We start from the raw sequence: 72,089 nt of genomic DNA, 5'->3' as shown, positions 1-72,089 counted from the left end.
GGATATGTGGAGAAGCACATTGTTTACATATCAATGATTGCTCACTTCGAATCTTGACTTTTCTATTATCTAACTTGAAATAGAAGCTGCAGAGGGGCTCATTGGACATTAATTGCATTTCTTGTCTCAAAAAAGAAATGGGCCAATGGCTCTCTATGCTGACCACAAAAGGATTATGACCATTCCACAAGATAACCATATCTATGAGAGCTATATGTGTCTCATCTCGGGTATCTTAATCCAAGCTAATCCACTCCCCTCGCAAAAGTCCTCATCTTCTATATCAAAAGCAAATTCACAGAGTTTGTCTAGCAATGAAATACATGTAATAAAATTAAAAATAATGGTAAGTAAATATGAATAGCACAACAATTCATCTAAGCAAGACCTATATCAATTAAATCAAGGCATTCAAAGTAGTAAAAAAGATTTACCTGAATGTGAGATCAGATTGGTTGATCATGCATTCAATTGTCTCATCAAAATGTGTTCTTTTGACTTGCCAAGACTCACCTAATAGCTGACTCATCCATTCCTCGAATGGACACTTGCATTGACAAGTAATCTTTGTTTTCTTCAGAACATGACATGAACCAAACCAATGTGCAAACAATAAGAATGGAATAAACCAACTAAGATGCACATCTTTGGAGCTTGTGGTGGGTTTCATAGCACTATTGATGTCAGATTTTATCTTGGACTTACATGCTCCTGACAACTCCAAGCTACCAATCAACCATTCACCACTAGATAATGGCGGCAATGGGACATGCTGCAATCTCTAGCTTTCTACTACATACAATGAATTATAAAAAAAGATATTTTGAGTTGCAAGTTGACTTTTATATTTATTATCATAGATCAAAGAACCTATGTTTTCATGCCAAACATGTATCTTGCCGCTCAAACATACCACATTCTACCATTCATGAAAAGTTGATGGACATAGAGTTGTTAGTAAAACAAGATGGAATTAACACTTTGACAATAGATAGAAATGGTAGGGAACAAGAGAAATAACAAGGAAAATGAGGATGCTAGTAACAAATCAAAGAATTATGTAATTTAATGATTGAGCCACATCATGAGGATGAGGAATCATAGGAATATGGGGCTTACAGTACTTTGAATGACACTCTTTGTAACCATGAGACTAGACATTCTATCCAATACATGAGCTTGTTTCTAAGTTAGATCAAGTGGTTGAGTAGAAGCTCACTACTCAAATATCTCTACCTATGGTTGGGTCCCTAAAAATAAAAGTTACCGCTTATGCAGCATAGACGGTAGATAAGGAAAGTAGGGATAAATAGTCATTTCAACCTTCTAATCCTAATCCACAATCTAGAATCATTAGAAAGAAAGGCATACCTCATACTACCTATGAGATATGGGAGACATCCTTTAGGATTGATGAGTCGATCTTGAGTATTCATGCATCTAACCCTCCCTTGGTAAGAATTCAACAACCTATATCTCCAAGAAAATTCCAAATAGTCTATCACGTAGTACCTCAAATCTTTCAGCTTCCATTGATAGTTACATGAACAAGCATCCCCAAGCTTGTAATGGGTAGCAAGGCTTTATGGCAAGAGAACTCCATGACAAGATAGTGCAAACTAAGTAAAGTGGTTATTCATATTCCCCAATCGATTTGGAGAAGTGGACATCCAAATTAAAGTCTTACTTTGATATCTTCCCTAGGTCAGATGATTAGAAGATCCATTTTTCTACACTTCACCTTGAGGGCTTTGCTCATATATGGTGGAGGTACATTAAAAGAGAAAACCAATAGGTTGACAATTGGGAGGATTTCAAATCCAAGATGTCCTAAGTATTTGTGTCTCCCATAGAAAAAGACAAGATGGCTAGGAGGTGGTATTAGTTGGACCAAAGAAGCTTGACTGCTAGGTAGTATACCAATCAATTATTGAATCTTAATTAGAAGAAAGTATACCTGTCAAAATAGCTCGATTCATAGGATGAAGCACAATGTTGAAGACTTGCTTCTTAAGGCTCACCACCTACTCCACAAAGTCGTCATTGTCTCTCACCTCCTCAATCTTGATGGCCTTGCAAACAAGCATTTTCCTTCTAAAGCCTCAAATCTTTGAACCTAACCTCACACCTACCTGCTTGGTACAAAATGGTGCCTACACACACACACACACACACACACACACTCTCTCTCTCTCTCTCTCTCTCTCTCTCTCTCTCTCTCTCTCTCTCTCTCTCTCTCTCTCTCTCTCTCTCTCTCTCTCTCTCTCTCTCTCTCTCTCTCTCTCTCTCTCTCTCTCTCTCTCTCTCTCTCTCTCTCTCTCTCTCTCTCTCTCTCTCTCTCTCTCTCTCTCTGTGAGCGAATAGAAAGGTGTGAACTCAGAACAAACAAATGAATAGAGTAAATATATGTGGAACTTGTGCGTCTTATCTCCTCACTCACATTACCTAGAAATCTTGATGTCTCTCAGATCACTCAACAGCCAAAGGTTCTAGAATGGCGGCACAGTAGCAAGCATTCTTCAGATGCAAGCATCGAACTATGTGATAGAGAAGCGACGGAGGCTACACAACAACGATCCTTCTTGATCGGTGCAAGGAAGACCCGAGCATGAAAGCAAAGGAGGCAATGAACGAAAGGGGGCGGAAAGCCTGGTGAACACGATAAAGAAGGCGATGCGCTAAGCCCCACCAACGTAGGCACTCAGTAGTGGAGATGGTGGTCGATGGTGGGAGCCAAAGAGAAAGACCGCAAGAGTGTCAAACCCTATTCTTGGCATTGGAGACCCTTTACACATGGTCAAGTCTAAACTTGGAAAGGGTTTTTGGGAGGGTCACCGGTGTGGGAGTGTTTCTAGGGGGAATCTCTGATTTTGAAACCCCCCCCCATGTGGCCTGGAGTGGTTTTCAGTTTTATCTAAAAACCATTGGAAACCTCCCCCCCAAAAAAACCCCTGTGTGAATAGCTCCATTGTGTTTGCACCTACTTTTTCCATCATTGGAAATTTTTTAGCAACCCTATTTTTCAGGGCCCCCACTATCACTGTGGTGGGACACTTGAATAGTGGTAATAGTGGGGCCTCAAAACCCCCACTAAAATTGGGTGGGAAGAGGCTCTAAGAGCACCTTTCGACGGCCCCTTCTCAGAGCAGGATAATGAACGTTATGATTTTCAACTTCACTTTCTCATGCAATCAATTGACGGGGTGTTGAAGGTCATATCTGATTTTGTTGCAGCCATTACACACCACTATGGCTCCGTTAACTGGCCACTGCTGTTAAAGTTTGAAACGATCAGTGATGTTTCATAACTTTTGCAAATATGCAAAAGTTATGAAACTCACACAAAGAGTCTGATGTTTGCCATAATTGCCTGGTGTGAGTTGTAGAAAGGGATCGTGGCAAGGTGCTATAAAAAAAAGTAGCATATTTTCAACTACCAAATCCACAAATCTTAACTCAAAAAAATGGGGCACTTAACTTCAATTAATGTCCCTGGGTAATTTTTTTTGGGGCTTGAACTACCTTGCCACAGCACCATTGTATAATCATATACCCTAACGAGCAATGCTAATAAACTAAAACTCTCAGATGCTTAAAAATTTATAGGATGCCATCTTTGGGAATTAAACCTTTAACAGTATGCAAAAACTCCCTTGTTCCAAGTAAACCATGATACCCACATGCCCAAGTTGCAACAGGAACTTTTGAAAATTTATTAATTAGAAAACCCCTTTTGTAGGTTACCTTTTAGGCCTTAATTTTCACCCTTTTGTATTTGTAAAGATGTAGATTCTAGGGATATTAAATACCCTTATTTTGAACTCACGTGCTAGAGGTACATATTGTTGACCGACCACCCCAAGGTGTGATGTCAAATTCATAGCTTTTAGGATAGTCACCCATATGCATTGCTTAAGAGTGAGATTTGATTGAGTAAGGAAGTATTATGATACTTCTTGATTGCATGGAGTATAGCCAACACCTCTTGGTCATACACATTCATAGCCATCTCTTAATATGTAGTGTGCTTGTGACTCTCAAAGGCAATGAAACCATGCTCTATAACAATATAGCTCCTATGCCTTTGCCATTGGCATCACACTGTATAGTAAACTCTTTAGAGAAATCTCAGCATAATAAGATAGAAGCAGAAGTGAGGAGTTCTTTTGACTAATTGAAGCTACCATTTGCAATGGTATCCCAAAAGAAAGCTTTCTTCTTCAATTTTTCAATCAAAGGAGTTATTATAGTCACATAATGCTTTATGAGCATATGGTAGAATGATGATAGACTAAGAAAGACTCTAAGAGAAGTAGTGTTTGCAATTGTTGGACAATCTCTAACAAATTGTACCTTCTTATGGTCAACTTCTCACATACAATATGACCTAACTTGGACTAATCTATTGCCTCTTTATTCAAGTGTCATACAAAGATTTGAAAGTGCTTTTTGTACTCCTTCTTGAGTTGTTTGATGATGATAAGCTCAAAATTAGAGTTACTATGGATTCCTTATAGAAATGGCAAATTCCATGTAAAAATGCAAAAAATCCATAGTAATCCTTCTCAAAGTTATCAACCAATCACATCTAAGTGCTACATCAATGGGCCCCATTTCTAAGGTAATCAAGTTGACTTCTGCTTCATAGTTTTTAGGCTCCAACTATGTGTGAGACTATGGAAACATCTAAATGTTGATTTCCTCTTTAGCATTGGCTACTTGAACCTTTATGGGCTGTTGTAAATCAATGGGGAGACAATTCATCCTATCAACTGATTTATTTACAAAGCTATGTGTATTGCCACTTTCTATCAAGATAAAAACATGTTTCCCATAAATGATACCCTTCATACAAATTGTATTAGAGCTCCTAGAACCTATCTAGGCATCCATGGAGATAGAACAAAGTGTAGTGACAATAGATCAGCCCCACCTAGATCAAATGGTATAGTCCCACCTAGGTCAAACAAAAAGCCTTTTGTTGGGTCATAGAATTGATCCTACTCAAGATCCTCTTCATGATCTTCAAATTCAACATGTATATTTGACCTTTTTTCCTCAATTTCTTCCTCATCAACATCTTTAAGAACATGTAATTTTTAGCCTTAGCATTCTTCTAAGCACATTTGGATGCATGATCAACCATATTCTTTTCACCACACTTAAAGCATAGACCTTTCTCTTTTCGCTCTCTAAAGAGATCCATAGGTATAAATTTTCCACCGTTGGATAAATTATTTTTGGGTCTATTATCACCCTGTTTAGGCTCAAGTTTATGGCTAGCAACTGGCTTTGAAGTGCTTTACTGCCTAAAGCATTAAATGTTGGATATGTAGGGACTTTGGGGCTGCCAAATGAAGTAATAAATCCACCAAAGTTACCTTTTTTATTTATAGTCCTTTGCTATCCAAAAGTGGCATGAGTAGGAATATATTTTAGGTATTTACAAGCCTTTTAGCTATCTCCATAGCTTGGAATAGTGTGGCTAGTTTTTGGGCCATGGCCTACTACTAGAAAATAGTGCACATTTGGGTACTTGGATGGGTTCTACAATGGTTTCATGGTCACTAAATGAGATGTTGATCAAAGTACCCCAAAATCTATCGTTTCATAGCTATAATCTTTGATCTTCTAGGTAAATAGGTAGCTTGACATGTCTTTAAAATTGTGAAACCCATACTAATAGAGGAATACTTTTGTAATAATCACAATTATAGAGGTCAAGCTAAATTTTTTATGGGGACAAGGTTCAAATATGCATGGCATAATAGTTTTGCATATAGCTATTAACAAGTGTTTGAAGATGTGTATTGCTTGACATAATAGAGCATCAATGTAGCAACTATATACACTAACTCTATACGAGCTTTATACTCACGATTGACATATGTGTAGGGGTGGTTATTAAAACCCTGAAATTTGAGGCTTTGTATATGTGTATGTGTATGTGTATGTGTATGTGTATGTGTATGTGTATGTGTATGTGTATGTGTATGTGTATGTGTATGTGTATGTGTATGTGTATGTGTATGTGTATGTGTATGTGTATGTGTATGTGTATGTGTATGTGTATGTGTATGTGTATGTGTATGTGTATGTATGTATGTACTACTCACGATTATATTTAGAGCCCAAACATGCTAATCCTTCAACCACCCATCTAGAACCATGAGGAAAAATCTTTGGTTGCATCCTCGAGGGATTCACTATGTCTAAATCCTCTATATCATGTGTGTTCAAATCCTATTTAAAAGTACCCTTATATGTGGATTTTTTCATAATAAAGTACATCCTTTTCCTATTCAATATTTGAATAATCATTTCGTATAGCATCCTTTTGCATGTAAAATTTTTGTAAAAGTTTTATTTACAAAGTCATGTCCTTTCAATCGACATGGTATACTTACATATTTATAAGTGACCCCTCCAAGACTTCATCCAACTTAAAGAACATTGTTTAGCTTGGTTAATGATTCTCCAAACCTATTCATTAGCAATAAAAGCTAGCCTTGACCACACAAAAAGGAGACATAATTCCACATAGCTCTAGATTTTACAACCAACATTCTTAGCTCAAGCATTAAAATGTGAGGTATACTCATGTGTATTCCCTTAAAATATATTTTTATAAGGTGCTCCTAAAACTTCAAGGACCTTAAGTAATTCTACTTATAAAGGCTCAAGTGATTTTTAAACTTCCAAGAGCTTACGCAATTCTACTAATGGAGGTTAAGTAATTCTTTTAGTGAAGTTTTAACTTGTGGGACAACATAACAAATATTTGTTATTTATTCCCTCTATATCAACCTTTAGTTACTAGTTTGGATTACATCATTCACTTTCCCAAGGGGCGCACCTACAAAAAAATCATCTATATAATGTGCATTCAAAGGATATTAAGAAATACCATTTCTTTACATGCAATACAACTATAAAATGACCCCTTTTGACTTTACTAAGCTTATAGGATTTTTTTATAAATTATAATTTAAAAACCTATTTTGTAAATATAATCATGTAAAATTTAGTAAATAAAATACTCTTTCCTTTGAACTCATGTGGTATCTTACATGTTCTATAAGATAGACTCCATGGTTCACTCTCCAATAGGTCTTGTTAGAGAAATAGTGGTAAAAGTATGTGATATACATCAATACATCCAATTTACTAGACAACCTATAATAGATTATATTGATTAAGTCAATGCAATACATGTGTATAATTGGACATTGGACAATCCTTTACAAATTTCATTTATCAACTTTTTGGCAAGAAAGTTAGCCATGTACCGTAAACTTAGCAATTGTTTAGTTGTAAACATACTTGATAAATTATGTATGCATAACTTGGTTGAAGTTTCTTTACATGCAAACATAATTTGTATGTCTATATGTCATTGCATTAGGCATATCTAGTACTTTGTTATATAAACCTTACGTTTGGATGTAACTATAACTTTGTAAGAAGAACCTAGGTATGCAAGCATTCTCTATTCTAAGACAATTTGTGTGCAACTCTCTATGAGCATGAATTGGCATGTAGTTATAACATGTGTCTAGATATACTTAGGTATTATGCACACTTCACTCGCATATGAGTAGATATAGACTAACATGGAAGCAGTTGTTGTATATAGATATAAGCTAAAAATGTACATATAACTTCTTGAGGATAAGTTTTATTAGATGGGTCAAGCCCACTTTTCATCCATCCTTGATGTATTTATGCATTGTTGTCTCTGCGAATCGATCCCTCTAGTGCCACCAAACCGAGTTTCGATCGCCAAACCATCATACACACATGCAATATATCCAACCAATTGGACCGTTGCATTCAGGATAAGTTGACAAATAAATGTTACTAGGGGGCTAGGATTATCTCCCTTGCAAGTCAAGTATGACTTGTTTGTAAGTATAAATTTGCAAGGTAAGTTACATCATGTGCTGAAAAACAAATATCTAGAAGAGGACTACCGTTTGATACCAGAAAGAGGATTTGTACGCGTGATAATGATATTTTTGCAACGAAGGTTTGTATACGTGATAGCCCAAAGGGAGTGTGCAAAGATATATCTTCACAGCAGGAAGAGTGACTGTTGAGAATGTGAAGAGCAGTTAGAGAGAACACGGCCTCCATAGCTCAAAATCTAGACTGAGAAGAAGGTTTGAGCAATTGTTGATAGTGCCTTTGCTGATGAAACGTGCATGTTAAGGTTGGTGCAACGGCATGCAGAGGACAGTCGGTGTACGTGGAGTTGGTAGGCCCAACGTTGGAAACATCGTCGATGGCATCGAATGTGTGCAGAACGATACCATTTTTAATAGGAGCGCAAACTGTTATCTTCCTAGACTTCACGACAGGGATCAATGCTTCGAGGATCCTATCCCAGCGAGACAGAGCGCTGACGCTGATGCTACCGCAGGTGACGGTGGTGAAACAAACGAGACACTCTGAGAAATTTTACATGTGAAACATCCCTCCGTCTGGGTGGCCGCCATTGCTGCAGCAATTACAACGAACGTCGACCATGCCTTCTCAGCAGCTTCCATCCCTATCGTGCCGGATAGTCCTCACCAAGTTGTTGTCTGATTCACCAGTGTTGAAGCGTCCGCGCGCAGCCGTCGGTCCAGTGACTCCAGAGGTCATTATGACGCAGAAATATCCCAGTGGCAGACCTGCAATTATAGGAGGCAGGTGTGGCTGGTTCGCGAATTATTAGACTCGGTCCTTGACTGTCGAGGCTCTAGCGGCTCTCAGTGGTGGTGCTACTCCAGCCACCATATAGCCGTTGCAGTCACTCCTGCCTGCTGTGGACGTCCCCTCCATCCTACTGGTCGACCACACACAACCCAGAACAAACTTGGATGGTTCAGCTCGCCTAGTGAGAACGAACAACAACGTGCGCGCCCGTGCGTGCATGCATGTGTTTTCACGTGCACGGTGCGTGTGCATGTGCTCTTGTGTCCCTATGCATCTACATATGTGTGTATGTGAACAAAAAACATATTATAATAGTTCAATTGAACAATTAGATAATTAACAACTACTATTAAGACAAAGGGAGGAACCAATTTTTTTTATCCAGGAAATAACATCTTGCAAGAATAAAACATATAACATTTTTGAAGATTTCAATACAAGGATATAGATAAAACGTAATACAAAGTTGGTTTCATTGCTAGAGAACCTAAACAAGAGTGATTTATGAGAGCCACAACAGTCAACGTATTACCTACAAGCCAACCAAGACATCAATTAGTGACACTAAGACAAAAATGCTACATTGTACTTGTCAATGGCTTAACTTGTTTGCTATCCTAATCACCCACTTAACAATATACTTTGTGAGACTCCATAGCAAGGTGTTGATGTTATGTCAAAGATCTAAGCGCAGCCCTCACTTAACTAGAATACATGTATGTGTGGGGGAAAGCAAGGATAATGGGTCATTATATGGAATTGATTGATTTGTGTGTGTGGTGTGTTCATTTCTAGGTTTTGGTCTAATGAAGGGTAAATCTCTTTGTCATTAAGCATGTATGTCAAAAATAATTTTAGTGTTTTGAGCATGTAGCTTGGACTAGTCTTGTACAAAAGAGGTTTTTTGAAAGAACATGCGCATACAATGTCATCATTTAATGATATGTCACTAATTTTCTCAAAGTGGAATTCAAAGTATACATTTATTTTTATCCTTATGGAGTTTAAAAATCTAAGAAATTTAATAAAACAACACTTAGTAAAGCTACTAAGAGCTATTGAAACTATCAATAGTTTCTTTCCATTATGATTATTTAAACCAAAATACATGGCATGACAACCCTCAACACTCTATATTGAAGGTAGCATGTTATACCAACACCATAGATGTGGAATACTAGGACTTGGATAATAAAGTCAATGGAGGAGCAATGGTTGTTGTTGATGGTCATTTGTGCTCATGTTATGGAAGATGAGAAATGTAATTCATCTTTCTTCTTGAATGGTTTAAGTAGTGCACTACATGGCAATACTTCATTGAATATAGTTTTGTTATTGATATCGAAAACCTTGATTGGCAAGTCCTTCTATAATGAGCATGCCTTGAATTGCTAAAAAGGAGAAAATCAAGATGTGGAAGGATAAATAACATGTTTTTAGTAGCAAAGATGAAGATCCAAGGTCCTTCACAAGTTATCAATATTGAGAACATAGAAATTCATGAAAGGTGTGACCAGGAGAAAGAGTGACAAGAGGACAAGCAGAGGCAAGTGCTATGGCTATGAAGGTTTTAACTCAAGAGAACAAGTAGAGTATGTGAGAACTTTAACGGTCACAATGTGTGGCCTACCTTCGCTTTATTATTCCATAGTAAAAAATAAATAATAAATATGAGAGTGAGGGTTCCCACCACCTACAATATACAAGTGTGTGAGCACTAAGTACAAGACAAATATAGGCCATTAGGCATAGGCAACTAGGCATAGGTGGCCTTTAACCCCCAACAACTCCCATTTGTTAAAGGTGAATATGCCAAGAGGGAGGAAAAGAAAATACAAAATGTATATATAAGTGCAACTGGATGAGGAAAGACCTCATCTCATCCTATGCCCATCATCTTCCTAAGGAAGGCATAACATTCTACTAGAGACTTTTAGTGAGCATTTCAACAAGATTCTAATTTGTAGAGATCTTGGTAAGCTCTTTCTACCTATCCTCAATCATCTCTTTGATGAAATGATAATGCACCTCAATGTTCTTGGTATTCATATGGAAGCCTGGATTATATGCCAACTAAATGATGCTCATAGAATCTGAACACAAAATAAGAGTCATAAAAGTGATACCAAGGTCTGCAACCAAACATCCTAACCATATGGACTCCTTCCATAGAATCTGAACACAAAATAAGGGTCATAAAAGTGGGATAAAAGTGATACCAAGGTCTGCAACCAAATAGCCTAACCATAGGGCCTCCTTCCAAGCCTCAGTGGTGGTGGCTGCAATGTACTCAACCTCAATAGTAGATAAGGTAATGCACTTTTTCACCCTAGAGATCCAAGAAACAACACATCCAATAAAGGTGAAGGCATGGTCAAAGGTAGACTTTCTATTATCAACATGTCCTCTATAATCTAAGTCAATGTAGCCTACAACTCTAGTCCATTATCACAAAACTACTTAAAGGCACATAATATATGCTCACCTCCATTGTCTGATGTTAGGCATTTCAGCATATACCTAGGCTAATTAAAGGCGCATAATACATGCTCACCCCCCTTGTCTGATGTTAGCCTTTTCAACATATACCTAGACTAGTTCTTAAACCAAAGCAAGAAAGAATCAAATTGGCTAAAACCTCTGACTTCTATAGGATAGGCCCAAACTTTATATGAAAAGTTATCAATAAACATGATAAAGTACTTAGCATTTCCCAAAGATATTGATAGGCCATGGGACCACAAACGTTCAAATGAACAAGATCCAAGGGCTCACCCTTGTGTGCAAAGTGAGATTTCTTATGAGTATTATATGTCTGCCTACCTTATAAACAATGATCACAAGTACCAAAACATAAATAGTTCAAGGGTGGGAGATATTGCAAACAAGTCAAAAATTTAATTCCTTTGAGTGTGACATGTTTCCAAGGTAATGATGCCACAAAGATACATGAGGAAGATCATTAATGGTGACCAATACATGATTGGTGGATCCAAAAACAAGCAAAGGATAAAGACTACCAACTTTAGCACCTCTATCAAAATTGAGATTGCCATGAGCGATTTTCCGTACAAAATCACCAAAAGAAACATGATACTCAACATCATCCAATTTTCCAGCAAAGATAAGGCTTTTGGTCAAAGCCAATGCACGACATACATCATGCAAGACGAAAGAAGTGCCAATAGAAAATTATAAGCATGCATTACTAATGCCAACGGTATCATATACATGATCATCTTCCATGTGTATTATACTAGAAATCAATTGGGATGCGAGGCCACATTAAAGGAAGCCCTTGAATCAAGTAACCAACATTGAGAGAAGGAAGACTAACCATCAATCAATTGTGTGCACTAACTAAAGCAGCAGCCAATATATAATCATCTAAGCTATACTCCAATGTATTACTCTCCTCAATCTTGTTGGGGGTAAAGGTGCCTCCGCCTAGCCCCCCCTGTATTACTACACTGACAGTACCTGCCACTGCACACTGCAAGTGGCGAGTGCCTGTCACAGTCACTTATTCTTTATTATTTTAGTGACAGTTTGAATAAAAGAAGGCTCGGCCACACATTGTGGTTGTTGGAGTTCCCACTTTTGAGTCTCTCAATCTCTTGGCTCTTGCTCTCCATCCGCCATAGCTCTCACCTCCATGCTTCTTCCTCTTGGGTTCCACTTCTCTTTCAATTGGTATCAAAGAAAAGGCATTGGAGCTTCCCCGACATTCTCTTCAGCCCAAATTTGAAGAGCTTCAACTCGAGCTTCAATGGCAACCATGGCACCTTCATTTGCAGGTATGTTTTGATCTCCCGCCTCCTCCCCGAGCTTCCGGACCTTCATCAGCTTCTTCCCAGGCTACATTGGAGCCCCCTTGATCGTAATAATTGCCCCTGAGGGTTGTTATAGATCCCCCAGCCCCCAGGAATAGCCAGCGCAATTTTTGGTGCATTTTTAGGGGACTAGGCTGATCTACTTCCTGGCATTTCCCTGCTCCTCCTCGACTTCCGGGCACTCTTGGCAACCTTCCCGAGCATTGCTTGACTCCCCAGCATTGGTGCCTGACTCCCCGTGATCGATTTGAGTGCTTCCCCCTTCAGCCCTTTGCTGTATACACAATCCCAGGACTGTTAAAACAGGGCAGCACTTGACATGTACTATTTAATGCTTCTTTGCATTGCCCATTGATGCCCGGTGATGCATGTATATTATGGGATGCTATGTCTATGCTTTGGGATTGATTTGGAGAAAACTTGGTGTATGCATTGGTTCATGAATACCGGGTGCTTCCTGGAGGTTTGAATGATCATACCGATGTATCTAGAGGTTGTCAAATGCTTCTTCTTGGTTCCAGAATGCTATTGAGATTGTATTAAGCTCTGACTTGGTTGTTCTTCAATGGCATTTGGCTTCAGTTGGCATGCTTTGGACCGATCTATGCCTATTGTCATTGTTTGACATTTAGGCTTCTTGCATTTATGCTTTGGTAGATATGGATGCCACTTAGTTTGCCCATGCTTGATAGTTACTTGGAGCTTCAACTTCAAATATATTTGGGCATTTTGGATCTATTGGCATTACATTTGGTTGTCAATTACATGCCCCTTGAATGCTTTCAAGCTTATGCTTTACCGGATCTGAGATAGCTTGGGATTTATGCTCCGGATGTACCCTAATGGGATTTGGCATGTCTGATGCTATGTATTTGATGTATTAGAGCGTTGCTTGCTCTCTTTGCATCTGACTTCACTTCCAGTGGGAGCCTCTTTGTATATTTGGATGTACACATATTCTTATTTACAGATGAGCTTGAGCTTATGGGACAGTGACTTGCATTTTCTCTCTTGAGAGCTTTATGTCTGCAATTTTTCTGTAGTGGGCTAATTTGATACGCGTATTGGAGCAGGCACCTATCTTTGTCGCAGGTTTGTCAGTTTTGTATGCATCTTGGATGGTTATGTATTGAGCTTCTTGCTCTATCAATTATGCTTGTGCTTGGTCTCTTCTCTTACCCCGAGACCCATAACATGCATGACTTTTGGATCTATGAGATGTCTCTTGCCTGACAGGTTATTGGTTTGACAGTTCTTGGTACCTTCTTGCCCCTGGAAACTCACTATTGGATGTATCTTGCTACCTAGCAGTTGCAGTGACATATGTATCAGTGATTGCTTCATTTTGGGATAGTTTTACATATTGTTGTCATTTATTATAGCAAGGTGAAATCTGTAGATTTTGAGCACTTCTATGAGCCTGGTAATGCTTACTATTTGATGTTATCTTGGTCATATTTAGTGGACAGGTGCTTCTCTTGGTGAAATCCGCCCTTTCAGCCAGTTTTAGCAGTATAGTTTTAGTGCATTTTCTACTAATTATAGCAACTTGCAATTTTGCTTTTTTGCTTTGATTTGGGACAGTATGGCTGGTCATCTGAAAGATACATCTCTCTTTAACATTTCCAAGTTGGATGGTACCAACTATGGGTATTGGAAGTCCCAAATATAGAAATTTTTGGTGCAGAAGTTGCAAATTAAACCCTTGCATTTCAAGGGTGTCAAAACTCAGGATATGGATAATGATGTTTGGATGGAAGTTGATGAGCTATGCAAGTCTACCATTATTTTGTCACTCTCAGAAGAGGTCCATCATAATGCTATTGAAGATGAAAATCAGAGTGTGTGGGATTTATGGGAGAAGATTCAGGAGCTCTATGCACAGTAGAATCTTGCGTCACAAATGTATTGGCTGAAGTAGTTAATGGACCTTCGCATGAAGGAGAGGACCTCCCTTTCATCTCATTTTAGTCAGTTTCATGCTATCATGAAGAGTCTGTTGTCACAAGGTATTGAGTTCAAAGACAACTTGCACCCATTGTTTCTGCTTGACACCTTGCCTAAATCATGGGATGTATTCCGTACTACCATATGCACGAACAGGCTTGATGGGCTAAAAATCAAAGATGTTGAGAGTGCTTTATTGATTGTGGAAATTAACAGGAAAAACAATGATACTTCCTGCTCTTCACGTGCATTGACCATTAGAGGTGGCAAAAATGGTAGGCGTGATAATGATCATAAGGGCAGGGACTCTTAGAAGTCTAGGTTCAAGTCACGTGGTCACAGTAAGTCCTCTGGACAAAAGTTTGATCTTACTTGTCATTATTGTCGGAAAGCATGACATACTAGGCCGCAGTGTCATAAAATGTGCGATGATAAGTGCAAGGAAAAGGGAAAATAAAAAGTACATGACAAGTCTTCTGAGTGCAGTATTGTACCTGCAAAGTCTAGTGTGAAGATAGAAGAGGTCAATGTCATGCAGGCCACTGATTCAGATGATGATTACATACTTGCACCTTCTGCATCATGCGATGCCTTACAGACTTCTGAGATACATTCTATGTATGTGCAGTGTTGGCTCTTGGATTCGGGTGTGTCCTTTCATGTGACACCCTGTAGAGATTGGTTTCATACCTATCGTACCATGTCTGGTTTTGTGCGTCTTGGTGATGACAGGTCCCTTGACATTGTGGGCATTGGAGATGTTAGGCTGCAGTTTCCTTCTGGTAGTTCTTTTGTTTTGCATGATGTATGCCATGTACCTGCGTTGACTTGCAACCTTATGTCAGCTGGACAGCTTGATGATCCAGGGTATTTTTTGTCTTTTGGAGCCTCTGCATGGAAGATTACTCATGGCAGGCTTGTATTTGCAAGAGGTGCCAGGTCTAGCAGCCTCTACCCCTTACTTGTATCTGGAGCTACATTGGATCATGTTTTGTGTGTGGGTTCTATTAAGGAGAGACTCTCTCCTCTAATTGGAGAGGAAGGGGTACCAATTTCATGGGTCCCAAAAGAGACTGGGGGAACGGAAGTCATTCTTTCTTTCTTTCATCCTGGCATCGAGCTATTTTCCCGCAGGGCTCCCCCTGCAGTATCGTTACCGCGGTAGAGTTTCACCACCAAGTTCGGGATGGATCGGTGTGGTTCCTCCACGCCTGAGACACCAGAATATCAACCCATGAACAAAAAGGAGTATAGGGAGGAGGAGGAGACACCTCGGCGGGTTTACATACAAGGCTAGGATTAAGGTCTAGGAGGTACCTCGCTCTGGAAAAGAAAAAGAAAGGTTCTCCTTCCAGCAAGCAGAGAACATTCCCTGCTCCGCCTTTCCATCCCTTGTATGGATGGATAAGCGGGCCGGATCTATTCCTTAGATCAGCTTCTAAGCTGATGTTATCAGACGGTCAAACCATAGGGCATAACCGGATCGAGTCCCCGTGTATCCCTTTGGCGTGCTCGTTTGGGGCATGTGTCTCTTAAAGGAATGAAAATGTTACGTGCTTTGCAGTATCTTCCTTCTTTTGACTCTTCGCATTTTGATTCTTGTGATCATTGTTTGTATGGCAAGAAGACTAGAAATACGCATAAAAAGTCTGGTAAGAAATGCATGGGTGCACTCAAATGTATGTGGGCCCGTGCCCTATCAGTCATTTGGTGGGGCAAAGTACTTTGTTACTTTCATAGATGATTACTCATGTAAGGTTTGGGCTTATCCCATAAAGAGAAAATCCGAGGTCTTTGACACATTTCAGTGTTGGCTTGCATTGGTAGAGAACCAGTCTAGGAAAAGGCTCAAATGCCTAAGGTCAAATAATGGGGGTGAGTATGTATCACGTGCTTTTGAGCAGTTTTGTGATGAGCGGGGTTAAACCAATTCACCAATTAACCAAAGGAAGTATCACGTCAGCACATGCAATTAGTTAAACCAATTCACCAATTAACCAAAGGAAGTGAATAATATCATAGACGGTGCTCAATCTGCTACAATGAGAAATATGTTCCCTCATGCAGAGAATGATACTATTGCCAAAGTCTTAAGCAAGGATATGGTAAAAAATGCATTGGAATATCGTAAATTCAGGGACATTGTAGATGGTGTCACAAGTGAAATCTTAAGGATGTGAGAAACTTGTTTATTGCTACAGATGCTCAGGGATTATGTAACAAGGTGGGAATGATATTGTCCACTTCCTTTGGGTAATTGGTGAATTGGTTTAAGTAACCGCCCCTTACATCCCACCCTAGAATGATATGGCTGCACGCATGAATAGGACCATTCAAGAAAGGGTCCGTAGCATGCTTAGCCAAGTTGGCTTACCACAGCACTTTTGGGCTGAGGCACTTATTACTACAGTGCATCTCATTAACAGGTTGCCTAGTAGTGGCATTGACTTTCAGGTTGTAGAGGAGGTATGGGCAAGCAAGCCCCCCTCTTATGATCATTTGTGTGTCTTTGGATGTGAAGCATTTTTCCATGTGCCCAAGGACAAACACAATAAGCTAGATCCTAAAAGCATCAAATGCATTTTCATTGCCTATGGAGATGCATGAGAGATGGGTTACCGTCTATGAGATCCGCAGGGGCGAAAAGTGATCCGCAGCCATGATGTCATCTTTCATGAGAAAAAAATGCATATGCATCCTAAGAAGGCATTCTACTAGAGATAGACGACCTCCTAACCATTTTGCATCCTCCATGGATTATGTACTGATTACAGATGCAGGAGATCCTCTCACTTATGATGAGGCTATGCGCAGGGGTGATTGTCACTCTTGGGAGAGGGCTATGCAATCTGAGCTTGACTCATTGCATAAGAATCAGACTTGGGATTTGGTTTCCTTGCCTCAAGGTAAGAAGGCTTTGCCATGCAAGTGGGTGTACAAGCTGAAAAGTACCCTTGGACACCCTAAGCCGGCATACAAGGCTCGATTGGTTGCTAAGGGTTTTAAGCAAGAGTATGGTGTTTACTTTGATGAACTCTTTTCTCCTGTGATCAAGATGACCACCCTATGCTTAGTCTTGGCCTTAGTTGCATAGCTTGACCTGGGCTTGTACCAGATGGATGTCAAGATGGCTTTTTTACATAGGGACTTGCATGATGAGATTTACATGGAGCAGCCTAAGGGCTTTGTAGACCCTGGCAGGGGAACACCTTGTGTGCAAGCTAAAGAAGAGTCTATATGGCTTGAAGCAGGCACCTAGGGAATGGTACCATAAGTTTGATGCATTCATGCAGCCACATGGCTATAGCCGCAGTGCTATGGATTTGTGTTTGTACAAGAAGAAAGCCCGTGACGGTTCTTTACTCATTTTGGTACTCTATGTGGATGACATGTTTTTAGCAAGGATAGCTCATGAGGAGCTAGATGCTCTTAAGGCTCAGCTCAAGAAGAGCTTTGAGATGAAAGATTTGGGACAGGCCTCTCATATACTTGGTATGCGCATTACGCTCAATCAATCTCAGGGACAACTCTATCTGTCATAGAGGGAGTACATTCATAAAGTCCTTGAATGCTTCCGCATGCAGGATGTTAAGCCTATTGGCTATCCATTACCTTCTCATGTGAAGGTTTCACATGCCGATTGTCCGCAGACAGATGAGCAAAGGGCCGAGATGGCCAAGATTCCCTTTGCACCCACAATGGGTAGTCTTATGTATGCCATGATAGTCACCCGTCCAGATATTGCTTTTGCAGTTGGGGTTATGGCACGTTACATGGCTACACCTGGCAAGAAACATTGGGATGCCATGAAGGGTATCATGAGGTACCTGAAAGGCACAGCCTATATGTGTCTTTGTTATGGCAGCCAGGATATAGGAGTCATGGGGTACACTGACTCTGATTATGTAAGTCATGCAGATAGTAGGAAGTCCACTTCTGGCTATGTGTTCACTTATGTTGGAGGGGCTATCTCTTGGATGTCCAGGGCGCAGAAGTGTACGGCCCTTTCTACTACAGAGACCGATATATTACAACCACAGAGGCTTGCAAGGAGGCTATCTGGTTAGGCCGTTTGATTGCAGACCTTGGTATGACATATGCTATGCCTACACTGCACTCGGATTCTATGAGTGACATTCAATTGGCCAAGAATCTGGTCTTCCATGTGAAGACGAAACATATTGAGGTGAGGTATCACTTCATTCGTGAGGTCATTGAGGATAGGTTTGTTGACCTTGTCAAGATTCCGACTAAGCAGAATCGTGTAGACTTGCTTAGAAAAGCCTCACTACTGAGCGCTTTGCCTTCCTTAGGAGATTGATGGGCATTGGATGAGATGACGTCTTTTTCCTCATCCTGTTGTGCATGTGTACATTATATATTGTATTTGCTTTTATTCTCTCTGTCACTAGGGAAAATTTTCCTTTAAGTGGGAGTTTGTTGGGGGTAAAGGCGCCTCCGCCTAGCCACCCATGTATTACTACACTGGCAGTACCTACCATTGCACACTACAGGTGGCGGGCGCCCGTCACAGTCACTTATTCTTAATTCTTTTAATAACAGTTTGAATAAAGGAAGGCCTAGCCACACATTGTGGTTGTTGGAGTTCCCACTTTTGAGTCTCTCACTCTCTTAACTCTTGCTCTCCATCCGCCATAGCTCTCACCGCCAAGCTTCTTCCTCATGGGTCCCACTTCCCTTTCAAATCTTGACAGTGGATTTAGTGATACACTGGTCATCGAATATCTTAGCATTATCTAGTACTTTCTGTTTGCCTTTATCACACCTATCCTATTGCATCTTATGGCACTATGGCTATATATGTCCATGCTACCCATAATAATGACATGTAACAAAAGACTCATGATAGTGGGATTTACTGTGGCCCTCCCCAGAAAATCTAGACTTAGATCTATTCTACTATGGATCTCTACCATGATAATCATAACTGCCTCTAGCATCATTCCTGCCTCTAGTTGTGAAAGCATGAGAGACGCAGGTTGCATCAACATTCTTTCCATTAACTTCCTTAGTAAGTAAACCTCCCTTGACATCCGAGCATCAAAAACCATCCTCATGAGCATTTGTGCTAATGGCAATGCAGAGTGTATCCCATGACTCGGGAAGTGTAACAAGCAAAAACATGGAGTTAATATTATCATCAAAGATAATATTCTACAATGTAAGATGGCTGCAAATAGAGTGAAACACATTCAAACAAGTAGACATAGAAGTGACTTCCTTCATATATGAAGGTCCACAAGCTTCTTCAGCCAATATAACTATGAAGTAGGGGTTTGCTTATCATAAAGATCACGTATTTTTTCCCATAACTACAATGCAATGGACTTGCATAGCTCATCAAGGTCTTCCCAAGTTAGCATTCATATCTTCAATCTTTATGCCTTTGCATTCCAATGGCTTAGCTTGCTTCTTTTGCATCAAGGCTTGCCAAATCCAGGTCTTTCAATAAAGTTATTGTCATCCAACTTGTCAATGTTAAAGATGGCACTATCCCCAAAAGCACTAGAAGCACATGCCATTATGATTGCAAAATAAAGAGAGAATGGGCTACTATAACTTTAGTAAAATTGCCCCAATACTGAGCCAAAAATGAAGGCAACAAGAGGATAATAAATATATTGTTATCCTTAATGTAGGAGCATTAGAGTACGTGAAACAAGTGTTTGCTCTAAGTAAAATAGCTCAATGCTAAATTATAGCAATGTTGTCCATAACATTGCAATAAATGCTAAGCTAATTATTGTAGCCAAATGTCCAAGATAAGATGCTCCCACCATCAAGGGAGTTCAAATAGCAATAAGATTCATAATGCAACTAGTAGTGAAAGAGAAAGTGCATGCAACTCCAAGTGCCAAATGCTGTAAGAGAACCCAAAAGTGTCAAATACATAGATGTATCTTAAACAAAGAGATAACCAAGAACATAATCTAACTATGCATAAAAGATCTCCAAGCAACAAGGAGATCTAGCAAGTAGCAACCAACTCATTACTTATGAGCAATAAGCTTAGTACATAATACAACATATATCCATGACTAACAACTACAAGACAAAGTATTGGGTATCCAAATATCAAATAAAGATCATCCCAGAGTGATTCATGACTACAAGGACAATCTCTACATAAATTAATGAGCATATAGAGAGATCCCACGATCTCTACAAGCCAAGATTTGCAATGATTATTGGAAAGTACTCCCACTGGAAGAAAACTAGAATATGGGTGAGCAAAGCAAGTTCAATGCATGTACATCATAACATCCATAAGCCCAATGGTACCAAGTAATACAACCGAGAGCATATAAATGACATAAACGTCCAAGTTCATAAATGGGAGATCATAGACCAATGCAACCTCTACCAACTAGAAATGTAAAGGAGCTTAAAATGAATGCTCAAGGAAGAGCATATCCAACATAACTAGCAATGGCAAGTATACATACGATCCAAGAGTATCTCGAATGCATAAAAGCATAGACTTTACTACTTCTTCACTAATATTCAAGATATATGCTTGCTATCCACTATTTATGATAGCAATAAACCTTCTAATGGCTAAGCAAAATGAGTTGTAATTGATCTGTAGAGCATTCCGAAGCATTAATACATCATCTCAACATTAAACCTTTAGTAAATAAGCATCTGCAATAACATTCAAATGTTTACTACCCCAAACTGTGTGAACAACAAGTCTATCCATAACTATCAATCAATGGATGATCATTTTCTTTCCAAATATATTGCTCGAGATGGAGTCCAATGTGCTGGAAAGGACCCCCATAGGCTGGGCAAAGTATTAGAGAAGGACGTTGGAGCAACATCAAATGCAAGAGCAGCAAGCCAATCCCCCTAAAAATGTTCTAAAATTTTCAAGGGCTTATCTTGGGCCTCTACCTATTGTGGTTAACCTATAGAGGTCACTTTGGCAATGGCTAAATGCTTTCCTAGAGCTGGAAAAGAAGCTAGAGAAGGTGGGGAGTCAATGCCTACCCCATACAAATGAAGACATCGCTGCCATGGAAGCTTAGTTAAAGTTCTCTTTCTCAGGCTCAGGTAATATATGGTTGAAGCTCCTCGGATGCCTTTTTTAATACTAGTTGAAAGGGGTGAACAAGAATGAGAGTGAGAAGAGCACAAGTGGAAGCAAGAGCTATGGCTATGGAGGTTTTAACTCAAGAGAGAAATATCAGTATGTGGGAACTCCAATGGTCACAATGTGTGGCATACCCTACCTTCCCTTTATTATTCCATAATAAAGAATAATGAATAAAGATGAGAGTCATTAGCGGCCTCCACCTATAGTGTACAGGTGTGCAAGCATTAAGTACAAGATAAATATAAGTAGCCACGCACATGCCGCCTTTAATGCTTGAAAATTTAGGAGATGAGAGGTTAGATAGACAAATATTAGAGTTCTATTTGAGTGGTCATTGAAGTGCATATCTCCATGGTGACTCAATTATCAATTGACATGGTGGTTTATGAATGAGAGATTTTCTCACAGTATACCTTTTCTAGCTTAGCATTGTGGCCTCATTTCTTTGGCACTAGGGTGGTTAAAGGGAGTTGTAAGGGAAAGACAGGTACAAGTGACTAGGGGATTCATGTCTAACATTAGACAACAAAGAGCTCCCATCCTACCCTTGATATGCTCTGACTATGTGAAGGTGTAAAGAAAGGGCACTAGGATATTAGAGATGGAGCTTGCCTACTAAGGCAATAAGGCTTTTTGTTTTCTTTGGTTTTTGTCTTTTCTTTTCTTTTCTTTTTTTCATTTTGAAGTGGCATATAACATGATTGCATTAAGCTTTTAACCTCACTTTCATGGAATTTGAAGTATAAATGCTAATAAGAGTTGTACATTTGACTCTCACACTTAACCACATGAAGATGAGTATGTACAAGAGGATGAGATCCAAGACCACTTTTATTGGAAAGTTATTAAAGAAGAATCAAGCTCACTATGAATGTTATCAAAATGAAGAGACTTTGATCTGGTTGTAACAAAGCATTGAGCAATTGTTACTCTTCTTGAATAAGCTAGATATTGAAAGAGGTAAACCATCAAGGTACCATTTATTCAATTGGAGGATTTATTTTGGAGTTTTTAATCATTGGTGCTTATGTGGAAGATCCTACAAGAAGTTACTTTTGTTATAGGTGGGTGTAGGAAGAGTGTTATGTTATCACCATAATACCCTTGCACATGGAGTAAGGATTTTGCTAGCCACCTTAGCATGTACTTCACCTCCTATAGGGTCTTTGTATTCTATGTGGTCTCCTTTGTTGTTTCCATCAACCTTGGGAGGTTTTCTTCAATGTATGATGCCTTTCTTGTACTATCTTTAGGCATCCACTTGATTTTGTTCATAGGCTTTGTTGGAGGTCATACTTGGTTGATGGGTTTGAGCTTCTTCTTTTGTATGCCCAATAGGTTGGCAACCAAGTCTTTATCCCCATTGCAATATAATTTTGTTTGTTTGAGGATTTTCATTTTGGTTTTACTTCTATCATTGCAAGGAATCCATCATTGAAAGAGGAAATGACTAGGCAAGCTCAACTAGATCATCTTTTCAACTTAATCTACATTGTAATTCATAGAAAGCTTGAAAGTTTTGATAAGAAAAATTTCCTTCCCAATATCTTCATAGTTGGTAAAACATAGAACATGGGAATGCTTTCAATCTCCACATTTAACATAATCTTGCACTTACTTAGCAAGGAACATGACTATCCCATATGGGTTGAGTTTTGCATTTGTGAGCACAAGGTCTAGCTCTCTCATGTCTTTCCAAGCCTCACAAGTCAAAACATTTTGATTGGACCCTAAAAGAGTTTCAAGAGAGTGATCACTCTCTTTGCTATTAAATGGGCCCTAACACGTGTAGGAGGAATTGATGGCTCTTCTTCAAGGTCAACTGCTCTAATATTCACTACATTGATGATGAAGGTAAGCTCTTCCATGAACTGGTATATGTGCTCAACCACAAACAAGTTTAAGGTCATAGTTTGAGCAATTTTCTTACCAATTGATGCTTTTTTCTTAAGGAATTTGATACATAGGTGTGTGATGCCACATTCAAACATTGTTGTTCTACTTTATTCTCTATTTTAGTCTTGCTTCTCAAAATACCTAAAAGAGATGTAAGCAAGTTTTCTATAGCTCTAGTAAGCTATCTCTTCTCAAGTTTTTCCATTGCCTCTTACTCTACCTTGACCTAGTACCATGACTAGAATAGGTTGGTAATCCACGAGAATAGCATTTCCTTCCTCTATTACATGGGGTGTTGGTGGTCTTAGTATACCTGAAGGATTGACTTCTATTCTTAGGACTATTTGTCTTAATTCAAGTGGTACAAGTAGATCTAATTTGGCTTCTTATCTATATGGGATTGCTATATTCATTGGATAAGGGTTGTCATCAATATGAACATAAGACTAAGTAATCTCATGGGTGCTCAAAAAATGTGCATCCTAGCCACACCACATCTATGGTTGCTACATGTTCTATTCCTTAGGATATTGGTATTCTAATAATAAGTGACTACCACCATAATGGACACATTGGACATGTGGACTAGGTTTAAGGTTTCAACTTCATCATTTATGGGTTGAGATCAACCATATCTTGCAATAGGCTTGATTTCTTCTCATTTCTTCCATCATTTTTAGGACTAATTATGTCCAAAGTTTAGCTTTTATCTTGCTTATTTTTTAACTAAATAATATGTCCTACTTGCTTCCTCTAATATTCCACTTACATTTGACATATCAATTTGAGTTGCTAGGTATAGCCTTATATAGCTCCTCATTGTTTATCCCATTGATAAAGATTGTAGCAAAGTCCTTCTACATTAGGTCCCTTTACTATAAGCATTCTCTTATAGAGCCTAGGGACACTGGTTACATAATCCCTCATGGTTTCATTCTCTTTTTGCCCTATGTTCATGATTGTAACTATGAGTTTATTCTTATAGCAAACCTCAAAGGACCTCTTAATGAATAGTACCTTGAAGGCAGAGAAGCTAGCCTTCTCTATAGCATCAAGACTTATGAACCAAGTTCACCCTTTTTCTTCCTAGACACACCCCAAAATTTGGTTCTTCTTATCACTTATCACAAGGTCAGTAGCCTCATATGCTTTTTCTCAAGCTTCTCCATGAAACTATGTGAAGTGTCTCTAGCTCTATGATTTTATATTTGCCTAGTAGCTTTAGGGACCTTTGATTTCTTTTATATGCTTAGATTGAGACATGGGCCACTTACCAAATTGGTAGCTAGCAATGTGTTGGCTTGGAGGGCCATGAAGTTATCTCTAGCAACTCACATTGCAAAAGCTCTACAACTATATCATCTAATGTTTCTACAACTTCAACAATACCAATGACTCATTTTATGTCTTATAATTCCTTGTCTTATTTTTTTGAGTTTCAAATCAATATAGCCTCCATTAATGCTTTATGTGGTATTCCTTCTTGATTTCTTTTTAGCATCTACATTAGCTATGATTTATTGTATGATCCTTCCATTGATTTCTACCCTAGTAAGTTCATCCAAGAGAACCTGAGGTAGTTTTCAATGCTATTGTTTGATAGCTAGATTGGCCTATTTTGATCTTGATTGCTTTTTCTATCAAATCTAGGCCTTTGAGAACCCTCTTAGGGTTTCTCTAAGGCTCTTCCACCTATGGTTCAATGCTTTTCATTTTCTATTCTTATCTCGAATCTTGTTGTCCATCAAATTTGGATTTCTTAGAGTCCTCTTAGGGTTTCTACCTAAGCCTCTTTTGCCTATTCTTAGGGTTTCTACCTAAGCCTCTTTTGCCTATTCTTAGGGTTTCTACCTAAGCCTCTTAGGGTTTCTATCTATAAGTTTATTAAAGAAAAATTAAATGTAAATAAATCTAATCTATTTGAACTCTTGTCTAGACTAGACACACTAGATTAGATTAAGAAACTTAAAATAAAAGAGAAGCTCTAGAGTAGCCACACTTTGGCTAAGAGAAAGTGATGGATCACTCCACCACTTTCAAGCACTCATGACCTCCTATTTCTCCATGAAATGAAGAAGTAGACACGATTAGAAAGAAACTCTAGTACTGTCCCAAAAATAAGGCCAAAATGTTGAGGTTACACCAATCTCAATACCATAAGGGAATGCTTATTCCTTCAATTATTCTCCTCTATGGCTTATTCTAAAGTTATGCTCTATCCTCACCCCTTTCTTTCACTCTCTTATCCACAAGCCAAAAATAAGAGGAAGAGAAAAAGAAGCAATAGGAGTACATCGAGTCTTACCTTCATTTCTTGTAGTCTAGATGCCAAGAAGAAGCTCTCAATGGCTCCACAAGGCTTGTGCAAGCTTGTCAAATGCAAGAAGCCACCTTTTTTCAATATAATAGCTATCATCACCACAACAAATAGGGAAGAATAAGAAGACTGGAAGCAAGAAGTCACAAGCTATGGCTATGGTGAAAGCAAGAAGGTAGGATAGAAGTAAGACCTCTCAAGTTTGCACACATAAGAATGAGCAGTTGATCCATCTTTACATGTTATGTACATAAGATTTCTCTTTGGGTAGATGCCCTCAACCCTTTGTACCCTATGATGTCCCCTTAAAATGTATGATATTTGGCTAAGGCCTTTGTGGCCACTAGATTTTGGATTACATGCACATGATTTTCCAAACTAACCTACATAATATTTTGGCAACACACAAACTTCCAAGAACTTAAATTTTACTTGCTAGATTTTCTAATTTGCACAAGAGTGAGCTCTACAGTCAAATTTTACAATAAGCATTCTCCACATGATGTGGGTTTTTAAAAACGAACTTTAGAATATCATGGAACAATCACAAAGCCAAAAAATGATTAGAGATGAATTTTGAAGAGATGTTGGAGCCTTATATCTTCAAAATTTTATGCCATGTATTTGTTCCCTACCTTGGTCTCTTCTTGTTGTTTTTAGCTCCCAACCGCCACTTACTAGTTTTGGTAGCTAGTATTTTTAGAACTTTTGAAAATGGTGCTTTCGAGAATTTATGATGCCCTTGGCAACATCTTTAACATTCTAGGCTTCAACATCTCTACTATTTTCAACAACTAATGTTTTTAATCATCATTATTTTTTGTGGTTACTAAAGTTATTTAACAATATAGCAAGGTTTTCCTTAGCATGTGAAGAATCATAATGAGCTATCTGATCGCTTGTCTTGGTTGCTCTCCAACACTTTCTTCTCAACTTTCTTGGCATCGCCTTTTCACAATCTTGAATATCTAAACTCAATTTTTTTGCATGACCATGTCAATAACTAAATCATACAATTATAATTATGGAACCCACATCTTGTTTCCCATTGTATGTTTCAAAACCTTGTGTTTGACCACATCACCAAGCCTTCTTGATGTGCAAAGTAGGGAGCATGGGTTTCTAGTATACAATACAATGCACAATAGATAAACAAAGATTAATAAGAGTATCAAACACAAAACATGCTACATAGAAAAATGCATTACCATATGTAGTGCCTTATTATAGTCAAAGACCAAACCCCATCCATTGTATCAAAAATTTTGAGCAAACTCAATCAACTTTCTATTATCACCTTCATCAAACTTTATATTCTCTAGTTGTGGAAAAAACTATCAAAGGTGGATCCACACGTGCTTAATCAAGAACCATTGCATACAACTTTTTCCACCTTCCATACCTCTCATGTTTCTAAGCATTGATCTTTCTAAACTCATCCATAGGTGGAGACAAGAATTTGCAAGTCTTTGCTCCATCAAAGCATGGATTGTAATGTACATTCTTTATCTTCCCAAACCTCTTATCATCCTTTTGGATTTTAACTTGGCCTCCATGTAATCACAAAGAATATGAAACTCCTTCCACCTGTACAAGTCACTACGACAACTAATAAAACTTGCATTCAATATGCAAACACACATGCTCATACAAAAGCTTCTCCACAATTCTCATGAATGCATGTAATGTGTAGAAGGATACTTGAGTGTAGCGCATCAACATCCATGTGGAAAAAAACTACTTTTGAATCACATGAGATGGTAAAAACGCATGGATTTATTGGAGGTCATAGGTTTAGAACCATGATACATGATTCAGCTAGTCATAATTTTATACATTATATCCTTGTGAAAAAGTTTGTGGTTCCTCGGCTATGTAGATGATATCAATATGTAGTTAAGATGATATGCAAACAAGATAGTATGATATGCAACACTATGGTGTCTAATTTGAACATTGGCATTCAAGACTATGAAGATAAGCCCAATTTCCAAATAATGAATATGAACAGGCAAGATGTAGCTTTAAACCTAGAGTCTATTTTAAGTTTGAGTGATCATTTAAAGGATACATCACCATAATACACTAGAATTTCAAAAAGACAAGAAGACTATCATAATTCAAGGCAAACATAATATACTAGTTCTCTTTGATTTGGACAAGCACATTTTCGAAGTATCTATGATTTGGCATTTGCCTCTACAAAATTTTCCATAACTCTAGGAGCATTGTTAAATGGAATTAAAGACATTTTTCAATCTGATCTGCCAAATGGTTTACTACCATTAGTGAGAGGGGACCTTAACCATCTCATAGAGTTAGTCAAAGATGCACATCTAATTTCAAAACCTCCATATAGGCTAGTAAACCACAACATTAAGAAGTAGAAATGCAAATTCAATAACATTTAGATAAGTGGTTTATTAAACCCAGTAATTCACCGTGGGGTTCACCTATCTTAGTGGTGGAAAAAGAAGATGGTACTATGTGACTTTGAATCGATTATAGAGCTTTGAATGATATTATCATAAAGAATAATATATTGATGCCTAAGATTAAGAATAATTGTTATCAATTGAGGGCAACTCAATTGTTTACAAAAATAGACTTGAGATCTTACTACCATCAAGTTAGAATCAAGAAGAAAGAAGTTTCCAAGATGGCATTTAGGGCCACGTGTGGACATTATGAATTTTCGCTAACAGCTTTTTCCTTACCAATGCTCCAAACACTTTCATGAAGCTCATGAATAGTGCTTTATCACCTTAAATTAGTCATTTTGTTGTAGACTTTGTTGATTATATCCTCATCTATAGTCTATAGTCAAACTAAGAAAAATTATTTTGCAACATTTTAAAAAGATTTTCCTATTAATAAGCAATAATTCCTCTTTTTGAGGAGGTGAGATATTAAGGATATATTATCTCCAAAGAGAAAATCAATATGGATCCAAAAAATGTTAGGGAAATACTAAAATGGCCACCTCTATAGAAATCGGAAGAGGTTTAAATATTCTAAGGTTTATCTAGCCTTTATTGATAATCCATTCACAATATGCCAATATAGTTATTCCGTTCAGTAACCAACTGGAAAGGAAACGACTTTAGATAAGGAACAAACCAAAAATTAAGCTTTGAAAAGCTTAAGATAGCTAATTGTTATAGCTCCAATATGAAATATAGTAGATGCCAATAGACTCTTTATGGTCGAAACCAATGCAAATAACTTTACAATAGATGCAATCTCATTACAAGAGAGTCGACCGTTATCTTTCAAAAGCAAGAAATTAGACCATGCATAACAAAATAATTCTATTCATGAGAGAGAGCGATACACAAAATAGTACACATAATTAAAGAAATTGCAACATTATGTGTATGGTGCTAAAGTGATGAATGTTTGATCAAACTAGCATTAAGTGGCTTACTAATCAAACAAACTTGAAGAAGCATAAGGCTAGATTGACTAAACTTCTTGAAGACTTTGATTTAGAGTGGCAAATAAATTGTGTTTACTCAACTTTCTGATGATCTTCTTGAAACATTAGAAGAAAGATGTCAAGTTGATCCTACAAATTAGCATATGGGAAGGCGTCGAGAAAGAGAATCCATTAACAAAGGCTTTCACTAATGAAGGAACATTTAGTATTGTTCAAGAGGGAACATTATATTCAAGTCAAAACATTTTACCATCAAAATGGTCACTTGCTCTGTGTGTTCCAAGACAAAGAGATACAATGCCAAATGCTGAGTGTCATGATTTCCCTAATGCAAGACACAATATGGCAAGAACTTTAATCTTGTTAAGAGGTGATTTTATTGGCCTTGGACATATAAGGAGGCCCTTGACTATGTTGTCAAATGCAAGAAGTACCAAGCCAATAGAGTTGAAAGATTAAAGGTGAGGATTATCATTGTTGGATTACCTAGAACATAGAGGGAGCACAGCAATGTTTATCAAAATCATTAGGATTATAACAGGTCCATATAATGCTAAGAATCCAAAATTGGTGAAGTTTTTCATAGAGAACCTATACTCTAAGATATGAATGAAACTCTAAGATTAGCTCAAAGTACCATTCAAAAGGCACACAATACAGCCCAAGGCTATGGTAATTTAAATGGAAGGCCCCTTCCTTTTGAAGAAGAACAAGTTTTCCTTAAGGCACCTAAGCATTTTGAAACCATGAGAATCGAACCCTACCCAATGTTATCGCCAAGTTATTTTGATCCATTCAACGTGCATGAAGACAAAAATTATGGCTTATAAGTTCCAACTCCTCACCACTAATAAGATCCATCCAATATTTAATGTAAGCTAGCTTGTCATTACCTTATGAGCCAAATAGGACTTCAAACGTTCTTAATAAATGACTAAGAAATACTATTTACCAAGAGTGTAGTAAAGTGGAAACTTGTTCCCATGGAAGCATGCAAGCACTCAACAAAGAAAGTGCAAGTTTCCCACTTTGTCTGATCTCCCCAGTAACTTTTGAAGAATGAAAACATTTCTCAAGGGGGAGAAAATGTCACATTAATTAATGAGATTAGTTAATGCATCACAAAGAAACATTGAGATCTACAATTGTCCATATATTATTTTAATCCACATACTAGGTTCAAGGACATGACTAATATGTGCACATTTGTGTGAACATGGACTTCGACCACTAGTTGCAAGTTATAAGCCAATTAATGTGTGAAAGGACTCAATGCCATCAAAGGATGTGGAAAGCATCTACTTTAGTTGCCAAGCAACATTTTCAATGAGTCGTGTGTTGGTTGGGTGAAAACTCTTCAACTTTTTCTACTTTAAATCATCACTAGGTGACATTGACTACATCTTTTCACTCTTATATTTTGATTGTGAAGCCTAAATACTATTGTTGTTAAAACCCTATTTCCTAATATCTTCCATCATATTTAAGCAACCTTTCACAACATACTTTATCTCAACTATATGGCATTGCATTATCTCATCTAAGCATGTCTACACTTACAAGGCATCCACACATCCCGCTACAACTCTCCATTAAAGCTATCATCTAGACATGAATGTGTGTTCAAGTTGACCGTCTTTCTAAAGCTCCCTTGCTACCTTTCTAGCAACTATTGATGTCAAAAGTTGAGCATTAAAAATTCAAGCAATTCAACATAGCTCTCATACACTTAGCTCTATCAATAATCAAGTGCACATGAAGCACAACTAGGGTGGCTTATTCCCTTCTCTAAAGAAAATAAATTGCCCTAAGAGTGGGGAGAAGGAAAGAGCACACTGACGAAAGGACCAACAATACACCACCTTTGCGTAAGCTCTCTAAAGGTCATTAGGTCCATCCTACATGAGAGCAAGGAATAGACAAGTCATTGTTAAATCAATTGAGCTGGTGGAAAGTGCCAACATTAGGATAAAGGGGCCAATAGACTACCATCTAACAATCTTCCATTATAACTTTTGTTTCCAAGTAACATAAATGTTTTTGAATAGTCTAAATATATATACCATGCAGAGCTTGGAAAAAAAAAAACAGTTGGGGCATTTTGATATCTTTAACAAATAGCCCTAGTTATAAATGAAGGGTTCACAAAAGAGTGACAATGAGTGGCCAATAGAGTGACACTCAAGAATGCGTCATGGTTTTACAAAATCCAAAATATTAAAAAATTTACACAGTTGAATTGTTTGACTCACATAAAGTTTACGTGCAATATGAAAGAGTTTGTATAATAATATTGAGTGGCTAGAAAAGCCACATCTTTTTTGCAAAATTGTCACTCAATTGGGGTGGGGTGTGTTTTGCTTTAGGGGGTGTCACTTTATTAGCCCCTTTACCTAGACTACATGTGGATTGGCCAACTTACGAGTATCACAAGGGTCACACACAATCCACCACCAACAAAAAAAAACTCATTGATTAGCTACTTCCATACATGCCTTACAAGTAACATGATTTTGGCTATACTGGATTTGCTACTTGTGTCCTCTAGCTTTATGCAGCTACAGATATCACAAAGAGACTGGAGTTTGACACCTAATTTAAATAAAAGCACCTTAAATCACTCTGCTTGTCAGAAACTTCAATAAAGATTGAATGCTTTCTATAACAGTGATTAATGAGTAACTTTCTTATTTGGTTCATGTTATTTGCTCATGTTGAAAGCTGAACACAAATTCCTTGTTGGATAGAGCCCATAACTGCAAGTAAGATCATGTGCAGCCAAAACTGAAACCATCTGTAACTACTATCATAATGAGACAGAGACAGAGACACGTATATGGCTTACCACTAGGGTAACCACTTGATTGCACAACAAAAAAGAAAAGAGAAGCAGTATATGGCAGAATATAAACTGAAAGATCTAAAGAGCTGATATGAACATTACTTTACATGTTAACAAAGCCTCCGCCTGATCTCTTCAGTATATCTGTCTCTGTAAACAATGATCCTGTCCTAATTCTTTAGTACCTGTACTTGGGATATTTATCTTTCCGATTGGAAGCTAGCATAACCCTTTCATCCTCCAAGACATTCAGGTTAGGGGCAAGTAGACGTGTGTAACGATCAAAATACAGTAGCTGCTTAACAAGGAGGCCAAACTCGCGAGGGAACCTTAACCCATAAGCCTCACTGACACGAATCTGAAGATCCAAATAGAAACAGGTCAAATTGTGTGATAGGAGTGCACAACAAACACCAGCAGCTTTTTCAGATGGAGAGAGACCATACCACATCAAGGAATAGAGCATTGACTTGCTGCTCATCGACAGCCAAAGTTGCAGCGACTGTTGTACTACGTGGTCCACCAGCAGCAGTAATCAGAATTTCAGAGTCCAAATCCTAGCAGATACAAATTATGAGAGTGTTTAAGCAGTATTGAAAAGGCATCAACAAGACTAAATGACTTTACTGTCTGAATGTTGAAATTTTTCATTTTACCGGTCTATGAAGTCTTCAAATGTCATTTTAGAGAAAGCTGCTCACCTGAACAGCTGTGAACACCTTCTCTAGATCTTTGGCGAAACTATTTACATCAATTTTAGCATCTGCGGCTCCCATTTGAACTAATGCAGCTGCCATTGCACTGTATTGCCCATCTCCAATGGACGTTAAGAATGTCTCAATTGCAGCCCAAGTAGCAGGTGAGATGCGTCCAACAATGCCTATCACCAATATTCACACTTTTCAAAAAAACGCATGCATGCACATGGACTATGATCCAACTTTTCATCAAAATGCAAAGGGCTCCTTCGATGAAATAACCAAAAATCAAAAGCAGAAAGCAGACGACCATTTTAGTAGATTAGTAAACATGAAGAATAATATCAAGCAAATATATGAAATCATACATGGTCTATCACATCCAAGCATGATCAAACGCTATGAGAAACCAGTGATGAGCACAAGCAGAAGCAGAGAGAGTGTGATAGTGAGAGACTACCAATAGGCGTGTACCAGTGTGGTACACACAAAGAATAAAAGAATGTATTTACACTTAGGATACGGTACACTTACACCCGCTGCTAGGGTGAGTTCACATGTGTGAAGTAATATATACACGGAAGAGAGTGTAAAGGGCCTTTACACCCAACAACCTCCCACTTAAAACCTTTAACCAACTCCCACAAAGTCTGATGCAATGCTCATGTGGAGCCTTTGCAAGACATTTAGTGAGAACATTTGCACGGTTATCTTGTGATTTGATCTTAGTCAGGGTGACTAGACCATCATCCAGAACCTGTCTGATAAAATGATACCGAACATCAATATGTTTGGTACGTGCATGAAACATGGCATTTTTAGCTAGGCATACAACACTCTCGCTATCACATCTAAGTACAGGTGTTTTGGTGGTCAGCCCAAAATCCTTGACCAAACGACCAAGCCAAACTACTTCTTTTGAAGCTTCAGTGGCTGAAATATATTCAGCCTCAGTGGTAGAGAGTGCTACTATTTTTTGCAATCTAGAGCACCAAGAAACCACCCCACCCGTCAAGGTAAAGATATACCTACTAGTAGACTTGCGAGTATCCAAGTCACCTGCCATGTCTATATCATAATACCCCTGCAGATCTAACATACCCTTGCCATAGCAAATACATTTTCTTTGTGCACTTAAGGTACCGTAAGATACATTTCACTACTTCCCAATGTGCTTTGGCAGGATTTGGCATGAACCTGCTTACAACTCCCACTGCATAAGCAAAATGTCAAGTCTAGTGGCAACTATAGCATACATGAGTGAACCACAAGCTGAAGCATAAGGAACACCCTTCATAATACTAGCTACCTTATCATCTTTTGGGCAATCTACTTTGCTAAGCTTAAGATAAGGTGGAAAAGGTACACCAAGAGGCTTAACATCAACCATAGGAAAACGATCAAGTACTTTGTTGATGTACTTTTCTTGTGAGATAAATAAGAGCTATTGCTCTCTATCTCTGTTACATGCATGCCCAAAATATGTTCAGCTGCACCTAAATCCTTCATGGAAAAGGCTGAATTCAGTTGTCTTTTCAATGCATTGATCTGGCTTTTATGCTTATTAGCAATAAGCATATCATCCATATAAAGCACAAGTATAATAAGGCTTTCATCTTCAGCCTTCTTAATATATAAGCAGTGATCTGCACTACTCTTAAATCCATGTGAGAGCATGGAGGCATCAAACTTTTTATACCATTGTCTAGGAGCCAGTTTCAAACCATACAAGCTTTTCTTAAGCTTACATACCAAATGCTCCTTTCCATGTATAACAAAGCCTTCGGGCTGTTTCATGTACAGCTCTTCTTCCAGATCACCATGCAGAAATGCAGTTCTAACATCCATCTGATCAAGTTCAAGATCCATAGATGCTACAATGGCAAATAACACTCGAAGAGTGGTCATTTTGACAACAGGAGAAAACACTTCCTGAAAATCAATGCCCTCCTTTTGTGTATAGCCCTTAGCCACAAGTCTGCCTTTGTATTTGGGTTTGCCATCCACACATTTGATTTTATAGACCCATTTATTAGGAATGGCTTTTCTATCCTTGGGCAATGTAACCAAATCCCAAGTATCATTCTGATACAATGACTTCATTTCTTCCTGCATAGCTAGCTCCCACTTTTTCTTTAACTCACATGATAAGGCCTCTTTATACGTAAGAGGCTCACCTTCATCTGTGAGTAAAATGCAGTCCAAAGAAGGATCAAATCTTTCTATAGGTCTTCTGACATGTGTAGACCTTATTACCCAATAATCTGTGTTATCAGGTAATGAATCCATATCCAGGGAAATGTCAAAGACCTCATTGTTTGGCTGCTGAACTACATGTTCAGATTGTTGTAACACGATTTCAGGCTATTCTAATTCATTTTCAGCATGCTGATTTTGGTGCTCAAGCTTATGTTCAGCATCCCCTTGCTGCCCATTTTCATCTGATACTCAATAATGATACACTAATTGTCATAATCGGCATCAAAAGGAGCTGAATTTTCAGTGGTTGATGGCTGCTCGAGTAACTAATCATGCTGAAATTTAAATTTCTTTTTGTCTGATTCATTAGATGTGACATTTTTCAGCAGCTTTGACTCATTGAATACCACATCCTGGCTGAGTAGCACCTTTTTCATGCTTGGAACCCAAACTCTATAACCCATTTCACCTTCATTTCCATAACCCGTGAAGATGCCTCTATGAGATTTCATATCAAGTTTGGTTCTGCTATCAACAGGTACATGTACATAGCATTCGCAGCCAAAGACTCTTAAGTGGTCATATGAAGCAGGTTTGCTAGACCAAACCTCTTCAGGAATGCCATTTTCAAGTGCACGATGTGGAGATCAGTTACAAAAATGCACTGCGGTTTTAAGTGCCTCTCCCCAAAACGATTACAAGAGATTAGCTGTGGACAGCATGCACTGAATCTTCCCACGTAGTGTGCGATTCATTCGCTCAGCCACACCATTAAATGATGGATTATAAGGAGCTGTAAGCTCTCATTTAATCCCATTGGCATTACAAAACTTATTGAATTCTTTAGATACATATTCTCCCCCATTATCTGTTCTTATGCATTTTAACTTTAAGTCTTTTTGAGGATTGACCAATGCATAAAACCTTTTAAAAGCATCCAATGCCTCACTTTTCCGCTTAAGCAAGTAGACCCATAGCGTCCTAGAATGGTCATCAATAAAAGACACAAAATAATGAAAACCACTATGAGTTTTTATTGGCATGGTGCAAACATCAGAATGGACTAAATCCAAGATACATGCCTCCCTAGAGGCTCCATGAGAGTATGGACTCTTTACATGTTTACCAAGAACACAATCATCACAAAAGTCAAGCTTTGAGCTTTTCACATCAACTCTTCCAAGTGAAGAGAGTGCCTGCAAACCCTTTTGGTTCATATATCCAAGACACTTGTGCCACAAATCCATGTGTGACTGTACTTCAGCAACTGCAACAAACTTTTCAGGAAGTGCCTTGCAGTAGAGATAATATAGAGTCCCCTTTTTACCACCTCTGGTGACTAGCATAGATTCTTTCTGTATTTTCCACATACCACCATCAAAAGTAGTGAAGTAACCCTTGTTGTCTAGCTACCCAACAGAAAGCAAGCTCTTCTTGATGCAGAGTACATACCTAACATCATGAAGAATCAATTCCTGACCATTTTCTAGAGCCAGGTGTATGGTGTCCATTCCTTCAATATCACATGCATGATTGTTGCCAAGGTAGAATTTTCCAAGATTACCTTCTGAATAAGTAGAAAAACACTCCAGAGATGGAGTTACATGAAAAGAAGCGCCGCTGTCAACAATCCATGATTGTGGCAAACTATCATGAGCTAACAACAAAGCATCTATCACATTTGTTTTAGTGATATACATGACCTCTACTTTCATAGCAAGCGGATCAAAAAATGCAACCAACAAATCAGCATCTTTATCATCTTCTATTTCCTCAATAACAACACTAGATACCACATTTACTTTTTCTCTCTCTTTAGAGGTAGAGCTACCATCCTTGTCATTCTTTTTGCCTTTTGCATTAGCCTGCTTCTTGCATTCTTGCTCCTTTTTAACGTACCTGCAATCAGGTTTTTTATGCCCTTGATAACAAGTTACGTCTTGCTATTTTTCCTTGTTTTTGCTGTGATTTTTATTTTCATTTGCAGCATTATATCTTTTTTCAGTTCTTCCTCATACATTGTAGGTTGATCCACTGTTTTCTCCACTTGCCTTGCATCTAGTCTCTGCATTTAGAATAGAACCACGCACACCATCAAATGTCAAGTTAGGGTTATTGCTCAATGACACAACCAATGCTTCCCACGAATCGAGCAAGGTCATGAGCAAGAAGATAGCCCTCAATTTAGGATCAAAAGCTGGTAAACCTGCTAAAACTAGCCTTCCTTCTTGGAATGGGTGGTGATAACCTGATTTAAGAGTTAATTATAGCAATAAATAAATGCACATAAAATGAATTACACACTTTACCATAACATTCTTGGACAGTAGACTCCCTGTTGGCCCCAAAACTGGCGTCCCTTGTGATATTTCTTTAGCTTTCATTCAATTGGAAGGAGTACAGCTTGAGATTCTTCAATCTCCTCCTGCTAACCAATTGCTCTTGCTGTCATAAATGACCAGCAAGCCTTTTGGGTCATTTGCCCCTTGATTCACCCAAGACTTCTTCTCCAATTTGACCCTTGGCTAGCCAAATGCTGCCCCAAATCAATTCAGGATGGGCTGGCTCCTGAAATCCCTTGATAACAATAATAGAAGCATCAGAGCCTGTGATCTTCAGGAGAAAGTGCATCAACAGCAATTGCCAGCTTCCCAAGATCAAGAATATGCAATCTCCATCACCAAAATGGTCTCCAATGGCTGGGAAATGGCCCCAAAAGCTGGCAGCAACCGTCCAACACCTCTTCCCAACAGCTCCAAAATGAAAAAACGAGATTTCCCTCTCCCTTCAACCCTATTTAGTCTTTCTCCCACTTGCATGGGAAAGCTTTACCAAGTGGCAACTTTCTTAATCCATTTTCAGCAATTTCCAGTCATTTAACCCATGCCCAAAAATTTGACCTTGCCTATCCAAAAATTAATTGGCTACACCATTTGCAACCCAAAATGGTCCCATGCATTAATTGACCCTTGGACAAGCATTAATCCATTAATTAATGCCTAGTCCCTAGTGTCACCACTAACACTTAATGGCCAATTAATGGTCCTAGGGACAAACTGACACCAAAATTCACCTAGAATCTAACAAGTGTAGCTTGTTACAACTTTTGCCTTTGACCCCGTCTATTTCACAGAGTCCTTTGGCCTTCAACTGTAAAAAAAAGTAGCTTGCACCTCACATGTGCAACACATGTGCATCTTTTAATTGCACATTTGATTAATCCTTTAATCAAATGTCAATTAAACATAAGCAAAAAATCAAATTTCACGTCCTCATGACACCTGCATCTTGTAACTAACTCAAAATACCAATGAAAGCATTCAAATGCTCTGAGGCAAGCTTGGACTCATAAAGCTTCAAGTTGACCAACTTCCGCATGAGATGATGGCCTTTTTATTCATTTTAGCCTAATCCTCATTTGGGGAAAGCAACAGGCTTATGTTCTTCTAAAGCATCATCACAATCCTTTAGAAAGAGTATACCCTGCATATGATCTTTCCAAAGATCAAAACCATTTCCATCAAATTTACGAATCTCAAAGAGATTCTTTGTGTCAGATGTAGATGCATTGTCAACCATCTTCAACAATACACAATTGCAATAAAGGGTTGAATGCTTACAACCAATAGCAAGGTTTCTGAATTGTAACAACAAGTACACACTCTTGTACTTCCAAGGTGTCCAAGAAGCAGATGTTTAGCTGCAAATTTTAGTCTCAAGTACTGATTACAGCATATGCACAAATCAAATCTAATACATTTGCATTAAGGATAGCTTCCACTTCAGTAATACATCACCAAAATTCCCAAATGCAATGACCCAAATGCTGTTTTTACCACTGTTTCACTGCATAATGAGTATTCAGCAATACATGTACCAAGAGAAGCTGCCCTTTTTCAACATTTAAAGCATCCAGTACTCAAAAGACTCCCACTCAGCAATGAACCTGCTGCAAATTTCACTGTCCAATCTCAAAACGACTCAAAAATACATCACCAATGTGAAAAGCCCCAAATTTTCCGCAGTAAATCTGCCCCAATTGCATCAATACCTCTTCCCGAGCATCAAGTACAAGCTAATGTTGCAGGAATTTCATGATTTCTGCAAAAGCCCCAAAATTTCGAGGTCCAAGAGTGCACAATTTCCAAGAAATTGGATCAAACAAGCAAAAAATTCACTTGCATCTGAAAATCCCCAAAATTTTTGAGACCCGTCCACTCAATGTTTGCAATTTATGGGTCAAGAGTCACTGACACGTGTATCTGGCACCAAATCTGGGAAAAGCCCCAAATTTTATGGAGCAAATTGGCACAGATTCGTGCTCTATGCTTGCTCACATGAACACCTGCATGAGGGGAAATAAATCAGACTAAAGATTTCAGATGATAAGAAAGAAGAAAAAAGAAATATTGGGGTCGTTAACCTGCTGCCCGTTGTCTGTGCAACATGACAGCCTGTCAACTCGTGCAGCCCTCTGTCGCCCGTCACGTGTGCGCATTTGACACACGCCTCCAGTCCCGTCGCGCAGCAGTCCAGCAGTCCGTTGCGACTGCACGCCTCCAGTCAATGCAGTAGTCGTGCAGCAATCACCAGTCGCAAACAGTCAGTCGCCTGGCCTGTTACGCCTACACCCAACCTTGTCGCCTCGCACCCGTCAGCTGCACTGTTGACACCTGTTACCTACTCGCCTACTCCTCAACGGCCTGACAGACTGTTACGCCTATTGGTCCCAATGGTGACGACTGCACTGTCAGCAATGGCTACCGGTCACGATTGCCTGCTTGTGTGAGCCATTGGCTCTGATACCACGCACAAGCAGAAGCAGAGAGAGTATGAACATCAATCGAGGTGCTAAACAGTGAGAGAGTGTGAGAGTGAGAGACTGCCGATAGGTGTGTACCAGTGTGGTACACACAAAGAATAAAAGAATGTATTTATACTTAGGGTACGGTACACTTACACCCACTGCTAGGGTGAGTTCACATGTGTGAAGTAATATATACACGGGAGAGCGCATAAAGGACTTTTACACCCAACAACCACAAAGGTAAATCATATTCATGCAAGTGCACAAGCAATGCTAGAAACATAGTGCACTAAATACTAAAATATTTAGGATGCATATCATGCCAAGAAGGATGAGGGATCATTTTGTTTTGAATTCTATAGAAATAGCAAGGTATCCAAGCCTGTAAATTATAGAGGCAATTCAAGAGAAGACACTTGCTGGTTTAAAAATGAAGGTTGGTATTATATATTGTCTTATGCTATTTTGACAGATCATATCACAAGGGCCAATTACTTCTAAAAGTATGTCAAACTTGTGCAATGTGTTCTTGCTACATCAATAACTTTATCAACCAACAAAAGCCACAATTTTAATATAGGGCAATCCAGAATCCATACTGCACATGCACAATCAACCAACAAGAGCATCTAAGCATATATAAATAAGCACATCCAAACATTGGGAAAAGGTAGTATTAACTTAGAACTTCAAAAAACACCATCAGAATGAATTTGAAATCTCAATTTCAGAAAGGGAAGGTTGATAGAACCCATAAGTCAGAGACTGGGCAAGGAAACGCTTGAAGGTTAAGTGAAGAAATTTACTCTGGGTGACATGCTAAGGAAAAAAGACATGAGAATACTAAAACACAATCCATGACATGAGGGTTCCCAGTTTTTATAATGAATAGGCAGACTCTGTTCACTTACCAAAGTCAATAAATCCTATGCGTCCATCTCGGAGTACCAGCAGATTTCCAGCATGCACATCAGCGTGGAAGGAATCACAAGCTAACAGACTACCAAACCTGCCAATTCCAATTATCCACACTTTTATGCATTCTGGTATATAGAGCCCAAGCAAGGCGAAACACATTAGAAAACATAGCATTTAGGGCAGCCTTGCCATATCCCTTGCTTTTGTCCGTCAAACTTTAAATGTAGACAAATAAAACACCCAATATTAAGGCGATTTCTACATTTAGGAAAATAGCACAAAAGATAAGCAAATGCCACCACGTTTGGTATACACATGCACTTGCAGGCATGCCTGTGAATATAGAATTTTCTGGTAAGAGCCACTGCTTTGATTCACAAATGAGGACCTCACAGTCAAAAACTGCGGAAAATAACTCAGGTTTGCTGGTCCTGGAGTGTATGAGAACCTTATAAAATTGACTAAATAACATAAAGATTGCGTACAGAGTACTGAAAGTAGAAACTCGCATCAATATGTCAAGAATAGAAAATAGTATCATTGCAATCAGCAAATACAATACAGAGTGCCCAGAATCAAATGTAGAGAAGGACGTTTCAGTGTTGCTACAATGCTGAAAGATCCAAAAGCTTGTTGAGAAAACATATACAAGAAAATGGCATAAAATTGCATTAGTGTTGAAACAGACAGTGCTAAATGGTAACATTCCCAGGAGCGTAGTTACATAGTAAAAGAACAGGGATGTTCTTGGAAATAGACACATGATCTTTGCAGAAGGGAAAGATGGCAAGATTTCCATGTCATTGCATATGGTTTCCCAATCAAATTGACGGTGGGAGACATATGCATGACCCAGATTCTCCAAGATGAGTTTATTTGTTTCTGTCCATCACTTATCTGAGGATAAATAGAGAAGCCAGGCTCCAAGTATGGAAATTCATTTGTCAAACATAGACAGTGAGCTTAGGATGGTTGTTCTGGTGAGTTCATCAAGCAAATTAAGTAACAAGCAGATCTTCCAACTATGGAAGACTCATTGCTAGAAATAGCAACAAACTTGAATTGATGGCCCTGTTGATTTCAGAAGACAAGCCATTAGTATGAATGCTTGAAAAACCAATTAAAGGTTTTGCATGGTTTGTCTTTGCATGAAACAGGCCATGTACACAATAACAGGACCATCAAGTCTCAACTGCCATCATAGCCATGGTGATATGGGCAGTCCCACTAAAAAAGCTATGCCGACACTAGTCCATTACTGATCAGGAATTTGGAAGGGATGCAAAGCTGTTATGTGTAATTTTGCTTTGTTAGGCTGACACTACAGGCACTCACAGACACCTTTTTGTCCATGAAGGATTCATTGTGCAACTAAAAGAAGTACCGCTTTGTTAGGCTGACACTATAGGCACTCACACACGCCTTTTTGTCCATGAAGGATTCATTGTGCAACTAAAGGAAGTATCAGTTATCCCAATGCCAAAGTATGTGTTAAGCCACCAAGAGATTGCCACTTAATTAATTTTGTTTTCAAGCATTTTGAAAATGATCAGTCAAGAGAGACTATGAAAGAAAGATTGAGGGAGAGAGAAAGAGAAAGAAGAAAGTACTTCTTGGACCACTTAATATGAGAATCTACAAAATTTGGTAGGACAACTAGCTCAGAAAGTTTTATAGAAGGGACTTAATATGCAATACCACTCTCATTCCTCACCGCAAATTTGGTGCACGGTTCGAAGAGTTTCACTAGTCCCCCAAAACCCTAATTTTTGGGGCACACTTCAACATCTATAAATAGATAGGCTGCCCACCATTCAGCCTTATCCTTTGGTGCAGGTTTCTCACTCTACCGTGCAGATTTCAGCCATCAACCACCTACTGCTCTCATCACCTGAGGCAAAGAACTATTAGGCAACAACAAGAGAGGTGTTTGTTGATGTAGACAGCCTGCTAGACAACAAAAACGCAAGTACTGCAATAGTCACTAGTGGAAGGCAGCAACTTGTCACCTAGCACTAGATGCCGAAAACACGGGCTGATCCGATGATATGATGACGTAGTAGATGGAGACTTCCAAACAACAGGGCGATAACCGAAAAAAAGTCACCTAGGGCTGGATAGTGATGGGCTGTAGTTGGTGATGGCTAGACAGCAGATGGTAGGTGTAGTGATGGGTGCATAGTGAAGATGCGATGTTCACCAATGGCAATGGTGGAGAGAGAGAGAGAGAGAGAGAGAGAGAGAGAGAGAGAGAGAGTGTGTGTGTGTGTGTGTGTGAGTGAGTGAGTGAGCAGCAGTAGAGCATGAGAGAGTGAGATGCACACTGTGTGGGTACAATGAGTTGTACCTCTTTTAGATTTTTGTGATAGTTATATTAAAGTACAAGTGCTAAGGGTGTGTTCACACCCAAGCACATATAAAAGGCACGGTAGCCCTTTATGTTAGATATCATAGTTGTCAAGTACGAAAGGTATGGTACGGTACGGTACAATAAAATATGGTAATAAATGGTGTAAAGAAAACTACTAGGGGTTTGCACTGAGGACACACAGAGTGTACGACCATGACAGAAACACAAAGAGATAGACGCTGACACAAAGAACAAAACCCAAACCCTAAACGCAAAACTCAAAAACTCAAACACAGAAACTCAAACACAAACAAAGGAATGAAGAGAGAGAATACAACTCTGAAGTGAATGAATGATGTAAATGAATGTAAGAGTGTACAGTGTGCTCAAGGGCAGAGCAATGTCGAAGAGCGACGTCCACCGGAGACAAATCCCGAGTCTGTGACCACCAGTTAGAGTGAGAAAGTAGAGGAACTGCAAAACGATGGTACCAGAGGCTGCTGGGGAACCAAACGCAAGCAGTAGAGGATGCAAAGAGAAAAGGGCAGCCCCAAAAAGCTGCAAACGCAGCAGACAAAGTGTCGCCTAATGGAGGAGAGCATCAACCGGCAGTCGCTTGGCAGTGGAGGATCAAAACGCAGGGTACTGAAAGTCGTTTGATGGAGGAGGGCTGCCTACTGTCGCCAACAGCCAAAAGCTGCAAACGCAAAGAGCAGATGAGGGTGGAGGTGCTGGTGATGAGGAACAGGACCAAACACAGCAAGAGGGATGGCGCCAAACAGTGGGCGATAGCTGGAAGAAGGCGCCAGGGTACTACGAGACTGGAGGGAGAGGTGGCAGCAATTGCGAAGGCTGGACAACCACATGGGAGGAGGCTGATGGCTGAAATTTGCACGTGGAGTGAGAAACCTGCATAGACAGGATGAGGCTGAATGGGGGCAACCTGTCTATTTATAAATGTAGAAGGGTACCCCAAAAATTAGGGTTTTTGGGAGACCACTCAAACTCTCTCGAACCGCTCCCCTTTATAGGGTTTTTCATTAATTAAATGTGCCTTGGGGTTGTTTAAGAATGTTAATCAGTTGAAAAGTGTAACACCCCCTCTCACGCCCAAAACTGAGCCGAAAGGTTAGACCAACCACTGTGATGGTGATTAACCCCAAGGCGTCCCACCCCAAAGCAACCAGGGCATTGGACAAAGGGTGCACGTCAGATGCCCAATGGCCTACCAAGACTACAGAGGCGATGGTTATCTTACCAAGGGAGTCCAAGTAGTCACCCCAAAGAGGACAGGGCATCAAACAAATGGTACACGTCGACTGCCCAGTGGCCTACCAAGCCCTACAAAGGCAGATGGAACCACTTTTTTTTTTAAATAAGTGAGTTAAATTTTATGGGATGCGGCCAATTGAGTAATAGTGACCCAAAAGATAGGAGTAGGGAGTGTACACCCAACACATCACAAAACAGTACAAGCTTACCCATCCACTCGAGGTGTCGATGACAAGGAAAAAGAGGTGATGAAGTATCCATGTGATGAAGGAGTATGGTGGGGTGGTGACAACAGCTGCCGATGGAAATAGCTTAGGATCCGCTGAAGTGGTGCTCTACACAAGGAGATGCAAAGTATACTACATGCTAAAGAATGCTCATGCAACAGGTGCCACTTGGACAGTGTCTCTCGTGGGGAAATTGTTCACTTGTCCAAGCGCCCTAGTACAAGGATGATGAAATCATGCAATGCAAAGGATAAGGTACAATAGGGGAAAGAAGTTGAAGTCCAAGAAAAAGTACTGAAGCCTGTAGAATACCAAAAAGAATAGGAACCCCCTCTCAACCTAGATGTAGATGTTGAAGAAGAAAGAGAAGCCTAATGTCAGTCTTCATATGCTGAGAACCAAAAGGAATGAAAGAAGATGAAATGGATGAAGTGGATGAAGCACCCCGCTGAAAGAGCAAGGTAGAAGTCACCGCCATGATAGCATCAAGAGAGATGCTACATGATCCGCCTCAGGAGGGGAAACCGCCATGCTGGAAGAAGAGCAAGTACTCCTAGGATAATGAAACCATGAAAGAAGATGAAATGGATGAAGTGAATAAAGCACCCCGCTGAAAGAGCAAGGTAGAAGTCACCACCATGATAGCATCAAGAGAGATGCTACATGATCCGCCTCGGGAGGGGAAACCGCCATGCTGGAAGAAGAGCAAGTACTCCTAGGATAATGAAACCATGAAAGGAACAGTGTGCATCCCCACGTTTCTAGCCCACGTAGGACCAAAGCAATCTGCAAGTTAGCCCTACACTGAAAGACAAAACCCTGCAAAAGAGATGAGAATCTTCAAACACACAGGTCGGTGGTAAGATGCTCCAAAGCAAAACAAAATAGAAAGAAAATCTAACTCAAAATAAATGCAATGAATGTGTATGTGTGTGATTAAATGCAACCAAAGACAAAAGAATGAAAAAGCTAAGGACAATGGATCCTATAGGCCCGACTCTAAGAGTGCGAAAAATATATGCTAGACTGACCTAGGATATCCGAAAGGACCTAGAGACATGCTAGTCTAAGAAGATGGCCACCATCACATACATCCAGTAGCAGGGCTCTCCCAAGGGAACGCCTAACGAGGTAGCGAGGAAGGTGAGATGGATGCATGAAGTGCAACGGGATCGGAACCTGCAGACCAATCGGTCAACCCCTCAGTGGTAGTGAAAGAGATGGGCTGCTGAGGCCGTACTGGAGCCACGTGTCCAGCAACAACAATGGGTGCTGAAGGAGCAGATGAAGCAAGAGCGAAAGGCGTAGCTCCACTGGACTGTGCAGTCACAACGGTCTGTTGAGGCTTTTTAGGTGGAAGACCTTGGCCTTGGAGCGACACTCCTCATCCACATGGCCTACTCTCTGGCAATGTATGCAAAAACGGTTTTTCTTAGGGAGTTGCTACCAAATAGGTCGAGATTCTTAGGTTCCATCTAAGGAAGAGAAGTCGCCCTTTGATTGGCTTGCCTTCGCATCTTGCGAGTTCTTGCCACTAGTGGTTTTCCCTCCCGAAGAAGAGGCAATCAACCCCCTCTGCTCTGAATAAGGCTATGATGAGGATTTCTTGTGGGCTTGATCATGCAGCCTCGCGTAACCCAAGAACTGGCACTCAAACTCGTAGAAGGTTAGCAATCGAGATTGGGAGATGATGTGTTGAATAGAATTGAAGTACTTTTTGGGCAACTTATTCAAGAAGAATGTAACCTAATCGTCATCTCACTTTGGAGAGCCAATAGTGGCAAACTCGGCAAGTAACCGCCGATATTCAGTCAGCTTGACTTTTAGATCATTCCCTTCCTTAATAGAGAACTCTTGAAGCTCAAAGACGAGATTGATACACCGAGTACGATCTCGAGCCGCATAGCAATCAAGAAGGTGACTCTAATGCTCTAACGCGATCCAAAAGTGCTGTAACTAAGAGTGAAACTTAGGAAGCAATCCCTGCATCAACTCAACATTGGCTATGGCATTGCATGCTCTCCATTGATGAATGTAGCCAAGGTGAGCTAGTCGAGGGTCCGCCAGCATAAGCTCTAAACCAATGACAAGGTCCCAAAGACCCTAAGACTCAAGCACTTGTTGCATAAAATTCGATTAAGTGGTGAAATTTGACCCATTAAAACATGTCTTGTCCGTGAAGGCATTCTTGGCCGTTGCAACAGAAGTGGTAGTGCTCGGAGATGGATAGTGTGAAAAAGTGTAGTGTGGGTAGGATGGGGGAGTGGAGTACACTTGGAAATGGAGCCCAGAGTGCCCACCAGGCATGCGGATAGTGTGCAAGGTGGATCCCAGGTAGGAATGGACTGACTAGGCATGGGCATAGTAGCCACATAAGTAACCCAAGGAGGTGGGATGGGAACACTAGAACTGGATGGGAATCCCTACGTAGATGTAACCCAAGGAGAGTGTGAGGACGCACCATAAGCTAAGGATGGAAGCCCCTTCGTTTGAGTGGTCGTGTGAGATGTGAAGCTAGGGATAGTGAGGGGGATGCCCATCACAATCGACCCAAGGCCTATGGGTGTGCTCATTTGCTGAAAGGTGAGAGGCACTATGTTAAAGGGTGAAGGAGAAGGTACTAGGAGCGAAGATGGAAGATCCAACCCCTAGGATGTGTGATGCAGATGTGGAGTGAAATCCAAGGTTTTGGAAAGATAATGAGAGGTGATTAAGGTGTGATATAGAGGAGGGTGGGATGGGAGGGAAGTGAGAAGTGTGTGCGGCATGCTCAAATGAAACAAAAGCTATAGATGTACCTCTGTCTACCTCGTGAGTCCCCCTCTATTAAAGTTCACATACGCAAAGTCATCCGGATCATGTACCTCAAAAGAAGAAACAGGCAAGGGTTTTGATTCATGAAACTCAAAAGGATTGTACAAACCTAACATTGGACTTGGCTGAGATGATGAAGATGGATCGCCAGACGTTCCGAATGCCGTATGTCCTCCATGATCGGAGAGGTAGCCAGCCTCACCAACCGATAGTGTACAGTGTGCTCAAGGGCAGAGCAATGTCTAGGAGTGACATCCACTAGAGACGGATCCCGAGTTTGTGACCACCAGTCAGAGTGAGAAAGTAAAGGAACTGCAAAACGATGGTACCAAAGGCTGCTAGAGAACCAAACACAAGCAATAGAGGATGCAGAGGGAAGAGGGCGGCCCCAGAAAGCTACAAACACAATAGACAGAGTGTCGCCTGATAGAGGAGAGCATCAACCAGCAGTCGCCTGGCAGTGGAGGACCAAAACGCAGGGTACTAAAGGTGGCCTGATGGAGGAGGAGGGCTGCCTGCTGTCGCCAACGGCCAAAAGCAGCAAGCACAGAGAGCAAATGAGGGTGGAGGTGCTAGCAATGGGGAACAAGGCAGGGATGGCGCTAGACAGTAGGCGATAGCTGGAAGAAGGCGCCAGGGCACTACAAGGCTGGAGGGAGAGGTGGCAGCAATCGCAAAGGCTAGACAGCCACATGGGAGAAGGCTGATGGCTGAAATCCGCATGTGGAGTGAGAAACCTGCACAAACGGGATGAGGCTGAATGGGGGCAGCTTGTCTATTTATAGATGTACAAGGGTGCCCCAAAAATTAGGATTTTCATTAATTAAGTGTATTTTGGGGCTGTTTAAGAATGCTAATCGGCTGAAAAGCGTGACAAATGGTACCTTCAGATTTTATAAGGTATAGTACGATATTAGTACGAAAAAAAAACTTAATAATTTTGGACTAAAGATAATATAATAGATATTTCAAGTGTAAATAGCAATGCTATTAGTATTAGAGTATATAATATGAATACTTGAGAGTAAAATGCCAAAACCTAATGCTGCATGCGCAACATGTGCTATTGCTACCTACAACTTACAACAACATAGATGGGAGTGGATACATCATATATGAATGATCATATAAATAAGAGAAGTGTGGGCTTGAGACAGAGAAGGTTGAGAGAAATTGTTTGAATCTCAAATAACCTAATCTCATGGGAGAATCATATTAATATAAGGAGCATTTAGCTCATCCCAAAAGTGCAGTCCGAATGGAAAAAGATGTATCCATTAAGTTGGTACCTTATGGTACTAACATGTAAGGTACGGTACCTTAAGTATGGTATAGTATGAAACCTTTCGTACGTGGTACTAGTGCAACTATAGTTGAGAGAGGAAGAGGCGAGAGAGAGAGAGAGAGAGAGGCTTGAGAGAAAAAGAGGGTGTGAAAAGCTTGAGAGAGAGAGAGAGAGAGAGAGAGAGAGAGACTTGGGGAAGATAAATAAAAAAGAAAGAAGAAAAAAACAAGAAATGAGAAAGAAAAAAAGAAAGTTGTAGGCTTGAAGAAGAGTGGCCAAAAGTGCCTATTTTTTTGTACTAAATTGTACGGATACGTACCGTACTGTACCATACGGATCAGTTCATACTACGTACAAAGACAACCCTATTAGATATGCTCAATGCCCTAACCTTGTAAGGTGTCATCAATGATCCATGGTGCTCAAAGTTGTAAGACCCCCATTATGAGGAGAAGCCATGTGTGAGCTTGGACATTGGTGGATCCTGACTTGTATGTCGGATGAGGTCTATGAGATCGGATGGCCAAAAGGTGATCATTGCAGATCTAGCCTTTGAGTTAGACAAAGTAGTTAAAGCTGGTAACAACTCGAGGTAGCCTTCTCCCTACCACTTAAGATTGTGCATTCAGTGGTAGGTTTAGAGAGCATTTTTCTCTTTGGTGGCCACTGTCTTTTAGTCTATGACTTCCCTTTCTTCTACATCCCCCCTCCCAAACTTGCAACAAAAGCTTTGGTGGAGGTGGATCCACTCACTACCTCTTTGACACGTTCCTCATGCTCCAAAACAAGCAGGGCAAACTCCTCCGATAGAAGCTTCTCACGGGTCCTCGATCCACTAGCTCCCAAGTGTCATTCTTCATTATGTTGTCATACTCAGCTTGTACAGCTTTCTTCTATGCTGGATCTGCAAGTGCTTCTTTCAAGTCAGCTGGCTCCTTTACTTCTCTCATAATCTTAGCCATCAAGGCCATATTGGCTATATGAGCAGAAGCTCTTCTTTGCTCCTCTATTCACTAAGACCTCCTTGGTCCATGTGCCTTTTTCTCAACAAATTTGGACATAGGATTATTTTGGTCATAGAGTTGCTTCACCCATCACAGCAATGGCTTTTTTGATGGTGCAATGTCAGGTTGATGAACTTTCTCTTCATTATCTAAAGAAGATTCTTTCTTCTCCTTAAGGATAGGGGTAGCTCTTGGGACAGGTTCATAGTGGCCTACTTCTTTGCTTGATGATAAAGTGGAAGAACTTGCTTTTTCCTCCTCCATTGTATGCGACTGCTCCTTGAACATCACAGTACGGCTTGCTATGATCTTCTTTACTTTTACTCATCACTATAATCCAAGAAGAGACATTTTTTGCTTTTTGGTTTTAACTTGTTTTTTTTCTCATCAAGAGCATGTGCATAGCATTCACATCCAAAAGTTCTAAAATGTGAAACAAATGGTTTCTTACGAGTGTGAGCCTCATTAGGTGTTTTTAATTGAGAGCCTTAATGTAGCTCCGATTGAGAATGTAGACTATAGTATTTACAACTTCGGCCCAAAAATAGTTTGGCAATCCCTTGCCTTTTAGCGTGTACCTTGCCATCTCCACAATGGTGTGATTTCTACGTTCCATAACACCGTTCTATTGAGGTGTATGAGGCATCGTCAATTGACACTTGATCCCTTTGCTTTTGCAAAAGTCTTCAAACTTCTTTGAGTTGAACTCACCACCACCATCTAAATTTCTTCACGTTTTTTCCTATTTCATTCTCAACAAGTTTTAGCCATTCTTTAAACTTACCAAAAGCTTGAGCCTTATCACGAAGAAAGTACACCCACAACTCCCTATTGTAATCGTTGATGATCAACATGAAATAAGAATATCCTCCCAAGGCTTATGCAGGTATCTTACCACACAAGTTAGCATGTACCAACTCTAAAGAAGCATTTGCTCTATTCTTACTTTCTTGTGAAAATGCCTTTCTCTATTGCCTACCCGTCATACAAGCTTCACATGGATCCTTCAATTCAATAACTGCAAGTAAGTGAGCAACCATACCTTGCTTATGCATCTCCTTCAAAATTACAAATCCAATGTGTCCAAACCTTTCATGCAAGCTTACTTGTGCCCACTCCAACGATGACTGTAAGAGCACTTAGCCAACAACTTTACCAGCACTGTCAAGAATTTTTACACTTGTCTTGTTGAATCTCACTTTATGACCAAGATCAAATATGGCAACAACTAATAACAGATTTCTCCTAATTTCTCGAACATACAACACATTTGAAAGCTTTCGATTCCATTTGCAGTAACAAAGGAAATAGTATCTGTGCTCGTAGCAAGGCATGTGTAGGAAGTCTACTTCAAGATATATGTTCACATTCACAGGGGGAGCAATCTCTTGAATATCCAAGCTGCAGAAGTGTGTTGCATTGTCTACTACAGAGGCAAAGTATGTGGTTGCTACTAAGGCATGCAAGGAGGCTTTATGACTTTCACGTCTGGTGAGAGAGATTGGCATTACAGAGATTCCTATCCTCCACTGTGATAGTCAGAGTGCTATCATGCTAGTGCGAAATCTTGTCTTTTATGCAAAGACAAAGCACATACAGGTGAAGTATCATTTTATCAAGGATGTACTTGACAACAAGAGCTTGTCAAGGTACATACCAATGATAGCCCTGCAGGCCTTCTCACAAAGAGTCTTCCAACAAAGTGGTTTGCTCATTGCCGCCAGATAATAGGGATTGTATAGTATATGTGTATTTCAGCTTTGTACATACATAGACTTAGTTGATTCTTTCCTCTACCTTCAAACAAATTGCCTTTAGGTGGGAGGTTGTTGGAAATAAAGGGTCACCCTGCCTTTTGCGGTGTTCGGGTGAGCACGTACCCTTACACATGTTCTTTATATATATTATCAAAAACCTAAAGTAGTACACTTCGTCATTGTATCCACATCGAGTGTCGTGCTCTCACTCTCTTCCCTACTCTCTACTCTACACCACTCACTTCCTCTCTCACTATGCATACCTCAGCCGCAAGCACTCTGTCTTGATCCTCATGCACTCATCAACAATATCATTAGGCACCTCAAGGCAATTATCAATATCCTTACCACTAACCCACACAAATGACATGGCATTAGTTGCATTCTCGCTGCTTCAAGCCACCACTACCTCCATATATTATCAAAAACCTAAGGTAGTACACTTCGTCATTGTATCCACATCGAGTGTCGTGCTCTCACTCTCTTCCCTACTCTCTACTCTGCACCACTCACTCCCTCTCTCACTGTGCATACCTCAGCCGCAAGCACTCTGTCTTGATCCTCATGCACTCATCGACAATATCATTAGGAACCTCAAGGCAATTATCAATATCCTTACTAGTAACCCATGCAAATGACATGGTATTAGTTGCATTCCCGCCGCTTCAAGCCACCACTACCTCCATAGTCGCTAACAATGCGCATGTAGCTCCAAAATGTGTCCTTCACCGTGGCTATACCTTGCTGGAAATAGGGGAAACCAACAGCAAAACTGGGAAAAACTTGCTCAAATCAGTGTGAACAGCAAAGGACAAAGCAAGGGAAGGGATTGCTAGTTGGAAACAGTGAACATCAACACCAAATCTGAGGGAAAACAGCTAGAAATGGTATGGACATGAAAGGAAAGGGATTGGGCAACTGAAGGATGAGGAATGTAGAGTTTCAAGGCTAGGATGTGGAGCCAATAGCAAGTGAGGGTGATCAGCTGGGAAAAAGGGTGGACAGCAAGGAAAAGAAGGTAGAATGTTCATGCAGGAAGGCAAAATGCAATCTGTGACACCTGAAACTAGGTAAAAACCCCTGTTGGCCAAAACACCTGTCCCGAAACACGTTTTAGGACTGAAACTTTTCGGGCCCAAAACGTTTCCATACGTTTCTGTTTTGGGCAACTATGATTTCATCATAGTTCAATGTTCACTTTGCATAATGTAAGGCATGTACCTCAGCTCAAAAAGAGCTTGATAAGCATAGGGCAGCTAGATGATGAAGGCTATCACACCACTTTTGGGGATAGCAAATGGAATATATGTAAGGGATCTAGGATCGTTACTAAAGACTCTAAGAGTGACACTTTGCATAATGCGAGGCATGTACCTCAGCTCAAAAAGAGCTTGATAAGCATAGGGCAGCTAGATAATGAAGGCTATCACACCACTTTTGGGGATAGCAAATGGAATATATGTAAGGGATCTAGGATTGTTGCTAAAGGCTCTAAGAGTGACACTCTAGTATCCATTACATGTATCTAACATGCATGATCATGTTGTCGCCATAACCAAGCAGCCAAGTGTGTCTTTGTGGCATAGCCAGTTGGGGCAAATGAGTCAAACTGGAATGGAAATGCTTTCTCGTTTGGATTATTTATCATGTTTGAGGTTTGTTGATTTTGACCATTGTGATCATTGTATTTTTGGTAAGCATGCCCAAACACGATGTATGCGAGATACGAGGGCTGTCTCTAGGGAGCAAGAAATATTTTATCACATTTGTTGATGATGCCACACGCAAAGTATGGGTTTATCCGATCTATCATAAAGATAAGGCATTGGATAAGTTTAAAATTTTCCAGGCACTTGCTAAAAATATGACCAGCAAGACATTGAAGTGTCTTCGCTCTGACAATGGTGGGAAATATGTATCCAAAGCCTTTCAGGCCTTTTGTGACAACAAAGGGATAAAGAGGGAGTTCACTATCCCTTATTATCCACCCCAAAACAGTGTCATAGAGCATATGAATAAGACTATTCAGAAAAAGGTCCGTGCCATGCAGTCTCATGCTGCATTACCTCATGGATTTTGAACAGAGGTTGTTATGACAGCTATACACTTGATAAATCAGTCTTTTTTTTATTTTATTTTATTTGCACTTACTAGATATAAAAAAAAGTGCATTATAGTTGGCCATTGATGAGTGGTCACAGGTTATGGTGGACTCACACAGTGGGTTAAAGAAAGCACACACTTCTACTTGTAGAATCCCATTGCATGCCTTTGGCTAGAACTCAAGCGTATCAGAATTAATACCTTAAAGTGTGAGCTAAATCTACCAAAACAAACACTTACAACTTACAATTAGCAAGATGGCATGATCATGAAATGTCCATACAGTATGCATGTATAGGTTAAAAGCTTAAAATGTACATATCTTTGCATAGAAAACTCGTATGAAGATTTCAGCATTACTTTTATAATACACTCATGATGAGCTTTCATATTACACACATTAGAGAGGGATTTCTAAATTTTAGAAGTCTTGAATTCGTCTAAAAATACTAGTCCTTAAAAATAGTTGATAACATTCTAAAAATAGTAAGTTTTGTGTTCTAACAATGCTTACTAAATTTAGTTGTTTCTATTCTTAACAGTACTCAACCCAACAAGGAAAACCATAGAGAAGAGAGAAGTGTTAAGATATTTGTCACATGAGTTTTCAAGTGTCCTACCACTTGTCACGCCTCATGACATGTAACTAAATAGTTGTCTTATGCTACTCTACTTTTCCTTTTTTCACTAGCTCTCCTCTTTCTCCTGTAAATAAGCTCCTTTTTCCTCACTCTATATCAGTTTTCTTGGCTATAAACTCTTATACAACAACTAAAGATAACCTAAAGTTAACACCATCCATCTACATCATCATCCTCCACTCCTATCACAATGGTGAAAACTTTAAATGCCTTGCTTAGCATTTAATTCAGTGCCAATCAAATATACAAATATGATATACACACATGGTGTGCAAGTTAGTTATTTCACAATGACAAATTAAGGTCCCTAAAAAGTCAATGAATGTCAAAGGCAAAAGTTCTAATAAGTTATTCTAGGCAAATACTAGGTGATACCTAATGTCAAATTTTGACATTGAGGATCTTATTAGTCATCAATATCAGTGGTAACATTAGGAACTAGGCATTAATTAATTAATTAATGCAAATTCAATGACTAATAGCTCAAGAATACTTGGATGGCAAATTGACCCAGTCAATTTAATTGTTGGCTAGCATAATTGTTTTTTAAAGTAAAAACTAATCATTAAATTAATTCTTAAAATTAATATTCTAAAATTCAATTTAATTTAACTAAAAATGCATTTAGAAAGCTGCAACTTGGCAAAACGTGCCCATGCAAGTGAGGAAAAGGCTACTAGAGCTTGTTGGAGACTCATTTCAGTATGGTGGAGGTTAGGAGAGGAGGAGAGCGAGTTGCCACTACAATTTTCTAGTCATTAATGATTAGCCTAGCCATCGGAGTTTGTCAAAGAGCTGCCCCCAACCGATCAACAAGCCACTGGAGGCAAGTAGTGACAGCCCCTGTAGGCTGTCTATAGGCTATGACAACAGTTTTGGGACCCATAAGGGCAGATGACTGTATATCGGGCTCTTTTTTACGGTGGGCTGCATTCAATCAATCATTCACGGTAGGGTATCTTTGAATTTCAGCCAATTTTCGTGATGAAACTTTGGAATTTCTCTCTCTCCAACTTTCTCTCTATTCTCTCGGCCATTTCACAACTTTCCTCAAGAGATCTCAATCAAATTCAGTCCAAAGAGGGTGCAATTGAAGAGATTTTGCTATTAAACCATTTACCAACCACCCTGGGAATAGTGCTCAAAAATTGAGACCCAGAACTTGAAACTCAGAAGCCAAAATTTGGAGATTTCAGAGAATCTCAAGAAGCCAGCCAAGCAACTTTAAGTTTGGGATAGAATTTGTCTTCCAAGGAGCTATTGAAGGTCAATCTCCAAGCAAATCAAAGGGCAAATTGTTTTGAAGGCTTGCTAGTTGTTATGGACAATAAGATGTATTGAAGCTTCAGGGAGATCAAGTTATATTACAGTGTGCTTCAGCCTTTAGCAATACAAATTAAAGAAATACCACAAGGGGCCCTAGTTTTGGGACCAATGAGGTGTCCATTAAGATTAAGTGCTAACATTTGCATTTTCAGTTTATATGAATTTTATGCTTGCTGTAATTAGTGTTAAATCAAGTTATTTGCCACCCTATCTAAGAAGGAAGGCTAGTTTCATGATTCCATTACCAAGATACTATCAACTCCCTTGAATTGGGGGGCCCATGGTTAGAAGCATTGCTCTAGTGCTGAAATTGTAATCAACTAAGCATTACAACAAGAATGTCTTCAAATAGTGAGCTCGAATCAAGCAAGGATGATGCCTCTCAATCTGAAAATTTCACAAAATATCAGGAAAATGCAATGTCTGATCTTGAACAAAGCATGTAGCATGGGCATTCAGCAACAAGCTAATAATGTTCATGTAAACCAAAATGTGGGTCCTTCAAGACCTCTTGAAGCTAATGACCAACAAAAGCCAAAGAATTTTGATGACCAATTGAAGGATCAGCTAAGGATAGCAGCTAAAATGTTTGTGCAATTAGCAAAAGATCCTCGCTTTATGGACCTTTTGATCCCCTTAAAAGATGGCAGCAAAGGCGAAAAGAGAAAATCATCTTCTAGAGCTTTAGGACAATAGGATGTACCAAAGAAAGAGCCAATGCAGCAACATGATATTCCAAACGCGAATAATAAGCATAAGTAAATGATGCCAATGGGACAATTGATGCATATGCAAGGCCAACTTAAAAGTGCCAATCCAATGCTTTTTGGAAGAGGCATGCATGCTAATATGGATCACCTAGGGTACTTCGATGGTGGTTTGGTCTTCCAAGCAATGGCTGATCATGCTTCAACCACGGGGATGCAATGACTAAATGTATTTGGTATGCAACTACCTATGCATGGTATACAAGGACCAATGTATCCAAGTACAAGTGAGATATAAAATTCCTGTATATAGTAATGTTGGCATGATGTTTGGAGCACAATGTAGCATGTTTGGCAATGCATATATATAGCCCGGAGTATTAATGTTGTTCATACAAATGATTTGTATAGTGCTGATCATGAGGAAAATGTAGCCAATGTACCCTTTTTAGAAACAATGTGAGAGTTCCAAGGATCTATGTGATCAATGGGACGAAGGCCTAGAACCTAGTGCAAGTGTTAGGGCATGAAGAGTTAGAGGTAAAGTTTTCATGTGTTTCTTGGTAAACTTTTAGTATTGTTTCACCTATGAAAGGATGAAAATGGATGGAGGAGGGTGACCTACTAGATCACCCTCTGTATTGCACTTTAATATGATGTGTTTTAGTCAAAGCCAACTTTGAATCAAGCTCATTCAAGTTCAATAGAGTATAGAAGGTCCATCGTATTGCCTAATGCTCAAGGGAAAGGTTGCATTTCTACTCTCTTAGTGATGCACAGCTCGATTATGAAGTGGATCTTAGATGTACTTGATTTGCATCCAGGGTACTGTATGCTAATAGTATGTTTACCATTGGATCACTATTCAATGTACTAGCCACTATGAGTTGGTATGCAAGTGTGTGGTTTGCTTCTCGGCTCTGAAACTATACATTTGCAAGGTTATTGACATGTATGCAATACATGGAATCCATGGAATGTACATTTGGATGTTATATATATTTTAAAGGCATGTATGGTACACATGGATGATATGCAATTCACATTTGCAGGTCATGTAAGAGAACATGCGGTTTGCATAAGCTGATGTATACTTTACATAAGTATCATGTGATATATCATTGTTTATGCTCAATTTATACACCACTTTGCCTTGGTGGTCAAGACAATGTTGGGTTTTGGTATGTGGATGCATCCCATTCTAACAGTGGTTATGATTCATATGTGTGGATTGTAAGTGGTAAGTGGCTGGAATTTCAGACATGCACAGGGCATGAGCATGGTTAAGCAATAGGTGCACATGTTGTTTGACTAAGTCCCTCTTGGATTCCAATTTTGGGCCAACAAGAGGATGTTACGCTAAAGAAGGTACATTTCAGTTTAAACCTTCACTCATTTTAAATAGCCCCAAACCTCAAAATGCTACAAAGTTTCTATGTCCCATAATCAAACACTTCAACTTTGGTTGGATCCACATCTATAAATAAAGAGCCTTCCCAACCACTTATCCAATCCTGCTTTGAAGATTTTCTCTCCATTAGCTGGCACCCTATTTCCACTGCTGTTCACACCCCTCACAGAGCACATCTCAGGTTGTGGAGTGCGTTTCCAGCCTGTTCCAGCTCAGACACCCTATTGGCAGCAATCAACCATCCTCCACAAACAGTCTTTGAGCTGTTGGACTTCATCTACACCTGCATTTTGCTGTACAGCTGCCGCCCTGTCAGATTGGAGATGACTGCACCTGTTCCTGCCAGCCAGAAGCTGTGTTTTCAGTCTCCTGCTGCCACCCAGCACATCAGCCACCTCCAGTAGCAAAGTTTCCACTCAGCCTGCAGCCTGCGTTTCCAGCCAAGACTCTGTTTCTGTGCAGCTGCCCTGCATTTTCACTCTTAGCAGGCTGCCCTGCTGCCTACCGCTGTTCTGAACAGATTGTCTATTCTGATCTGTGTCTACAGCAGCTGATTACTTTTTAAGGCTGCCTGCTGCGTTCCAGGATCTGTTCAGAATATGACACTCTCTTTAGTTCATCTCTGGCCCGCAATCACACAGTCCAAAGTCATTGTATTAACTTACCATAGTGTGTTTTTATTATTCATTTACATTCTCTTTGAGTTATACTTCATCTTTGAGTTCTACTATTTATTATTGAGTTTTTGTCACACACTTTGTGTTATCTTCTTTGCTCAGGTATTTCTTTACATGCACATACATTCCTCCTTTCTTCTCCTTCAAGATGGACAATGAATCTCTGTTACATCCAGTCTTGATAAGTTTAATGGAGATAATTTTTCAATTTGGTAAACTCGATTCAAGTTCAACTTATGTGAGAAGAAACATGGAGCTTTGTAGAAGGAGATGAGATTTTTTATTGCAACCACTGCAATTGAAGCCAAGAAACTCCCAACTAATATCCAAAGCTAAGCTACTGGGCTCATTGATGGGGCTAAAAAATGATCCAATTTGTTGTTGAAGATACAGCTAGATGTCATTCCAATAGCAACTGTGAATAGCATGCCAAGGCTCTCTTAAAGATCTTACTGAACCACATGACCACAAGTGCAGTAGCAAACACAACAGGATCAAGTGAAGACCTACCAGACATTTAGAGCTGTTATTAAGGTTGCCTCCGGACTTGCCACCAATGACCTGATAGAATTAAGATCTGTCAATGGGACACCATATAACCTTTCCATCGTCAAAACCCCCTTTGTGCTGCAGTGTCTATACACTGTTGGCGCTGTAGCTTGACCTGTGAGTCCTGCAGAATCCAGATATTTCTTAAAAGTTTCAAGATTGACAGCTTCCTTCCGAAAGTCAACTTCCTCCAGCATGGAAGTTCGTATGTCTCCAATGATACCCACCTACATATATTGTGTGTGTAGCATTAGGCAAGTAGCAACATTTGTCACATGTCCAAAGAACCAAGTAAAAATGAGATAGCCTATAATATAAGGACAAAAATCCCATTTAACTGTACTGCAAAAAGGAAAAGGTCAAATATAACAGAGATTATGCTTAACATACAGCTCAGGGAACGTTGCCATGGTCTTGCTTCTGTTATAACATTTACAAATGTGAACAAAATGCAGCTCTGGAATAGTGTGCACACTTACGTGAAGTGTTGAGAGAAAATGACAGACCATAAAGAATGCTTAAGAATGGTAGACAGTTGGAAGGAAGTAGATCATTACAAGGGAAGTACGGCTAATTTGAGGATTTAAAAACTCCAAGATTCGTGCAGCAATATATAGGAAGTTGAGGTCTGCAGTCAATATATCACCTACACCTGGTTTCAAAACCTTAATCACCACTTCTTTTGCACTGCCCCTTAGTCTAGCCCCATGTACCTGCAATCATGCTTTCTGTGAGAATATAGACCATGCACAACAATGCATGATACTAATACATATACTGTGTACATATAGAAAAAAGCTGCAAACACATAAGACCCATCTGTCTATCAGGTCACTTAGGGGAAAAAAATGTACATTAGTCTAGGGATTTCTGGTGAGAAACAGACGTGCAGAGCATAGAATTTCAGCAATCACAGATCAAGCTTCATATAATTGCCATGTCTAACTTTCTAGCTAGACAAAAAGGTCAACCCTCACCATATAATGGGTTTATTTCAGTAATGATATCAACAGTTCTTAAAGTTCAGTTCGGTATGAAGTTTTCACCATGGCCACACAATAAGTAAGAGGAATGATGACGCTTTGTCGATGACTTACATGGTCGTGAGTCTTGGCCTCCACATTGAGTGAGCTATGCATACTTTGAAACACAAGAAATATTTAAGAGCTCTAAAGCTTGCTTTGAATTTTGAGATGCAAAGCCATACACCTTATCTCAATACATGATAGCAAGCATCTAGCTCTATATCCCAAACATCCAACTAACAAAGTCGGCCCCAAAACAAAGATTAAGAAGGGACTTGAATAGATTTCCTATCCTAAGAAGAGCAGCAATAATATGAGAAAGACCATTGGTGCCATTATTGCGATGAGGTCGGTCATACAGGAAACCATGATGTCACACAACAAACTAGTTTGAGGCAACACCAGATGCTTAGACTTCCACAAGTATACCTGTCCCTACCCAAGCTAAGTAGGACCAACTAGTGGTCTTTGAAGCTTAACAAGAAAATCAGAGGGTGTCCATTTACAAGATGTAATTGCATTTACAGTATGAGGATAAGAGCTGGAAGTCCCAAACCACAGCCACCAATCACGAGAAAGAGCTCGACCATTCCCCCTCTGGCCTCCACCATTAGCCTAAAGTCCATTTGGTTCCTCCCCACAATTAGTAGTATTGGATGGTATAATGACATCTCCAATTCACTCAAAAGTGAACCTAATGTACAGCAGCCCAATGATGACTTGGTTTAGTAACACTTTCCTTCAACACCTGTAACAACAAACCAGGGGCCAACTAGCAGATATGGAGGTGCATTTGCAACTTCAGTGTAGTTCAAAGATGGACCTTATTGGCAGCAGACAAGGTTATGTAGCATCAGGAGCTCATAGCTAAAGTTGAAGGCCACTGTTGAGACTCTTAAGTAACAAGAGTATGGTTATGGTTTTTCGAGGAAAGTTTTTTTTTCTGCATTCCCTAGTGTGGTTTCCATCAGGAAAATCTTCTTGCTTTGGAGTCTCTTATTTCTGTGGTAGAGCTTGATGCTTCCAAGCATTCCTCATCTTCCAAGACAAAGGGTGGCCTTGTAAGTTGTCAAGGGACGTGACCATGGTTGGGAAAGGGGGGCCCTTGTTGTCAAGGGTCATGGTCATTGGACTCATGACCATGGTTGGCAAACATGAACAGAACAGTACGATACAGGTGGTCAATCAACATAGTGCTGGAGGCAAGCCTTCATCTTCCTCTCTTTTATGTTGAGAATGTCATTAATGTGATACAAAGGACATTGGACAAACGAGTGCCCTCATAAGTATGAGGATGAGACAGCTGCATCAAGGGCCTAGTGTACAAAGTCCAAGGCAAGAGGTTGAGGCTGAATACCACAGTGATAAGAGGTTATGCATATCATGTGTCTCATTTCATTGATATTCATGAAATTGCTTCAAAATTTGAATGACACTGTAGATGTTTCTCACAGTTCAGAGTCCTACCCACAGCAAGATTACAGTCGCTGACAATGAGCACATTGAATTGTGAGAAAAAGGCACTATTTCTGTTGAGTATAGACAGATTGGTCAAGTATATTGAGAATTTTTTGTACCCAAAGAAGCCATCAAGCACAAGCATAGACCACACTTTCCCAAGAGACTAGCCACCGCTCACGGATTTTGTTCACATTGAATGTTTCATCATTTGCATGGATTTGCATGGGCCAGAGAAGCATCTTGTTTCTTTCATGTTCTGTTCACTGGCATGCTTTGGTTGAGGCAAACAGGTGAAGAAGGTGAGAAGTCATAATGAAGCTGAGTTTTGCAGTAAAATGATTATGAGTTTTGCTGAGCATTTGCAACAATTCTGGACTCCCTCCACCCCCTCAGCAGTAACAGAGCAGAAGGACCATATGATGTTGAGCTGGCCAAGGCCACATTGCATGCTCACAACCTAGGCTACCAATTAAGCATAAAGGCAGTGACTACCATTTAACAGCACTCCTACATCAGTCTTGGATGCTCAAAGGAGGCATGTTCGAGCACTAGACCCTTCAATCAAAGCTGCAAAAGTGACCAACTAAGGACCAATGCTATGATCATGTGCCAGCTTAGAAGAGGAGAAACTTGGACCCCAATACTACCTAGTGGAAGGACCATACAATGTTGAGATGGCCAAGGCACATTGCATGCTCACAACCTAGGCTATCAATTCTAGATAAACGCAATGGCTACCATTTAACAGCACTCCTACATCAGTCTTGGATGCACAAAGAGGCATAGTCAAGCACTAGATTCTTCAACCAAAGCTTAAAAAGTGACCAACCAATGCTATGATCATGCACCAGCTTAGTGTGAAGATATGCTAGGGTTTGCACTGAGGAAACACAACATGTGTGACCAAGACTGAAAAACAAAGACTCCAACAAAGACAAGTAAAACTCAAACCCTATGCAAAAGGCAAAACGCAAAACACAAAACTCAAACACAGAGAGAAGAAACTCTGAAGTGAATGAATGCTGTAAATGAATGTAAGAGTGTACAGAATGCCCAAGGGCAGAGCAATGCAACGTCGGAGAGTGACATCCACCAAAGATGGATCCCAAGTACAGTGACCACTAGTCGCAATGTGGAAAACACCAAATGCCGATCACTAGAGTGTCACAAAACAAAGGCAACAATAGGAGAGCTGTTTGTTGATGTAGATGACCTGCTGGATAGCAAAAACGTAGGTACTACAACAATTACTTGGTGAGAGAGATGGCAGCAACCTATCGCCTGGCACCAAATGCTGAAAACGCAAGCTGAGCAAGTGCTATAATGACCTAATAGATGGAGACCTCCAAAAAGTACGGCTATTGCTAAAAACAGGCCACCTGGGGCTTGATAGTGATGGGCTGCAATCAGTGATGGCTAGACAGCAGCAGATGGTAGATGGCTGATGGCTGAAATATGCATGATAGAGAAACCTGCATCGAAGGATGAGGTTGAATGGTGGGCAACCTATCTATTTATAGATGTTGAAGGGTGCCCCCAAAAATTAGGGTTTTGGGAGACCGCTGAAACTCTCTCGAACCGCGCACCAAATTTGTATTTTTCATTAATTAAGCGTGTTTTGGGGCTGTTTAAAAATGCTAATCAGCTGTAAAGCGTGTTTTAGCTCGATAATTAGAAGGGGAAGAAATTGGACCCCAAGTCCATGACAAATATCTTGCTCAGTCACAATAGAGACAAAAATCTCCCCCTCGCATCTCAATAAAGACAGCAAAATATGATGGTGAAGATCCTCCTATAGTCAATCTTACCTATAGCATATCAATGCCTTCCTTTAACATCAACCTAGAATCCCAAAGCCCCTGGACATGTATGAGAATACAACTCCCAATGGTTGAGAAATTGTGAAATTCAAGCTTCAGACCAACTCACCCGTGTAATGGCTGCAGTTGGAGCAAAATCAATCTCACTTGTCAAACACAGCAAGTTCACCTAGCCCTTGTTCGATGAAAATGAAGCTTGGATCAGCCTTGCACAGTGGAAAAAGGCCTCCATCAACCTCACCTAGTGAAAGATAATATGTGATGCTAGAAAGGAGTGTATTATCAGAAGTGGAGCAACAATGGAAGCATAAATATGTGCTGAAATAAACTGCTAAACACAAGACAAAAGAAAAGAAAGAAATAACACAATATACATGAGAACTTAGATGTATGCTCGAGAAATGGAATCCATATACCAAGACATGAGACAGCACAGATACAATGTGAGTCACCGACTGTGGAGGCACTAGCACTTGCTCCCTCTCTCCAAGAACTGTCCAGTGATGAATGAATAAATGAATAAGTGGAGGAGGGAGCCAGACAATATATAGGACAAATAAATGCCCAAAATATGACTGGTCGGCCAGTATTAAATGCTGGCCGACTGGCTGCAAATAATGCCCAAACCTCAATAACAATGGCAAATAAAATGCCTAAAATGTCTCTGTGCCCAGCCTGATGTACCACAAGTACAGACTCAACCATGAATTGACTAATCTGCTAACACCCTCTCTCAGATCATGGGTGATCTGATACAACACAATATACAATGATAATGTCCCATCATAGTACATACAACAATGTCCATCATAGTAGAACCATGGATACCCAAGTAGTGGGTGCGCAAGCCACCACCAAGGTGCCTTGGAGAGAACCTGATATCGATGTTGATCATACCAGTTCCTGAAGATAGAGAAGATCATAGCAGCTCTCAATGTCTGTCAACAATGCCTCTGATGTAACATACGTGACTATCCTGTTACCAATGCCGCAGTGCAGAAATGACCATGGATTCCCCTTCTTTCGCCAAACCGCCAAAGTGTCCCCTCATGTGAGCTCCAGACGGAAGCCACCTACTCTCTGTCAATTAACCAGCCCATCATGAACCTGAATGTCAATCCCAGCTCCAGGATTTGTACCTGCCAGACTTTGGTCAATGCGTCAGGGATGTCCCTCTCTGGATCCTATGCATCTATATAGAAATATAGATGAGGCATGGCTGCCCCATCTCACCACCCTCTCACACTCCCTCTCTGACACTAGAGAGTCGTGAGGAATGACCTCATTACCACCACTAGAAAGCAACTGAGAAAGGGGCCACTAAGCCCTTCCCACGAGCCGAAGAAGAACCCTTTTGCACCTGGGACTTCGCCTTGGTCGAAGGAGCTGCGTCAGAATCTGAGGCAGATGATGACTTGTCAGAGGAGTCCGCATCCTGCTTCGTCTTTTGCTCCTTTTTCTTCCCGGAAGCCGCTAACTCTATGCAGTTCTTCCTTAAATGACCTTTCTTGCCACTGTGGTAACACTGGGCCTTCAACTTCTTCATCTTCAAACCCCTCTCTGAAGCTGCAAGAACCTCACCTAAACCTCCATATAGCGTAGCATCAATGGATGTGCATGGAGCAGCCATCTATAGAGAATTGAAAAAAGAAGTAGAGAAAAGAAGTAGAGAAAAGAAGGTATTTGGAGAGGGAACACAGCCAAACCACGAGCACAAACTGCAAAAAGTAAAAGTTCACATATAGTATAACCCAAAATCTGATCAAAATAAGACAAAAGTTGCTGTAAAAAGTCAAGAAAACAATCAGAAACTGCCAAAAACAGCAAAAACGGCTTGCTAATGCAAGCGCCCAGCCAAGAGGAGATGCAAAGACACCAAAACGCAAGCTGAAATAGATGCACAGGCTGTACGGATGCTGACGTCAACAAAAAACGTAGGCAAAATTGGTTGCCTGATTGGAGTAGTAGTTGCCTGATCAGGAAGAGGAAAAACAATCCTGAAATCGGCAAGAAAACACAGCAGAAACACAAATCCTGAAATCTGATACCATGTCAGAAGTGGTGCAGCAGTGGAAGCATAAACATGTGCTGAAATAAACTGCTAAACACAAGACAAAAGAAAAGAAAGAAATAACACAATACAGATGAGAACTCAGATGTATGCTTGGGAAATGGAATCCATATACCAAGACATGAGACAATATAGATACAATGTGAGTCACCAGCTGTGGAGGCACTGGCACCTACTTCCTCTCTCCAAGAACTGTCCAGTGATGAATGAATGAATGAATGAATAAGTGGAGGAGGGAGCCAAACAATATATAGGACAAATAAATGCCCAAAATATGACCGGTCGGCCAGCATTAAAAGCTGCCCAACTGGCTGCAAATAATGCCCAAACCTCAATAAACAATGGCAAATAAAATGCCTAAAATGTCTCTATGCCCAGCCTGCTGTACCACAAGTACAAATTCAACCATGAACTGACTAATCTGCTAACATGTATAATGCCCTCTGATGATTGAAACAGGAGAAGACGAACTCACCCATTCAAAAGGGGGCCTAGGTAGCTTCCCTCTAGCCAAAGGAAGACTAGAGAGGGAGAAATCAAGAAACACGGTACAAGGTTCTCAGATTAATTATGGCAACCTCCTGGTGCTTTAGATAAAAGTTCCCACCATTATGTTCTACTTTCCAGCTTTTCTGTCCTGCATTTCAGATTTTCATGCATTTTCAGCTTCAGTTCAGGGCCTTCAGCGTTCCACAAACTTCTTTTTTGAGAAGACAAGGCTCAAAAGATGTCACATTTGTAAAATGATTGTAAATCCAGGATCTGGGACGAAGGCACTCCCATCTCAATCATAATCTTTGAGTTGTAGAAATGTGGAAAAATGAGCTTGTTGGGATCTAGCCAAAAACCTAACCTACAAACAAATTTTGTGAGAAATAAGGTTAAACACTTGAGTGAACACTCACTATGATGAAAACCTAGATAGACCAACTTAGCCATACAATCAGGTTTATGCTTCATTTTCATAACTAGGGATTTTGCCCACTCATCACTAGAACTCTGATCTTGAACAAGTAAGAAAAAACCTAGGCAATGTCCACATCTCAAAGGTAGCATGTCAAAAAGTCAAGCACATCTCAAATGAATGCACACTCATTTCAACACCTCATTGAATGTTATTCAGTGCAGATCAGACCCAAGTGCCATTCAGTACAGATCCACACCTTCAAAGGATGTGGGAATCAATTACAGAGTGACTGTCACCATTGGCAAGAGCTCATACATCTTTTCCTGAAGACGGGAGAAGTCTTGCCTAACCTTTGCAATCCACTCAACTGCTTATTTGGGCTGCCCATCATCTTGATTGGTCATGGTATCTCGTGACACATTCTTTAGTATATGTCGTGCTCATGGACACGTACACGTGCACAATCCTGTATCCAGTTGCAACATGTCCAAGTGGCTATCAGTCCCACTTGGACATGTCCAAGCGAGTATCAGTCCCACTAGTACATGCCCATGATCCATCACAACCAAGTGGCAAGGTCACCAGAGATAATGGAGACAGGCCTAAAGATCGGTAGGACAACCCTCCAGTGGAGAAGACACAAGCAACATTGCCCAAGAGCTTTGCCAGGTCTCCAAAGTTGACCACCTCTGCGTAGAAGATAATCTTATTGCTGTAATGCCTCTACTGTTGCTCAAGGGCCCCTAGCACAATCACAAAGGTGATGGCCCATTCTTGAAGCTGAAACTCTCACATCTATCACACCATAATGTCCACCGATAGTTTTGGTGTTCGGTGTGTTATTCCTTTCTTTCTGCTCAAACAAACTCTGCCTCTGATATCAAATCTGACACTTAAAACCATCTTAATACCAAAATTGGCACTGCAAATTGTGGAACTGATCTACATGAAAAATATCAAAGTATAACAGCAAGTACCAACAAAAGCCTGATAACCTCAGGCACTCTCTAGGTACCAGGATTTCTATACTATCTACTGTTCCTACCTACAGAGGCTGAGAACTGAATCATAAGGCCTAATCTGTGCTAGAATGCAAAAGAGGCTAGCACATAAACTGATGATCTGATGTAAAACTGGCTCCAAAGCCCAGAACTCACCAACTGTTCACAAGGCCATTAACCTCTCAGAAATAGGCCACTGGCCAACCTGTTGATGTGGCACTTGTTGGTAGTTGACCAGGTGCTATGCTGGTCACCATATATCTCGATCAGCCTGCTCATAAATGGGGGTGATAATTAATTGACCTACTTGTGTTCTCATCAATGGTATGATGCTGTCTCCTCCAACATTGTCCTGCATCAATTACTGTTGTATACACATGTTTGGATACTGCTTGCTACTCTAGAGGAGTTGAGCCTACTGCTTTGGCACATGCTCGTTCATATGACATATTAAAATGTGAGGCATTTCTCACCTTGTCAACTTAAAACTAGTGTCTGCATAGTCCTTATTTACATTCCCTCTTGACTCTCTCTCCACGAGTCAATGGCACTACCTAAGCATTTCCACACTCCATCACCTTATTACAGGAAATTAGAGCTGTCGATACTTTAATTTGGAGAAAAGTGGATGAGATTATGCCTGGGCGATAGAAGCTGAAGCAATTGGTACTGGATCCACAAATTCATAGACTTCTTCCAGCGGACGACCCAGGTCCTCTGTAATAATTTTCCTTATCTGCTCAAAAGGTACAGGTGGTGTTTGGTCCAAGCACTTTTGAAACTCATTCACATACTCAGCTGGAAATAATGAAGGTGTCGAAGCGATAAACTGTCCATCCAGGAAACAAGAAAAACTCTAATGAGGGAATTGAATGTAGTTGCACACGCCACTGTGAAGCACAAAAATGAACAGGAAAATTAACGCAAATTAAAACACCATATGTCCTAGCCCATTAGCACAGCCTACAAGGAAATACTAACTAGTAAAATAATCCTGAATAAAGCAAACTGACCATGTCCAAGATTCACCTGACCTAACTTTATGTATGTTGCACCAAGTCTTTCAAATAAACGGCGGAGTTGGGATGGGCCAGGCATACCAATCTGAATCCCAGAATCCATAGCTCCTGATTTTTGAAGGCTCTGCAGATTTTTGAATGGTCCAATCTCAAAAAAACTAAGTCCAGAATCAATAAACGTGATTATCATGATGTAATAGTCACATCAGTGAATATGCTTGATACGCATTACTGTAACATTAAAATCATGCCAGTTTGGTAACTGTGAAATCGTGTGAATACCCTCATCTGTTCGACAATCCAATCTCCACCAACATTGACCACAGCTTCAACCCCTTGGATAAAACGAACTGCACCTCTGGGTCCAGTGTCAATTGTTGTGCGGATAACATCCTCGACAAGCTCTGAAAACTTCTTGAGCCTCTCTGCGTGCGGAGTAAAAACACATGCTCGACTAGACTTACTAGAATATGCACAATGAGCATGCAAAACTTGGAAATTTTTTCAGCTTACCTTCTCTATAGTTGACATTAAATGATTGAGAAGAAGTTGTGGAAGTTGATGCCGATCGAGCCCTCACAAAAATAAAGCTGTTGATTCGTTTTACTCGCACCCTCTGAAGTTCAAAAACAACCAAGGTTTCTCCATATAATCCATATAAAATGGCATGTTGATAAGCATGACTCTAACAATGGTGCAGTTGAACAATACTAGACTGCAGGTATAGACAACAAGGAATGTCACCAAAGATGAGATCGTATCAGAATGACCCTGACAATGGACAATTCTCCAAAAGCTATACTGGTTCGCTTGCTTCGGCCTATCCTTCTAAACCTCGTCTTCTTTAAACAGAAGGCGTGCGTATGGCAAGACAAATCAATTGCAACCAGCAAAACAGAGAGACGGGAGCTTACAGGGTTGGACAGCGAGAAGCCAAGGCGTGCCAGTCGATGGAAGGCAATCGGAGGATGCGTAAAGGCTGATGAAGTATTGACAGCCATGAGCTCGTTTGAGTGTCTGGAGAGCGAGCGAGCGACAAAGCGATAGGGGCAAGTTGCGAATAGCTTGAAACATGAAACGAAAAATGTACATCACAGGAGTCTGCGTGTCCAATTGTATCCTTGTGATTGGATGAAATGACTGCAACGAGAAAACTGACCCCGTCAAAGGGCCTGCTGGCTCCTTTGTGTTATTTTGCTTTGACGTTTGATCTAGCAAAATTCAACATTAACCTAGTTACCCTAGCATTCAATGGTTTATCGCATAAACAAAACAGCATCAAAACCTATGGCTAGAGTAGGGGAAAAGCACAACCTATGAGCATCAGTCATCGAATGATCTTTAAGGCTACTAGCTTACTATCCATGACTACCAACTAGGCTCCCACAAGGTTGTATCCCATGCAACATTCCAAAGCCCGTAAACATGCTCAAGAAGAAGAAGATGTTGATTATGTTGAATCTTGCCATAAGAAGAGCTCCAAAAGTGCTAATTACATGGAGATGGACTTTTTGTCTTTTGCCAAGCATGGAGATATTGTTATGTCGAACATTGAGAAAGCACTACAACTTGATCTATAATGGGTTAGTGAAAAGAGAACTTTGGCAACCAAGAGCAAGGCAAAGATCCAAAAAGCGTTAGTTTCCTTTTCATTGTAGTGCATTAGGGAGAGGTATTTTGATTTCTCTATTGTTGGTTTATTTTTATTCTTTAAGGAAAAGGTACCCAGGGAAGAAGAGCTCATGAGGTGGCTCCTCCAAAACCTACCAAGCAAGAATAGTGCTTAGGCAACATAGATTTAAGGGTAAGGGCTTATATTTTTCTCTTGATGGCTCTCAACAAGAAAAAGATTCGATTGTTGCCTTAGATGTGGGCTTTAAAGGAAACTTTATTTATGCTTTACCATGGTCTCTTCATTTTTCCCTTGATTATAAACTCGTGCATGAGTACTTAGTGTGGATTTCCATCCCATGATTGCCTAACTGGATGGATAGGAAGATTGATGTAGTGCATGAATAGTTGCACCAAGTGCATCCTTGTGCCCTCCAATGGCATTCTTCGGGCTCCAAAAAGAGCATTCATTCTTTATTATAGGAGAGTGGAAACTCCTAGCTTTCGTGAAGCTTTCGAAAATGAATTTGAGATAGTGGTTGAGGTCAAGTTTTCCCATTTCCCCAATTCTTGCTACGTATGAAATCAATATGGCCATTTTGCTTATGATTGCCCATGGAAATCAAAAGTTGTAAATAAACCTATGGCCAAATCCAAAGCAAAGCAGAGGAAGAGCTCAAAAAGTAGTGGCCTAAACCTAAATGTGACATGGTTCCAAAGACTCTCATGGCTAAAAGGAAGCCACTCCACCTTTGGCTGGCAATAATAGTAGAAATATTCCAAACAAGGGGAATCAAAAGGAGGCACCTAGCCTTCTCTCAACAAAGGCAAGGAGTTGCAAGAGAAACAATAAGAGGACACTAAAGTCAAAAGTGTTAAAGATAAAGCCAATATTCCCTCAAGAAGCTTACAAGGTAACCAATGGTCAACTACAACATCTATCCTTTATTTGGATTATGAGCTAGACGAGTTTTTGGATCCAAATTATGATTACATCCATGGATAAGCTATCAATGAAAGCTTCTTGAAATGTAAGAGGGCTTTCCTCTAACAAAAGGGAAGTTGTTTAAAATTACCTCCTTCAATGGAGGAAGTTAGATATTATTGTTTTGCAAGAGGTCAATTTAGCAATGGATGATTTGCAAAGCTTAGTATTTCCGAACTACTCTTTTTCAATTTCTATTTCCAACAAGGTAAGAGGTAGTTCCATGCTTTTCTTACAATGGACATGTGTGGTTGCCTCAATCATGGTTGATCAAGGTGAGATAATAATGGTTTCTATATATAGCTCTTTGATCTCTAATAATAGGGAAAATTTTGGGATTTTTACTTTCATGTGGTTTGAGAGAAAGACAAATAGATCAGTGAGCAAAAGAGATGTATTGGCTTTGTGAGAGGTAGCCATTGTCAAATCGGGCAAAGTGCTCGAAATAATATGTGTTCTATTAAATTCACCTTCAAGCTTGCAAAAGCTCTGACATTTTGGTTCCATTGTTGGGACACAATGGAATCACTTGTGATGATATGCATTCTCTTTATCATATGTTGGAATAGAGGCTTGACTCCGAAATGGAATAAGAGCTTGTTCTTTGAAAATGGATTAGGAGTAGCTCTAAAACGGGTACATATAGGTTAGAATGGGTATCAATAGGAGAGATTCAATGATTTTTTGTTAACAAATTTTGGGTTGAAGTAGATTAGCGAGTTAGCATAACCTTAGGAACAAACCATATACACTTTTTATTTTGAAAATCTAAAATTTGGTCTCTATTTTACACCTCTTGGGAAGGTTGAAGGGCTTGCTTGCAAACTCTAATCAAGGTTGATAAGGAGCTACATGTGACAATCATCAAGGTCTCTTAGACATCAACACCTTGAGCTCACCATACTTTGACCTTCAAAAATCTCCTTGACATTGTGTCTCAAATCCATAGTCACCCACTCACTCAATTGAGCTCAAGATACAAGAGGAGCGATCATTGTGTGTGAACTTGCGCATTGTTACTCAAGCCCAAGTGACAAAAAGGATCCCTCAATATGTCCATAAATTGAGGACATGCCTATTGTCTTTCAAGTCATTGTATGGGCCTTTCTTAACAAGGAGGTGCCTTACTAACCATGGGGGAACCTCATCCTATCCTGAGAGTCACAAAGGAGAGGAATTCATCCTATGTTAAGAGAAGGTGTGCTTTAGCATCAAGATTAAGGAATCACTATGTGGTGTCCTAATTTGTTCACCCAATAGAATCTCATCTTTGAGCTATTAAGCTAGAGCTACAAGATCCCCTGTCTTCATCTCACCTTACTTAAACACTTGACATACACTATAGTACAT

The 72,089-nt window shown here is 39.9% G+C and overlaps 1 protein-coding gene across 1 annotated transcript; it reads right to left on the bottom strand.

The window, feature by feature from the left end:
• Positions 1-32,129: 32,129 nt before the first annotated feature.
• Positions 32,130-69,287, bottom strand: LOC148038475 (Protein kinase superfamily protein). The gene is made up of 11 exons (XM_087672480.1): positions 69,058-69,287; positions 68,657-68,759; positions 68,426-68,568; positions 68,154-68,267; positions 67,765-67,953; positions 59,397-59,552; positions 58,801-59,066; positions 40,710-40,807; positions 32,796-32,974; positions 32,541-32,651; positions 32,130-32,452 (listed from the first exon to the last, which is right to left on the bottom strand). Exons 1-11 carry the CDS (start codon positions 69,142-69,144, stop codon positions 32,273-32,275), a joined length of 1,626 nt encoding a protein of 541 aa, XP_087528606.1. The 5' UTR covers positions 69,145-69,287; the 3' UTR covers positions 32,130-32,272.
• Positions 69,288-72,089: the final 2,802 nt, after the last annotated feature.

The sequence above is a fragment of the Lygodium microphyllum genome, chromosome 3 (genome assembly GCF_053477565.2).
Source record: "Lygodium microphyllum isolate KBCC chromosome 3, Lygodium_microphyllum_v1.1.10, whole genome shotgun sequence".
Classification (NCBI taxonomy): domain Eukaryota; kingdom Viridiplantae; phylum Streptophyta; class Polypodiopsida; order Schizaeales; family Lygodiaceae; genus Lygodium; species Lygodium microphyllum.
This window is presented reverse-complemented; position numbering and strand designations above follow the sequence as displayed.

Coding starts and splice junctions, on each gene's coding strand:
- LOC148038475 (XM_087672480.1), bottom strand. CDS start 69,144: ATGGCTGTCAATACTTCATCAGCCTTTACGCATCCTCCGATTGCCTTC. Junction 40,808..58,800: donor ATAACAGCTCTAAATGTCTG/GTAGGTCTTCAC, acceptor TGGAATTGGCAG/GTTTGGTAGTCTGTTAGCTT. Junction 32,453..32,540: donor ATGCTCTATTCCTTGATGTG/GTATGGTCTCTC, acceptor TTGGATCTTCAG/ATTCGTGTCAGTGAGGCTTA.